The following is a 72,089-nucleotide window of genomic DNA, read 5'->3' on the forward strand; positions in this document are numbered from 1 at the left end:
CAGATTCCTAAGTCCCCACTGACTCTTAACCACGTTGGAGTTTGAGGACCACAGCTTTGGAGGTTTCCTAATCTAACTTTCTAAGACATAAGCGGCCCTGACTGGCCATTGTAACCCAGGTAACACCCCTTTTTCAATACCCCTATTAAAATTTCCTCAGGGCTCTTCTCTATAGGACACAAGTTTTCTTTTAAAACCTCGAGGGTGTCATAAGGAAATGTGTCAGCTGCTAGGGGTCAGAACGCCCAAGTTCGGAGTCCTTAAACAATTTACTAGTTGTATTACCCTGGACAAATCATTCCTCCTTTCTCATTTAGTATCTAAACTTGTTGCAGGATTGTAATGATTAAAGGAGTAAATAAAATAATTCCCTAATCTGAGTGATAATCAAAATATTCTGGAGAATGTGAAAAAAATATGTAGATTCATTGGTACAGTTCTGGAAATTTTGTTCCTCTACATCTGGAGTGTGGTTGGACATGAGTGATTTCTCTCTGAAAGATTTCCAAGTAAGTTTGATAATCGGCTAGTTGTGCAGAATTAACTGTAGAGTGAGGCTGCCGTCAGTGTCAGGGACACCAAGATTTCATTCACAGCCATGCACACGACCTCTCATGCAGCTCTCCAGCAACATCAATCACTCACATCCCAGCAAGTGCTGTTCCTAGAAGAGCAGTCCCTGGATAATTTGGTGTAGGAAGTGAGAAGATTTATAGCATAGTCACTATCTAGAACTAAGGAGTTGCCCAGGGTCTTTGTTCCTGTTTGTTGTTTGCCTTTTTCTCGCAGGTGAAAAGAAACAACATAAAGCAAAGGAAAAAGCAAAGGATTTGAAATAAGAAGGTCTCGATCTAGCAGTGGCTATGCTCTTGTTTTTACGTGACCCTGACCTCATTGCTTTAACTTCTATGGGTCTCAGTCTCCCACTCTGTCAAATGCAGATGATAATCCTTGCCTCACTGGGGCTTCGTGGGAAATAAATAATTTAACATATATTAGCATTTCTCCATATACATTTTTACATGAGATTTCCCCAATGTAGTGTGAGCTCCTAGAAATTATTTTTGACTCTTATTCATTCATTTCTTTTTCTACTGATTTTGTTCATTTAACAAATATTTACTATCTAATATATGCCAAAAATTACACTAGGAGACAAGGATGTGGAAATATGCAGCAGTAGATTAAAAAACAGATACGATTTATGTTCTTATGATGCTTAGAATCATATTAATGGCTTTAAATGAATGCTTAAAACAAATAATTATTAAATTACAGACAAAATAAGTGCTGTACAGAAGCTCAGGCTAAATGAGAATGTATAAGGATGACACCCCCCCTAAAAAGCATGTCCTCATTACCTATGAGCAGTGACATTAAAATTTACATTAAGTTGAGTCATGAGTAGGTCAGGCAGAGGGGATGAAGCCAAGGTGAAAGCATTCTTGGTACAGGAAATAGCCTGTGCAAGGGTCCTGAGGAAGGAAAGTGGTTAGTGGCCTATCAGGAACTGAATGAGTGACTACAAATTGCAAGGAGCAGGTGGTGTGGGAACAATGAAGACAAGGCTATGAGGTACCAAAGCGCCTGTGATATTCAGGTCATGTTTAGGCTCCTTATTTTGTTCATCTTTAACAGCAACGGACACCTTTGATTAAAAGGACTGAATAGGGGATGGAAAGGATCAGACCAGCTCTTTAAGTCACCACAGCTGCTGTATGAATCATACCTTGGCAGGCTGAGTGTTTGGAGACCAGTTATTAAGTGGAGAAAATCAAAGAATATTGTACTTTATGCTGAGACACAGTAGGAGTGAAGAAACAGGATGGCTTCAAGAGATGCAGTCAGGCAGGAACGGCACTCCTCTCATTTTTGTAGTCTCATGGTCCAGTAGAGTACTGGGAATGTAGTTAGGAGTAGCATGCCCCTTTCCGGTTTGTTTCTGTTTGTCTGTGAGTTGTCTTTTTTTTTTTTTTTTTTTTTTTTTTTATTAAGAACACTTAACATGAGATCTACCCTCAACAAAGTTTTAGGTGTACAACACTGAATTGTTAACTATGGGCACTGTGTTATATATACAGCAGGTCTCTAGCACTTACTCATCTTGCATAACTGATATGTTTTCAAAAGCTAGTTATAATGCCCTCATGCTTGAACCTTCTCCACAAGTACACTCTAATGTGTGACACTCTGCTGATCCTTCTTTAAGGTTTCTGGATTCCTCATGTTTCCACATACATCTCAGCCCCTTCTGGAGTCACATGGCTTTACCTCAGTACCTTGTATTTACGGACCATGAAACTGAGGATGGATCCTTACAATAGTCTTACTGGTGCAGAGCCCAGTGAGGCTAATGTGACCACATCTCTCCCTTTTGCCCACAAGGAAAGGCCCGCACCCCAGGAAACCCCTCATACCTGGGCAAGCCCAGATGACTGGACAACCTGACATGAGGCTACACTTTCAGTCTTTGGCATCCGCATCCTTTCTCTATCAGAATTCACTCTTGCATGGCCAGGAATGTAATGTGTTGCAAAGGTTAGCTTTTATTTTAATACTTTATAAAGCACTTTCAAATGGAAAATTTCATTTTCTTCTTCAAATTCCTCTGTGAGGCAAGATGTTTAACCCAAGCTTTAAAGTTGAGAAAAATGAGAATTGGACATGTCCAGGGATTTGCTTGTGTTCACTTGGTTTTAAGAATGTGAAAGCCACAGAGTTTTATCTTCCTCTATCTATTTAAACAGTCATACAGAGGCAGAAAATATATTCAGATATTAATTTGGGTCATATTTTTCCTTCCCTTCCCTCCAAAAAGGTAGTCAGGCCTTACCTTCTATGGCACTTTAGATGTTTCAATAAAGCAGAAGATGTCTGAATAAAACTCTCCTTTGTGAAAACATTAATCTATTCATTAACTTACCCTTTTCACAAACATTTTTTGAGTATCTGCCATGAACCATGGCCAGTTATGGAATGGAATGGAAGGAAATGAAAAAAAAAAAAAAAAAAAGGAGGACAAACAAACCAATACTGAGAAGAACATAAGACAATGCTGAATGTTAGGCAGAGAATAAAAATAAAGAACAGTGAGAGCTGGCAACCATGAGGCTACATTAGTTTAGGTGACTGAAGAGGGCCTTTAGGAGAAGACGACGTTCAAATTCGTATTTGAATTACAGGATGGAGGCAACTCACCCATGGCAAGAGTGAGGGAATAGCCTTCATGGAGGAGGGAATCACTTGTGCAAAGTTCCTGGGACAGGGATGAACTACTGTGTCTGAGGAACAGAAAGAAGCATGAGTCAAGAGGAGGTACACTGACTTAAGATGAAGACACAAAACAAAGCCAAGGACAAGATCACAGAAGGTCAAGTAGGCCAGGGCAATAAATTTAGGATTTTCTCCTAAGTCTGATAGGCTTGAATGATTTTAATCAAGGGAGAGTCATGTTCTGATTTTTGCCACTCTGGTTACTGTGTAGAGGACCAGTCAGCAAGGAGGTGATTCAAGTGGTCAGGAAAAGAGATGGAAGAAATGAGTAGATTAGGTTTAGATTTTAGAGGTAAAAGTGATAATACTTGCTGATATACTGGATAAAATTCAGGACTGACGAATAAGAGCAAGAAGAAACAAATGATTTCCTGGTTTTGGGCATGAGCAATTCAGGGTGCGGGGCTGGGAATGGGGTGAGGCAAATGGCCTGACCATCTGGGAAAAAGTTGGAAATGAAGAATTAATGAAGTTTCATTTTGCCCAAATTAGACTTAAGAAACCTAACAGAGATATCAAAGAAACAGTTTGCTTATAGAAGTTATTAAAAAGATTTTGCCAGATGTCCTGGATAATGAGTGCAGAGAAAAGAGGTGTATTTGAGGTTGGATTCTCTAGAAAGAGGAGTAAGCTACCCCCAGCTTAGGGAGGGAACATAGCTCTGCAAGACCTACAAACGGTGAGGACCTGAGACCCAGACCCAATTCTTTGTAGCACACTGCCCTGTGCTGGAGTGTGGTGTCAGGGACACTTTTTGTATCTAGGAAGGATGGAGAGATCTCAGTTTCGAGAGCTCTCAGCCCTAGAAAATACCCTCACAACTATTAAGCAGCAAGAAAGTAACAGAACTTTCAGATGTCAGGCTATCATGTGGACCTAGAAAAGGGGTAACTCAGAGACAATTTGTGTACATCAAAGAAAGAATCAAGGGACAGTCACAATTGTTTTGGAAAAAAACAATAAAGTCTGGACAAAAGGACATATCATCCAGTCAGAGCCAAATGGGGTCACAGAGGATCCTTAGAGAAGTCTGCAGAATCAGTGAGTACCTATGTGAAAACCAGTGAGCTTTGGTGCATCCATGACAACAGAATAAACAGGAAACAGGAAGGGCTAGGGCACAACATGCCTCAGGACCATAACCCATTCCTTCTGCCAGGAGGTCTCAGGAGCCACATGCCCATGCCCAACTCAGAAAATAAGCTGTAAAGGACGAAGAAATCCAAGAGACTGAGTAGTAATAGCTTAGAGACTTAACACATCTCTGTCACATCAAATTTCAAAACAAATGTAACTAAAATATAATTTCCCTTGAACCAGCAGATGGGCGTCTGGGGAACTACTATGTCTCTGCACATCTGAGGTGTAGCATGAGTGAATTTTTTGACCCTGTAACATGAATAAAGTATGTAGAGAGGAAAACTGTGAACCGAACCAAGAAAGGCATATATTTAAGAAGTAGATGGAGGAAAAATAAAATTACAAATACAGAGCTAACAGTGGACACACTTCTTTTATCTTCTCCAAATAAAAATTAACTTAAGAAAGAGAAAGATAACTATTATGCCCTATATAATATGAAGACTAAAACTTCACTAGAAAAATTTCTGATCAGCTCTGTAGCACAATGACCTTACTCGTCTATGCTTCCTTCCATAAAAAGTGTAAATTGGTCATTTAATGCAGAGTTTTAAATTGAGCAAAAAACAAATTAAGCATAAAGAGAAAATAAATAGCCTCAACTAAGAACTCAGTGAACAACTCCACTATCTCATTCTTGGAAAAGATGACTGATGTATCAAATTTTAACCCTCACTTTACCCTTACTCTTGCTTATTTTCATTTTTAGCATGTTGGCAAAACAAAACAAAACAACACAAAAAAATCTGTATTTGTGAGCAAACTGGAGTAATCCATCCTTGGAACTTACTTTATTCACATAGGTTTAGCACACAGAGGGCGCACATTATCACATGTGGAAACAACTGAAGTTTGATAAAACGTTAATTAGATCTAATTTTGTCTTTAAAAAATCCTTACACAATAATTTCTGAATATGAAAATATAAAGTTATTGACAATTTAAAAAATTTTTCTCACAAATCATGTACTTTATTGTCATAACTATTTATAGTCCTATGGAATATGGACATAACTACATTTTATTATAGATTCATAGGAAAATAAATTCAACCACTTTGTTATTATTCCCCCAGATCTAGACTTGTTATAGGAACATGGAAATAGTAGCACTCTTTTTAAAAAATTTCTCTTATTTTAAACTTTTTGTTTGGTTTATGCTACTATACAGTCAGGTAGAGAAAGCCTGGCTCAAAAAATAACTATGGTCTCTTAGGTACTGAGCTAAAAATTTGATTGTGTATTCTTCCTGGAGTTATTCATTCTAGAGTGGCTATTGACAAATCAACCCAAGAAAGCATTTGCTCAGTGTCCTCTCTCTATGTCACCTGTGACGCTCAAGGCTCTCAGCAGAAGAAAGCCACTTGTGATCAGATGCCTGCTAGACTTTTTCCCCTTGTATCCATCTATCTCTATTAACTTTGCAAATATCTACCCAGATTTTCCCTCACACCCCTACCCTGCACTCTTTCTGATCAAATTCATAACCTTTTCTTTTAGGATTTTAGTTATTATTTGAGGAAACTGTAAAATAAAAAAAAAAGCTCAGGGAAAATAATGGATAAATCATTCACAGACCAAGAAACACACATGGCTTTATCTCTTCAAAAAAAATCATTCTCAATTATATTGAAATAAACATGCAATGGCAAATATCAAAAAGCTGACTAACACACTATTTTTAAGATGGTATGGGGAATGGGTATTGCTGGTAGAAATGTAAACAGGCACAGCCTTTTAATGGAAGATAATTTGGCAATTCCTATCAAAACACAGAATGCCCATGTCAGGGGGATGATCTAAGATGGTGGCAAAGGAAGATCCTGAATGCCACCTCTTTCCACAAACACATTGAATCTACAGCTATGTATGGAAACTTCCCTCTGAAAAATCCAGGAAAATAAGATGAACAGCTCCTTCACAACAAACAATAAAAGGCCCAAAAAGAGATGGGTAGGAGAGCCAGACATGATCTCACCAAAAACCTTACCCTCAGTGTGGCGACCATAATCAGGAGGGATCTCACAAATCCAGAGTTTCTCCCTGAGGACTGGCAGATTTGTGCCCCATATCAGGCATCCCAAACCCTGGAACATGCACCAGAGAGATGGGCCCCCAAAATGTCTGTCTTTGAAAATTAACAGAGTTTATTTACATTCAGGAGATCCAGAGGGCCGTAGGCAAGGAAGATACTGCTCTTTAAGAGTTCTCATGCAGACTCACTCATCCTGGGGGCCCAGGGCAAAAGCAGCACTTTGAAAAACACCTGGACTATACGTGAAGGAGACTCATTTGCTAATCTGAAAATGTCTATGCAATGGGAGGGGCTTGTTGGGACTCTCTCTGGGTTCAGAGGCACTGGCAGGCACCACTTTTGCACTCTCCCTCTCCCTTACTAATTCTGACATGTGTGCTATAATCCTGCGCTCTCCCAGTGCCTTGCCAAAGCTGGCAGGCACGAAGTAGTCTGCACAGAGGATGCTCTCTGATCACCTGACTCTGGTGGTCAGGAAGGTTTGCATTCTCGGGGCCCATGGGACTGTAATAATTTGGAGCGACACTTCTTGGCAGGCTACCACCTAAGGGCACTTCCATAGACAGCAGACTAAAACACACCCCCCAGTTGTTCTGTGCAAAGGTCTATTTACTAGTCCAGGAGCTTTGGCCCGAGGGGAAGACCTCAGGTTTCAACACATCTAGGAAAATAGGGAAGTAGGCCAGGAGATGGTATCTCTGCTGTCTCCCTTGACCTCTCTGCAGCATGCCAGTTCTTCCCAGAAAGAGCTTGTACATGTATCTGGAGCCCTGATTTTTGCAACTGTTGCCCAGGGGACACCTCCAGCTTGCCTGGTCTGGAGGCCAGGATAGTTTGCAACTGCAGTCCCACAGGACTGTATATATTTACCTACCCTAAAAGTTGCTGCCTAAGGGTCTGGTTTCCAAATAGCCTGAAACTAGGTGCTGACTGACATCCCTCACTTTGGAATGTTGCTGAGGGTCTTGGAACACCCTCAACACCTGGGACCTATCAAGAATGAATCTAGTTACTTAGAAAATCACAAAGGTGAGAGACAGGCAAGAGCTAGGACAAGTTGAACACTGAGGTTAATTTCTTACACAAGTTCACTCTTTTAAGACTGAGAGAGGTGGCTGTTTCATCTAATACACAGAAAAACACAGAAAGTCAAGCAAAATTAAGAAATAGAAGAATATGTCCCAAGTTAAAAGAACAAGATAAAATTTCAGGGGAAAAAAGAACTTTAAAAAATAGAGAAATAATTTACTTCATAAAGAGTTCAAAGTAATGGTCATAAACATGCTCACCAAACTTGGAAGAAGATAAACACAGTGACAACTTCAATGGTTAGAAAATATAAGAAAGTTGCAAATAGAAATCACAGAACTGAAGATGTAATAAATTAACTGAAAGATACACTAGAGGGATTCAACAGCAGACTAGATGAAACATGAGAACCAATCAATGAATGCAAAGAGAGAGCAGAGGAACTCACCAAATCAGAAAGAACAGAGCAGCAGAAAGAAAAGAAAAAGGATTTTAAAAAGTGAAGATAGCTTAAGGGACAGATGGGAAACATCAAATGAACTATAATTCACATGACAGGGGTCCCAGAATAAGAGAAAGAAAGGAGCAGAAAACTTATTTAAAGAAACAATGGCTGAAGACTTTCCTAACCTGGGGAAGAAAACAGATATCCAAATCCAGAAAGCCTAGAGAATTCCAATTATGTGGACCTAAAGAGATTCACACCAAGATACATTATAACTACAATGTCAAAAGTTAAACAGAAAAGCTTAAAAACTGCAAGACAAAAACAACATGTTATTTATAAGGGAACTGTCATAAGACTATCAGGAGATTTTTAAGCAAAATTTTATAACCTGGAGTGGAGAAGTACAATACATTTAAGTGATAAAAGGGAAAAAATACTTCCAACCAAGAATGTTCTACCCAGCAAGGTGATCATTCACATTTGAAGGAGAGATATAGTTTTTCAGATAAGCAAGAGCTAAAGGAGTTCATCACCACTAAACCTGCCTTCCAACAAAAGTTAAAGGGACTTCTTTAAGCTGAAATGAAAGGGCACTAATTAGTAACAAGAAAACATATGAAAGTTTAAAACACAGATCAGCATTACCCTAATACCAAAACCAGACAAGGAAACCATACACAAATACACAAATTATAGGCCAATATCCCTGATGAACATAGATGTAAAAATCCTCAAAAATATTAGCAAACCAAATTCAACAATATTTTAAAAGATTCACGCACCATGATGAAGTGAAATTTATTCCAGAGGCACAAGGATGGTTCAACATCCACAAATCAGTTAATGTGATACACTGCATTAAAAAAAAGGACAAAAATTATACGATCATTTCAATAGATGCCAAAAATCATTTGACAAAATTCAACATTCATACATGATAAAAAATCTCAGTAAGTGGGTATAAAGGGAATGTACTTCAACATAACAAAGGCCATATATGACAAGCCCAAAGCTAACAGCACCCTCAATGTTGAAAAGTTCAAAGCTTTTCCTCTAAGATCAAGAACAAGACAAGGTTGTCTATACTCACCATTTTGATTTAACATAGTATTGGAAGTCCAAGCCAGAGCACTTAAGCAAGAAAAAGAAATAAAAAGCATCTGAATCAGAAAGGAAAAAGGAAAAGCATCACTATTTTCAAGTAACTTGACATTATATACAAAAACCCCTCAAGAATCTACAAAAAAACTTTTATAACTAATAGATGAATTCAGTAAAGTCTCAGGATAATCAATATACAGAAATTTGTTGTGTTTCATTAATAATGAACTATCAGAAGAACAAATGGAGAAAACAATCCCATTTGCAACATCATCAAAAAGAATAAAATACCTAGAAATAAATTCAACCAAGTAAGCAAAAGACTTGTATACTGAAAACTGTAAGACACTGATGAAATAAATTGAAAACAGAAATCAATGAAAAGTTATTCTGTGTTCATGGATTAAAATAATTAATATTGTTAAAATGTCCACACTATCCAAAGTGATCTATAGATTCAGTGTAATCTCTATTAAAATTCAATGGCATTTTTCACAGAAATGAAACAAATACTCCTAAAATTTGTATGGAACCACAAAAGACTCGAGTGACCAAAGCAACCCTTGATAAAGATGAGCATAGCTGGAGGCATCATGCTTCCTGGTATCAAACTTTATTACAAAGCTATAGTAATCAATGCAGTATGGTTTTGGCATAAAAATAGACACAAATCAATGGAACAGAACAGAGAACCCAGAAATGAATCCACACTTAAAATGGCAATTAATCTATGACAAAGAAGGCAAGAATATACAATGGGCAAAAGGGTAGTCTCTTCAATAAATAGTGTTGAGAAAACTGGACAAGTACATGCAAAAGAATGAAACTAAACTACTATCTTACACCATACACAAAAATTAACTTAAAATGGATTTAAGACTTGAATGTAAAACGTGAAACCATAAAGCTCCTAAAAGAAAACATAGGTGCTAAGTTCTTCACAGCGATCTTTTTGATGATTTTTTGGATCTCACTCCAAAAGCAAAGACACAACAGCAAAAATAAATAAGTGGGATAACATCAAACTAAAAAGGAAACCATCAACAAAATAAGAAGGTAAACTAATGAATGGGAGAAAATATTTGCAAATCATACATCCATTAAGGAGTTAACAGCCAAGATATTTAAAGAACTCATACAACTCAATAGCAAAAATAAACAAAACAAAACAAACAAAAGCCAAAGAATGTGATTTAAAAATGGGCAGAGGACCTTAGTAGACATTTTTTTTTCCAAAGGAGATACACAGATGGCCAACAGGCCCATGATAAGATGCTCAACATCACTAATCATCAGTGAACTTCAAATCAAAACCACAACGAGATATCATCTTGCACTTGTTAGAATAGCTGTTACAAAAAAGACAAGAAATATTAAGCTTTGGCGAGGATGTGGAGAAAAGGAAATCCTGTATACTGTTGGTGGGAATGTAAATTTGTGCAGTTACTATGGAAAACAGTATGGAGGATCCTCAAAAAATAAAAAATAGAACTACCATTATGATCCAGCAATTTTACTTTTGGGTATCTATCCAGAGACAATGAAAACACTAATTCAAAAAGATATATGCACTGCTACATTTGTTGCAGCATTATTTACAATAGCCAAAACATGGAAACAACCTAAGTGCCCATCAGTGAATGAATGGAAATGAGTATGTGTGTATATACAGTGCATATTTTTCACCCAGAAGAAAGAATGAAATCTTGCCATTTGCAACAAGGACAGACCTTGAGGGTATTATGCTAAGTGAAATAAGTGTTTATACAGAGAAAGAAATATACTTTAGATTTCACTTATATGTGGAATCTAAAAGAAAAAAACAAGACAAATGAACAAACAACACAAAACAAAATAGATACAGAGACTAAACCTGTAATTACCAGAGGGGAAGGGTGTTGGGGATTGGGAAAAATGGGTGAAGGAGGTTAAGAGGTACAAACTGCCAGCTATAAAATAAATAAGTCATGGACATATAATGTACAATATAGTGACTACAGTCAATTATATTGTAGTGCATATCTGAAAGCTGCCAGGAGAGGAAACCTTAGAAGTTCTCATCACATACACACAAAAATTGTAACTTTGTATGGTGATTGATGGTAACTAGACATATTGCAGTGACCATTTCACAGATACACAAATATTGAATAATTATGATGTACACCTGAATCTAACATGTTTCAATTATACCTCAATAAAAAGGAAACTAAGAAAATTTTAATACACGCATATTTTGGCACGTGCACAAAATGACACATGCAAGGCTGTTCTTTGCAACCGTCTTTGCAATAAAAAAAGACTGGAAACACTCTGAATCATGTTTTCATTAAATGAACTATTTTACATACATTTAATGGAAACACTATACCACTATCTTTCACAACATGATTCAGCTCTCTCTATATATACCGAGATAAATGTACTTCCCAGATAGATTGTTAAATAAAGGTAACATGAGTCAAAACAGTGTTATAATGTTCTATTAGTTTTGTTTAAAAAAGGAAAAGAAAATACACAAAGAATATACTGTGAAGGATACTAGGACTAATGATTCCCTGTGGAGGTGGGGTAAGAACCTGGGTGGTTAAGAAATTGGTGGAAGAGGTTTTTTCCCTAAAGTATATTCTTTTACAATTTTTGAATAATTTATTATGTATAAGTACCATCTGTTAAAATTATTACATGACTTAATGAGATATCAAGAGCACTAACTGTATGCTATGGAATTTCATTTTCACCTGAATGTAGTAAGGAGTCACTGATTGGTCTTAGGAAAGGAGACAACATTATCAGGTGTACAGAAGGAACATCCTGACCACATCGCTAGCATTTGAGTCTTAAGAGTCTGCGTGCAGGGAGCTGCTTAGAACAGTGATTCTCCACCTTTACTTCACACTAAAATGCCTGAACTCCAACCCATAGATCCTAATGGAATAGTAAGGGTGTTTTCAGGGCATCAGGGATTTTAAAAGTTCCCTGAATGATTTTAGTGTATAGCCAAGATTGAGAACCACTGACATAAAAGGCTATTTAAGTAATTAGGTAATCACTAATGAAGAAGACTCAGTTAAATAATGCCACAGGGGATGGAAAAGAAGACAAATTCTAGAGCTGTTAAGAAGATGAATCTTCAGGACTCATTGATCAATTTGATGTGGGTGTAAAAGAAAAAGTGCAGAAACAAAGATTTAGGCAAATAGGTAATGCTACTAAGGAAAGAAAAGCTTTATGGGAGGAAAAGGAATGGCTTTTATTTTGGACAAAATGCTCAGTTAAATGTTTGTGAGATACACAAGTGCAGTGTCACAGGAGAAACTGACTATGGGCTTGGGGTTTGGAGAATGAACAATGGAGAGTATTGTAATTAGTATCAAAGGCTGTTATCTAAAAGAGAGAATGTACACAAGGAAAAGTCACAAAAATAGAACTATCAATAGGGATGGATTTGGGGGGGGGGCAGAAAAAAGGCCAGAGAGGTAGGAGTGAAGAATAGAAAACAAGGGGTTTCAAGAGGTCAACAAAATAGAAGCCTCAAGAAAAGAATTGCTAACAGGGTTAATCACTATAGGGAAAGACTAGAAAGCCTTTTATGGATTTAGCAACTGGAAGCAGACCTTTTGAGGACAATGTCTATGGACTGTGTGGATAGCCTACTGTGTAGATTACAATAGAGTTTAAGGAGTAGAGTGTGCAGACAGATACCAGATTGCAGCAGGAAGTGGGCATGACAGGAGATGAGGAAGAGAGATGCAGACATTTCCAGAAGATGGCATCTCTCTAAAGGATGGCTACGAAGAATAGGGGATTGATAAGACTTGATTACTTATTAAAATTGAAGAAAAAACCTTAGTATCTTTGTCTTTACACTAAGGGAAGAGTTATTAAGTAATGATGCTGATGACTCAGGAGAACAAAGAGAAAACTGATAGAGAAATTTTCTCAAGGAGGCTGGAGAGGATGGGACCAAGATTAGGTGGCAGATTTTGTCTCAAGCAGCGGTACTGACATCCCTTCCTCTGAAGTTGAAAGATTTTAGAAGAGTGAGGATGGAGATAAGTTTGTTGGAGCTGAAAGAGGAAAGTTTTCCTCTTCTCTTCTAGCTTCTATTTCTCTATGAAGCAGGAAAAGACATTGGCTGCATAGAGGGAGGGAAATGTGTTAAGGAAAATGAAGAAAAATTTAAGTTTAAAACAGCTGGAGGAGGAGGAGGATGGGAAGGAAAGATGACCAAGATCATGCAGAGGAACTTTCAGGAAGGAGTAAAAACCCTACTGGTGTTGGAGTCCATCAGACCCACTGTTACCTCACTGAAAACTGAGTAAATGATCTAGGTGCTGATAACATGAGCAGTGGGAATTTCAGGCAGGAATCTGAGCTCCCAGAAACTTGAACTGCAGTTAACAGGGCACCCAGACTGGAGGGATCTCCAGGAACACTAACACAGCAGCAGGTGGCTGTAAATTATAGTAAACTCCCTAGAAAAATAACAGGTGGGGGAAGAGCAAGAAATATGTGATCAGGGAAAGGCAAAAACAAGGAGGAAGAGAGTTTTATGAAGAGCATGATTGACTTGGACAAAGTGGCAGCACAGAGTAAAGAAAAGGGATCCCAGAAACAAAGATATGGAAGAACGTGAGCTCCAGAAGGGGAGAATGTTCACCACTGTGGACCCCTAGGACCACAGCAGAGCCTCAGCAAAGACTTACTGAATTAAAAACAGCAATAACAAAAACTGAAAGGCATGCATAATAAACGAAGGAGGGAGCAGCTAAGAGATTAGTTTACCACCCACATTATAGTAATGATATCAGTGGGGACATGGCTCTGGAGCTTACTAAGAGAGCTAGGATTTCCTGGAGGGGTAAGTGGGGGCTGCACTACATGAGTAGGGGCTATGAGTCAATGATCAACCCGCCACTTCCCTTTTTGGCTTACAAAAGAACAGGTCAAGAGGGGCAGCTCTTCTTAAATTCTCTCCAAGGAATGAAGAAACTTCTCTTATCCCTTGACTAGGCAGCATGCTACTCTTTGCTTGCTTCCGGTACCCAATTGACCTTTCCCAAAAAGCTGTATGTGGAAATGTGTGCTACATCTTGGTCCATTAGCCCTACTGCTCAGTCTAAGAGGCAGCCTTGTTAAACCACCAGGGCCCTTCCTCTTCCCACTGCCAGCTATTCTCATAGTGGGATCTCTGTGAGATCACTGAAAAGCTGTGTTAATTCTACAGAAAAGAAGTATCTGAAGATATTTTATTTTCTCCCTCTATAATCCACCCTCTATACCCTGGCCCCTCACATGCACTTCCTCCAGCCTTTTTATTTTTTTTGGATGCTCTTATTATGTCTTTGAATAAAACTGTTACTTTAAGAAAAGTAGGGACATTTGACTTCTTGCTGGACTCTCAGTACTGAATTCTTTAGAAATGGATAAAAATAACACTGGAGGAAAAGTTTAAAACGCAAACTCTCTCACCTGCCAGAATGAGACTTCAGGTTTATTTTCTAGCTTGAAAATTCTTTTGACTGACATATAGTTTTGTATGCCTGCAATAAACAATGTTCTACTGACATAGCATGCATTGTACTCAGTATCCTGTAATTAAGCATTTCTAAAATTTCCATGAATTTTAAATACCACAAAGAGATGCTGAGTTTATTGCATAAATATAAAACAGTTCATTAACATCTGCATGAAGAACAAAATAACATCTCTACATTTTAAAAAGAAACTATTTCTTTTTTTAAAATTGTCAACTTATCTAGTGCATTTCCTTCTAAGCACTTTGATTAATATTTTCCTGGCTAAAGTGTTTGAGGAAAGGTGTTAAAATTATCTTCAAGTAATTTAGCCATGTCTAGCTGCTCTGTGTGACAGTAACAAATGGAGTCTTTCTTCCATGTTGCAAGCTGTCCTCAGAATCACACTATATGATAAATATGGATATTGATGGGAAAAGTATGTATGCAGCCATTTCAAAAGCATGTTGCAAAAACAAATTTTCTCCCATCCCCTCCCCTGCTTTCTCTAGCTCAGTTTTTTTGCCCTGAGTGTGTTTGTGAATACCTGTCAAGACCATGCTGTAATAAACCTACTTGAAAATAAATACAGGAATGGAGGAACGAAACATAGTAGTAATTAATGAAAATATTCTTGCAGTTGGGTAATTTTAATGTTTTAATTTTACTACCATAGTCATTCAATATAGGAAACTTTTGATTTTGATGATTGTTTCAGGTCTCAGCAATTTTAATTTTTAATTTCTTTCATACAATTCATTTCCTTTTGTCCTTTATTTAGATTATGTAAGTGGATGAGAGGGATTCTTTCTTTCTTAGGTAAACAGTTTGAAATCAAAATGAGAAAAAATGGCATTAGTACCAATATTTTGTTAAAAAGATTCTAGAGAGAAGTGTTTTCCTTTGCTACATTTTACACTTCTACACTGTAGCACACTGGGAGGATCTGGCTTCTGAAAGCAGTGGTTTCCAAGGGTGGAGAGAACTCAGACTGGATTGATTGCCCAATAGAAGAAAATACCAAGGGAAAAGGGAAGGTTGAGAAACAGGTATAGGATGACGATGAATATAAGATTTGCCCAAGGAGAATACATGTACACAGCAGGGGCACTGACAAATGCTGATCTGAAGAAAAGACCCCAAATTAAGGATGCAAATTATAATTTTATAATAAATCCATGTTGGTGCCAACAGGAACACCTTAGCACTACCGTACCTTTCTAATAATGAAAGCCAATCTGCTTATGGAGCTGCCCTTTCCTGGATCTTTCAAGTGAGCTTAAACACAGCATACTAATGATGTGTTTTTACTTAACAGCCATAATCACTCAGGGACTAAAAAGGTCTAGAAGCAGCAGATTGAACAGAATTAAAGGACTAAAAGGAGGCAGAACTTCTTGTTTATCTATTCTATATATGTGAACTGACAATACGGCAATAAATATATATATATATGTATTTTTTAAAAAGGCAGAGCAATGAACACTCTTCTGGATTCTATTTTGCCACCAGATAGAAAGTTTGATAATGAATACATTCTTCTGGCATTATTAATTTCCTTGTTCAGAATAGTAAAATGTATCCTAGTATTTCACATGCTGCAAAATTACCAGAGATGCAGTTACAGAATTTTTTAAAATATCCATTTTCTCCATCACTTTATACTATCTGCAAGTGTAAAGCAGAGATGATAAACTAATATCTGCAATTAATAGTGATTCCACTATAGCAGAACTTAGCCATCAATCACTGCAGTCTTCCTCTAAAACATGCTGCAGAACTAGAATCCTTTCGAGCAGCTCTCTAGGAAGCCACTACTGATTCACCTGAATTGGTCCATGAGATATAACATGGTTTAGGGTAATCCTTATGTAGGTAATCCTATATTCTTAACATCCTTCCTCTCCACCTTCACTTTAGGCCAGGTCTTCACGGTCAAAGTGAACCAGTGTAGGTATGCTAAAGCCGAGAGGCTCAGTAATTCTGAGTAATTCATCTATTCACTTACAACAATTTATTAAACTCCTTTCACATTCCTGTCACTGTATTAAGACTCTAAATGCAACAATAAACAAGACTCAATTTCTGCCAAACAAGGAATCCAAAGTTTAATGGATTTATTCCCAGATTTTCAAACTGAAGAAAAAACAAGGAGGAACAGCTAGCAATTTTCCAAATAGTAAATTTGTCCTTCCACTTCATGGTGGCTCTGAAGCTACAGAAACAAAGCATCAGGTTATTCCGCCCAAGCAATTTTCTCCATGATGCAGCATGTGTTCCCTTGTTCACTAAGCACTGGAAAGTATAAACATAATTTGGATCAATATATAAAACAAGTGTATAACACCAGTATATCGGGCGCACTGCAGGGCAATGGGAAAACCACAGGTTTGGAACCAAAAAGACCTTGTTTGACTCTCACTTCTCTACTTATTAGCAGAGCTACCTTGCCTAAGTGACTTAGCTCCCTGAGTTTCAACTATGTCGACTGAAAAATTATATATAAATTAATACCTATGGTTATGACAAAGATTAAATTAAATGAAACAAAAAAAAAATCCCTCGGAAGTCAACAATTGTTTGTAAAATTGTCATGTCCAGCATGGATCACATCCACTAAGAACACTGTCACAGAAGAAGCTAAAATGATAAAGGAGTAGCATTGACTTTCTAGATAATACTCTCTAAAAGATACCAAGACGCAGTGTAAGAGGTATTTAGAACAGACTGACTATTTATTAGCAGAAGCCACACTTGGTCACTGGAGCAGCTGTTTTGAATGGACCTGAAGCCCTAGCAAAGCGAAGGAAATGAGTGATGATTCTCCAGAAATCTTTCACTACTACAACAGAGAGGGGAAAACAAAACAACAAAAAAAAAACTAGTACCACTGCTTCTCTGGGAATCAGTTTCTCCAGCATTCCTCATGTGCTACTTGATCTTTAATTTATAGAGTCAACAGAAAGCCCTGTCTTCAGCAGCACAGATGCTGGACAAATATCCAGTGCACTGATTTTGGTATGTGGCCAAACTGGTGGCATCATTATGTTGACCGAATATCACTGTCTCTAATAAAAATGCTTTATGTATAGCCTCAGGGAAGGGAGAAGACTGGCTCGTTATAGAAAAAGAGAGAAAGAAATGTAGTTCAGTTCAGAAGTGCTATTTTCTCTTGGGCCACTTGCCCTCTTTGTTTAAACATTATGTTGTGATCTTTTATGTTTGTTTCCTGCTGTTTATTTTTCCTTTTTATTATTTTGTATGTTAACAGCACCAAACTTTAGGCAAAAGACTGTAAATATAATTTAGTTTTTCATATTAGTACTTGTTTGCAATAAAGCAGTTAAATATTTGATTAAAGCATATGTAAAATATGCAACCAAGCTTCTGATTAATTCTATTGCCAAAACTAACAGCAGTAGCCAAGAATCTATACTCGGAAAAAAAAGTTATAAAAAGTTGCTTGTCTTTAGACCTCCACTGAATCAGGGTTCCCCCCTAAGTGCTCGTCCAGGCATATAGCCACATCATGAAACAATAAATAATTTCAGATCATTAAAGGTATTAGCACAACCAAGTATAGATAAGTGATGGAAAGAAAAAAAATTAAAGATGCAGGAAACTCAAATACATTTGTAAATTACAAATAAACTTTAATTTATTAAAGACTATAGTATGTAGGAATACTTGCCTAAATACCCTTGAGAGGTAGGAATGAATGCAATAAATTTGCTTTTTGAGATTTTCCATCATTGTATGTACACATTATATGTAAATGACCTACATGCCACAATTTTACACAGAACATATTGAGCTAGATTACTCAGCACAAGGGCCACACTCTTACTGGAGAATATGTACACACAGAAGCTGTAAGTGTATCTTATTCAAGAATACAAAGTCTTTTTTGCTTTTCTTGACTGATAGATGAGCTGCAGATCAAATCAACAGTTCAATGATTTGATTTATTGCTTGGAGACTATAAGCATAATGACAAAAATACCAATTCACTAGTCTTCCTGCCAAATGTCTTCCACCTTTAATTCATCCTGCATATCCCCAGCACATTTGCCTTTTAAAAATACCAATTTTATCCTCTTAATAAACCTATAGCACAATAATTATGACCTAAGGTCTTGTTGTCAAAAAGGCATATGTTCACATTTCAACTCTGCCACTTTTTAGCTATGTGACTTCCAGGTATTTAACTTTCCTGAATCACAGCTTCAGTAGCCTCATCTATAAAATGGGACTAATAAATCATCTTATTGCCATGAGAATTAAATAAGGCAACGCATATAATACACTTCACAACCATGGCTAGAACACAGTCATTACTCTTTCACGGCATCTCCTTTGATAGCACCATGTTTATGGCGCAAAGTTAAGAATCTTCAACATGAATTTTTTTTTTCAGGTTCTAAATCCTGCCTACACATTAGAGTTACTTGGGGAGGTTTCATAAAATACTTAAACTTAGGCCCCAACTGAATAAAAGCATCATTATTCTTGTCATGGAGCACCATTGTATGTTATGACCCATTAGGAGGATCTGCCTTAACTGTTAGAGCCCACTAAGCTTTCCCTTCTTTTTATCACCTCCAGCCTTTTACATGCCTTTCCATGGCCCAATCCAGGGTCTCAGCAATCACAAAAAAACACTACATTCTAAATGCTGGGTTTCAGGGTGGGCCTCTCCAAGATGGGCCATTCTGGCTTGCAAATTATTTCAAGCTGAAAATAAATAAGGCCCAAAAGACTCAGGAAGAAACTCTGAACTTGCTAACTGCCTAAAACAATTTCACCTAGAAGGCATGTTCCAGGAAGAAGCTATCACTGTATATAACTATACAAAGTTGAACGAGGTGGAGGAGACAGAGAGGAAATTAGCAAGGTCCATGTGATCCAAATTCTGTGTCTCTAGAGAGTCCATCAAAACATTTGTTCACCAAACATCAACTCTTTTCATCTTCCTGTGAATTACCTCTCTTCCCTTTGAAATCCCAGATCCCCACTACCTTCTCCTTAGTCCAGAATGACATAAATACCTCACCTTACCTTACTGTCTTCAGAATTCTTCATGCTTATGAAAATCCTCTGTACATAGATAAATTTGACTTCCTCCTGATAATCTGCCTATGTCATTTTAATTATTTGACCAAACAGAAGAACCAAGAAGAGGAGGAGGAAAATATTCCCTGCCCCCACACAAACATACTCTGCCTTGGAAAAATTTTACAATTGGATTAGAAATTATGTTGCAGGCATAAAGATACAAGTGCTGGAAGCCTAACTCAAACTCATCTGAGGGAAAAGAGCAATGTGTTGGCTGATGCAACTGACTGGATTCAGATACACAAATAACGTTACCAAAGCTCTGTCTGTCTGTCTCTTCTTGGTCAGATTCGCATGTGGGTAGTAACACGAATGAGGTTGAATGGTGTCCTCATATAATTTATATCCACCTGGAACCTCAGAACTTATTTAGAAATGGGGTCTTTGCATATGTAATTAGATAAGATGGAGTCATACTAGATTGAGTAGGCTTAAGTATGATGCCTGGTGTCCTTATAAGAAGAAAAAAGGAAACACAGAGACATCTCAAGAAAAAGGCCTCATGGAGACTGGCATGGAGATTAAAATGATGTCCCTATAAGCCAAAGGATGCTGAGGATTTCTGGAAGGCACCAGGAGCTAGGAAGAAGGAAGGATTCTTCCCTAGAGTCTTCAGAGGGAGCCTGGCCCTGACAAGTTGACTGAACTTCTTAGCCTCCACAACTGTGAGAGAATGAATTTCTTTTAAGTCACCAAGTTTGTGGTCATTTGGAATGGTGGCCCAGTAAATGAATGCACACCCTAATGGCAAGATGTACTTTTGACAGTGGTAGGAAAATAGTTCCGGGTAGCCTCACATTGGTGCACAGCAATATGAACTCACTTTAACCAGTCACTGTGGCCAAGAGCAGGGGTCATTCTGGCCAGGACTGGTTCTCTGTCTTCCCTTTCTGCAGGTCTTTTATAGTCCCTGGCATAGTGTGTCCTGATAATAAAGTGGCCCTTTCTTCCTTAGGCCAGTCTGGACCCAGTAATGAGGATTCCCTAGAATGCAATGATCCCCTAATACTGGCCTAAACCTATCACACCATGATCAGCCTACACATGGCACAGCTAATACTAAATTTTTCTTCTCAGTTTTCACCTATATCAACTTAGTTAGCAATACCCAGAAAGATCTGTATGGTGATGGCCGGCTGACAGAAGCTATAACCTTCAGTAGAAGAAAGTTATACCCAAATCTTTGATGACAGAGAAACAGAGGTAATAAATAAACCAACTTTACTTTCCTTCCACCCTTCACTCTCATGCCAGTCCTCCCCACTGTCAAAGCCATGTAGAGGCAAGAGAGCACCCTGAGGCAGTCCAGAAAAAGTCAGACTCCTGTGGGGTATACAGCAGAGCAGAGAAAGTGGGACTGTGGATATGGAGGGGCAAATGGAAGACAGCCAGCACAGTGGCCTTTTAAGAAATAATGTAAGAATTAGATGATAGATCTGGTGTGAGATATAAGTAGAAAATGTAAATGGAATGTTTTATTCATCATTTGTGTCCATGATTTTAAATTAAGAAAATAAAATGATGAATTATAGATTCAGACCTTTTAGGCAAGTCAGCTAAAATACACTGAAACCATCATAGTATATTTTAATTGACTAGTCTAAAAAGAAGTGAGATTGTATCCCCCCTCCATCAACATCCTTCCTCTTCTGATATCCTCACAAACTTGATTTCCAAGTATTGCTTCCTCTCTCTGTCTATGGTCTTCTGACCAATCGACCTCTAAGAAGCTACTAGAGTCTGCATTGTCTGAAATTAAGTGCAAAGGATGAGTGAATGGTTTGGAAAACAAAAATGAGTAACCAGCCAGGCTGGCATGATTGATCGTGCTTATGTACACATCAGAAAGATCAATCTAGTCTCCTTGAAAAAAAAAAAGAATTTTTTAAAAGTTCAAATGACTTTGCCACGAATCCAATATACAATCATACCTCAGTGAATCCAGCTGCGATGTACCGTAGAGCCTCGTGCACCTGCTTTTGTGAGGAAACTGTCACCTTTCATATAGGTGTCATTAGCCATAAAAGAGGCATGCATCTAAAGCAGGCTGCTAACATTATGTGGCAAAAGATAAGACAAAAACAGGCATGACCTGGGCAGAGTAGGCAAGTCAGGTAATCTTCTGCCCTGGAGAACAGTGCTACCCTCTGTCCTCCTGGAGGGGTGCTCACTGCTTTTCACAGAGGAATTGGGGCAACTTTGGATGAACAGCATCATATCCATGATTTCAGCTACACCAGGATCAGAAGGAAAATTAATTAACTAAGACTTGGTTAGCCAAAAAAAAAAAAATAAAATAAAATAAAATAAAATAAACTGCTCCCTAAGACAAAGGAAGATGCCTATAAGATTGAAAGTTTCAAATCAGACTCAAATTCCTCATTTACTGAATAAACATGTATTGAGAAAATATTTTACCTGCCAGATTTGAAATTGCATTATTTTATCTGAAATTACTTGAGTAAGTACTAAACCACTTCAAATTCCGGCAAAGAGTTTTTGTTGTTGTTTTTTTTTTAACTGAAGTATTCACAGATATTGCTTAAGGTTTCCTATAGCCCTAAGTATCTGAATAATTGCCTCAATTTTTAATGTTATTTTAAATTGAGAGATATTCTCCTTGGTATTCTGGCTTCAAGATTCACTGAGTATAGTATATATTTATTAAAATGGTAACTTGAATTACACCATAAATGAATTTCATTTATATTCTAAATGGGAAAAAAAATCAAGAAATTGTAACTAAAGAGTTAACTCTAACAAATCAGGTTTAAAAAAAGGAGAGCAGGAAAACCGAGGTAAGGAAAAAGGAAAAAATAAATAGATCTTAAAGGACTGTCTCACTTCTCTCACTCAGATTTTGGTCCTTAATCTTTGAAAAGTTGTTTATTTTCCTTTTCAAAGGTGATATTCAAATGTCACACAAGTTATGAAATTACACCTGTTCTTATACACAGAAAATACTTCTTTAAAAGGTTTAACTTTACTGCATACATTTCCTTATGTAATAAAAATGTCCCCACAGCTGTATCTTAAAACTTTAAGAATCAGAAGCTAGATTTCTTGTCAGTTGTGTGTAATATAATTTGCCTAACACTACTGTAGGCCCATTTCTAAAACAAATTTGAGTGCATTTCAATTCCAGTGTAGGGGACAATAGTTCAATAGTAAGGTCATTTAAGTTTAACAAACTATTTTAATAAAATGACCTGTTTAGTAAGAGTTTATATTCTGTCATGAATTATCTGTTCTGCAAATATTTATCCAGAGATAAAGTAGGAATCAAGATAGTTATGATGCCTAATTTCAGGAAAACTCATAGTCTAGACTGATACTCAGAAAAATTAAGAGACCAGTTATGTTAAATAGTACCAGAGGAAGGAATTTAAAGTTGAGAGTGTATCGTTTATTAGTATTTTTGAAGGGCAAAATTTTCATGTCCATCTTTAACTGTAGCTAGAAATAAGAAATGTAAATGTGCATAATTTGATCAAAAAGGTCCAAAGACTTGGTATAAAAACTAGTAACACTGCAGCCCAGAGACCATGAAGAAGATGAGGCTGTCTTCCTCTGCTAGCACTGTAAAGGAAATAGGGTTTCTGCTCCTCTGCTCTCAAAGTCACAAGGTTTTGAATCCTTTCAGCACTTCAGTAGCACGTCAGAACCCATCTACTTCGCTTACAGCCTTACAAAACCACTGTGGGCGGTTCTGGGTTTAACCTCCAGAATCACCACTTTCTTTGAGCGAGTTATTTAATCTCCCTGCACCTATCTCCTCCTCAATAAAACAAGTAATTCTACCTACCTCATGGGGTTGACATGGAGGCTGAAACTAATGTAGCTAAAGCCCCTCAGAAGAATGTGTCTGGCCACAGAATAGAAACAAATGGGGGCAAGTCACGTCATTAGCAGTAATAGTTTAAGAGTAGCAGCAGGTATACAGCAGTGATAGTTCTGTAGCAACAATATGAACAGTTGTGACCATGAACTAGTAATGGGAATAGCTTTAGGAGTACAGAAACTGAGGGCCTGGCAGTTCGTGCCTTGATCAAGGTTGAATGGAGGCCAACTTAGCCTAAAACATGACCCTCTGGGGTCTGACTCTAGTCTTCTTTCTATAACTTTATGCTACCTTCCTTCTCTAAAAAGATTACATTTTTATAAGCAATTGGTTTATAAGTTTTATCATCAAAACAGAAAAGCATTCAGTGATGTTAACCCTCTTAATAAACTATTTCAATCAAGACACGCTTGAAATAGTCAAGCAGTCATTAGAGAGGAAAATAGACCTAGGAAAACATCAACTACAAACAACTGATTTATTATTTATATACAAACATACTACAGATAATTTAAAAGAAAAAAAAAAGTCTAGCAAGACAGCTTTTGAAATGTTAAATAAACAAAAAAACCTTTAGCAAGTCATTCTCAACTTTTGGGATTGTGACTCTACAGTGGCTTATTTTGTATAATGAGACTGCAGCATTATTAAAGGTAAAACAGTTTTATTTTAGCAGTGTCATTGTATTTCACTTACTAGTTTTAGCAGCACTCAGAAAGAAAATGGCTGGTAATATCTATGCTAAGTATCCCAAAATGTATTTAATTTGCATTAGGCAAAGAACACTATAGAAAATGCTTAGGAATACCCCTCTCCAACATCTTTTCCTTTCCCTTCCTACAATCACCACCCGGGTTCGAGCCCTCATTATCTTGTGTTTCACTACTGAAATAACCTGCTATCTTGTCTCCTCCCCCTCACTATTTTCCCTTTCCAATTCACTCCTACACTCTCCTTACAGGAGAATTTTCCTAAAGCCCTTCTCTGATTGTGTCTCAGTGCTATGCTCAGATCTAGAGTATCCTTCAGCTCCCCCTAAAAAATTCTGAACACCTGAATCCAGCGTTTACCTTTCACTTGGATCTGTCCCAACCCAGTTGCAATAATTCCGATAATACCTCGCATATTCTTAATTGTTACCCAAACATATCTATTAATTGTTTTTTAAACATTCCCTGAATATTCTCATTTCTCTAACGTTCTTCTTGTGGCTACCTTCCCTATTTCTACTCCCAGGCCCGTTTCTAAAATCTGAAATAATATACAACAAATTAGTATTTACATCGAGGACCTTAAATTGTTGACAGAGAGATAATTAAATAAATCATGGGACATTGATATGATAGAATGCTATTCAATTTTTTTAAATAATGTATTGTAGGAATATTTAATAATATGTGAAACAGTAATGATACAATATTTTAAAAGTGTATAAAATTATATATATAATAATCATTATACAAAATACATTCTTCAATGTATATATAAGTGAAAGAAAAGCTTATCTGAAATAAATGTTTAAATCTTGATAGTGAGCTTTCCTGGGTGTGGAATTACAGATAAGTTTTTATACTGTCTAGCAGATAGATTTTTTTCAGTATTTTTTTTTACACCAACCACATAGAATTAAGCACTTTTATAATTGAAAAATTACTATTTTTTAAATTTGGCTCACCTATTAATTTCAGTGGAAATATTTCTTCCTTTGGCTATGGCCCAACTACATTTTATGTTTCCTTTCTTTGAGGTGTCAACATATTGAGACACTCTCTCACCATATTCTCTGGCATATTTTGGCCATAGTTTGAAGGAGTAGCTCATAGAACTGTGGTTACAAGACTCTTTCTTAATTACCTGGTACTGAAGCCATCTAATCTTCACACCAATATTAGACTTAAAAGTGAAAAATTAAACAAATAGGACCTAACTAAACTTAAAAGCTTTTGTCCAGCAAAGCAAACTACTGACAAAATTAAAAGACAACCTACTAATTGGGAGAAAATATTTGGAAATGATAAGGCTGATTAACAGCTCATAGAACTCAGTATCAGAAAACCAGACAACCTGATTGAAAAATGAAAAATGGGCAGAAGACCTGAAAAGACATTTTTCCAAAGAAGATATACAAATGGTTAACAGGCACATGATCAACATAATCATCAGAGAAATGCAAGTCAAAACCACAATGAGGTATTATCTCACACTTGTCAAAATAGCTATCCTCAAGAAGACCACAAATAACAAATGTTGGCCAGGATGTGGAGAAAAGGGAACCTTTGTACACTCTTGGTGGGAATGTAAATTGGTACAGCCACTGTGGAAAACAGTATGGAGGTTCCTCAAAAAACTAAGAATAGAATTACTACAGGATCCAGCAATTCCACCCCTGGGTATACAGCTGAAGAAAATAAAAACTGTCATTTGAAAAGATACATGCAACCCAATGTTCATAGCAGCATTATCTGAATAGTCAAGATACGGAAGCAACCTCAGTGTCTGTCAACAGATGAAAGGGTAAAAGAATATGTTTTATTTATATATATACATACATATGGGTGTATTTATATATAAATACACACACACACACACACACACACACACACACACACACACACTGGAATATTACTGAGCCATAAAAAATAATGAAATTCTGCCACTTGCAACAATATGGAAGGACCTAGAGGGTATTGTGCTTAGTTAAATGAGTCAGAGAAAGACAAATACTCTACGTTATCACTTACATGTAAAATCTGAAAAAATAAAACAAATGAATATAACAAAACAGAAACAGACTCACAGATATAGAGAACAAACTAGTGATTACTAGTGGGGAGAAAAGGAGGAAGAGGGGCAAGATGGGGTAGGGGATTAAGAGATAAAAACTACTACGTATAAAATGACTAAGCAACAAGTATATATGGTATAACACATGGAAATACAGGTATTACTTTGTAATATCTTCAAATGAGTATAATCTATAAAAATATGGCTCACTATTTTGTACACCTGAAATAAAATACCGTAAAACAACCGTACTTCAATTTAAAAAGTGAAAATTTAATCCTAATCCTTTTAGAGAATGTTTTGTTTTAAATAAAAATGTCACTGCTTTTATCCCATGAAACCAAACATAACTTAGAACTATGTTTCAACCATAAAGTGTGAAAATAAACCATTAATAATGTTTAACAAGTTCATAAGATGAAATCTTAATGTATAAATACTAACTTGAGTGAAATACATAAATTAAAAATAACACTTCCTGAGTTCCTCTCATGTATTGTGCCACTCATCTCTCAGTCAGTGATCCCCACTGATATTTATTATTATCAGTAAATTGTAATCTAGTAGTAGATAATTATAATGCCTTTAGCTTATAGAATAGACCTTGAAAAAAGGACCCAGCAAAAACCCTGTTTCTGAACATAAATACTTATTTCATGACCACAAATTGGTTTATTTTAAAATTCATTATTTGTTCAGTCTAGGCAGTTCAGGAGGCTAAGATTGTTTCTTTATGGCTTAACATGTCCTAATACTTTAAGTCACTGTACTTATTCAGGAAGAAACTATAAGATTTTTTCTTAAATAATGTCTCCAATAGGTACTGCTGTACAGTGTTAATGTTTCTAAACTTGAGGATTTCAAGAAACAGTGTTTTTGTATTAGAAGTGTTGGGGCCAGGGTAGGTTGCCTCAAAATGTGCCTCAATGATGTATTATTTTGAATTAAAGTTACTTAAGAAATGGCCAATGAAAGAGGGATACTCTGACCTTCCTGTCTCCCTGAATGCAGGAAATAAATCTCTCATGTGGAAAGTGCCCTCCCTGCATCCGAAGATAAGTCTACCCTTATGACCAGGGATAGGAAATTGGGGCTGAGAAGTCTAAATAAACAAACCTTGTTATTTTTTAATTTACTACCCCAACCCCAAACTCTGTTTAGATCCTTCACTAACTGAGCACCTGAAATCTGAGTTTCTTGATCCTATCAATTCCTCACAATTTTTTGTTTCTTCATCTAAAAAGTATAAAAAGGTGCCTGTTCTGGCCACTTCTTATGCCCCATTTCTATGAGATGTCCATGCTCATGAATTAAAATTCCTTTTTCTTCTATTAATCTATCTTGTGTCAATTTTATTATTAGTCCAGCCACAAGAACTCAAAGGAAGCAGAAGAGGTAATTTCCCTCTCCCCAACAGAAGAAAATTACAGAAATTATGTCCAAATTTCATTTGTCTTTATGCAAAGTGACAAAGAAGGGGGAGGATGGTTACCAAAATGGCATTAATTTAAACTTATACCATATACCAGCTACTTTATATAATTTATTTCACCTTATTGTTATTTAATACTCATAAACAATACCCTACATAATGATTATTCCTATTTTGTTATTAAAGAAACTGAGAATGTAAGAGATTTACTGAAACATGTTAGATCACACAGCTAGAGAATAGCATATTCAGGATTTAATCTAAAAAGTCAATGCTCTTGCAAGCATATTGTGATGATGATTTGATTTGTCAAAAATTTATAAGTGACAGAGAGAGAAAAAGCAATCTGACATCATTTCTTGAATGTCTATTGGGCACCTCAAATAAGCACATCCGAAACAGAGCTCTCGATGCCATTCTTTTTCCTCAACCTAGCCTTTTCTCCCTCTTATTAATAATAGTACCCATTATCCAATTGGTTGGGCCAATAACCAAGGAACTGACATTAATTATTTCCTTTCCTCACCCACATCACATTGAATCTACCCACAAATTTTGTCAACTCTACCTCCAGATCTTCACAATGTCTTTGGACAGTTCTTAAATTTTCTTACATGTATGACTCAAAAAAAGAAAGTTAATATTTGACAAGAGAACCAAGAATACTCAATAGGGAAAGAATAGTCTCTTCAATAAATGGAGCTAAGGAACTGGATAACAATATTAAAAGGAAAAGTTAAATTGGACCTCTATCTTATGCCACTCACAAAAATTAACACAAAATGAACTTTGTCACTTAAGACATGAAACCGTAAAAGTCACAGAAGAAAACATAGGAGAAAAGTTCTTTGACATTGGTCTTGGCAATAGTTTTTTTGGATATGACTCCAAAAGTATAAGCAACAAAAGCAAAAAATCACTAAGAAGGACAACATCAAACTGAAACAGCCTAAAAGAAAGTCAAGAAAATGAAAAGGCAACCTACACAGTAGGAGAAAATAATGGCAGACTGTGTCTGACAGGGGTTAATATCCAAAATACTTAAAGAACTCATACAATTTCAATGACAAATAAACAACAAACATTTAAGAATGGGCAGAAGAGCTGAATAGACATTTTTCCAAATAAGATATACTAATGGCCAGCAGGCTTATAAAAAGTGCACATCATCATTAAATATCTTGGAAATGCCAATCAAAACCACAATGAGATACCTCAAATCTGTTAGAATGGCTAACATTAAAAAGAGATAGTTTGGGCAAGGATATGGAGAAAAGGGAACACTTGTACACTATTAGTGGGAAGACAAAATGGTACAGCCACTATGAAAAACAGTATGGAGCTTCCTTTAAAAATTTTAAATAAAACAACCATATGACCCAGCAATCCCGCTTCTGAATATATATTCAAAGGAAATAAAACCATAATATCGAAGAGATACCTGCACGCCATGTTCACGGCAGCATTATTTGCAATAGCCAACCTAAGTTTCCATATACAGATGATTGGATAAAGAAGATATGGTATATATTTAGACAATATTATTTAGCTACAGGAAAGGAAATCTTGCCATTTTCAACAACATGAATGAACTTTGAGAACATTAAGTGAGATAAGTCAGACAAAAAAAAAAAAAAGGACAAATACTGTATGATATCACTTATATGCGGAATCTAAAAAAGGTGAACTCTCAGAAAGTGAAATGGTGGTTACCAGGGGCTGGGGTGGGTGGGAGAACTGGGGAGATGCTGATCAAAGGGTATAAACTTGCAGTCAGAATATAAGTCAGTTCTGGGGATCTAATGTACTGCATAGTGATCATAGTCAACAATACAGTATTATACACTTGTAAGTTGCAAACGTCTTACATGTTCTCACCACATTTAAAAGTGCTGTGTGATAATTACCTGATGTGATGGAGAGGTTAGCTAATACTACGGAAGTAATCATATTACAATATATAAGTGTATCAAATCAACACCTTGTAGACCTTAAACTTATACAGTGTTCTATGTCAACTATAGCTCAATAAAAGAAAATGCTAATGTCATTTAAAGGCAAACTGATTTTCAATGAATAACTTAATGTGACATAAAATGAGACATCTATGTATATATGGTTGCATATTACTCCAGGATTTATGAACTAAGACTACGATGAAGACCAGAGACATCATGGGTACCAACAGAACCTAGGTAGACTGGCAAGATAAAATCCCTTTGCATCTTGTAAAAGCTGCAAAAGGAGAACCTTTGTTTCTACTTCCTGCACTGGGATGAGAGACTGCTTCATGAAAGGACATACGAAGTTGGTCCAAACAGAACAGCTGGAGGGAAGAAGAAAGGATCCTAAAAAGGCAACCAAGGGACAAAAGGCAGAGGATGAATCTTCAGGATATACCTGCTCCTATGCCAAGAAGGGATGCAACAATGAGAAAGCAGTGACTCTGCACTGTGTCTATATAAATGCAACACTGCACATACAGGATGGTGAGAGAGTCTTGTATATAAACCCTGATATGCCCAGAGAAGAAAATTCACTCAACTGCAGTGTGAGTGTGTGTGTGTATGTGTGTGTGTGTAGCTGAAATATACTGGTTTGGATATGCATTTGTGTATATCAGGAATGCTTATATATTGTAAATATGCAATATTAGTTATACGTCATTACAGAATATAAAAATAAGTATTCCTCCTCCTTTTCATCTTCTGAAGACCAGCTAAAATTTAACTCAAAGATAATCTCTGCCCTCTCTGAGTATGCATATGAATTCTTCATGCATCTCTCACCATAATTACTATGCCGTGCTATGATTATTTGTTACAGGTCTTACTTTCTCACTAAAATGTAAGTATTTAAGAGGAGGAACTTGATCTCCAGGGCCTAGCAAAGTACCTGCCTCATGATGAGCAATGAATAATGATGAATGGATGGATAAATGAAGGAGTAGATATTGTTTTCAGAAATATAAAAATTATACAGAAGTTTTATTTGGAAAGTCTGACATGCACAAAGAAAAAAAATATATCCATCAAAACAAAGTCTGATTAACTGTCAACAGCATAGCCTTAGAATTTGTGGAGAAGTGGGTTCCATGCAAACCATCCTGTGAAGCAGCAGAGGATTTAAATCCAACATTAATGAAATGTGCAGGTAATTCTAAATGAGAAAAAAATAAACAGGAGCGGTGACTGAACTGCTGAATGACAAGCTTGGGGGGATTGGCAGATACAAGGAGATGAGATTTAACATGAATACTGCAGGATAATTTACCTAGGGAAAAATCATCAGCAGTTTCGATATAAAATGGAAACTCATTTTCCCTTTGTAAATAAATAATGTTTAAAAAGATTCTGGTTATAGTGGATAATAACTTGTATATAAGCTCACTTTGTAATGCTGTTGTCAAATAGCCACTTGCCTTCCCATTATGAACATAATGCATCATTTCAACTATGTGCGTGCGCACGTGCAAGCGCGCGTGCGCGCGCGCGCGCACACACACACACACACACACACACACACACACACACGGGAGAGAAAGTGCTTTCAGAAGCTTTAGGAATCACCTTGATTCTGCTGCCTGTAATTGGAGCCCTTTCAATAAAGAAAGAGCACCTTAAAGTTTAAGGAAAAAGCAATAAACATCATGAAATGAATCAGAGCCCATTTAATTTGGAAAACCTTGAAAGAGCTGAGAATGAAGGTCATTCTGCCCAGTCCTATGCAATCAACTTCCAGCTGCCAGACAACAATACGATGAATTATTGCTAGCATATATTGAGTGCTTACTCTGGGTCAGGCCCTGCTAAGTACTTTAAAAGCATTATCATACTTAATTCCCCCAGCAAAGCCATGTCATTGCTGCTTGACATTGTATCCATTGTATAGATAAGGAAACTGAGGCTTAGAGACATCAGGGAAGTTGAATATGGTCTTACATCAATGAAGTGACAACACCATGACTGGTACCCTGGCGTCACAGAATCCAAGACTGCGCTCTTTTCTACTCTGTTCTGTTCTCGTTATGCCAATCTGCTTTTTAAAAACTGAGTCCATGCTCCTCTGCTAGATTTCCAAGGTCCTCCATTAACTGAGGAGGCTGTTTCCTTTCTCTGTATCCTCATCTCTTTCAGCTCCTCAACTATTACTCTCCCTTGAATTCAGAGCTTTCTGACAAATTATCTTAAATCCTAACTGTACCCCTTTGCTGTGATGGACCTACTCTAGACAATCTCTCTCCACCCAGCCAGATCTCCCAATCCTCTCCATCAGGACCCAACCTTCTCAGGAAACTTTAAATAGATTATATTCTGTATCAGAAGTTATCTTCAATTGTCCTGCACACATGTTCACGTTTATTTTACTACTGCCAACACTAATCCTGTCTTTATCTGACTCACAGCCATCACTCTTTTAGGCACAGAGGTAAGTTCTGTTTGGTTGTTCAAAGAAAGAGAATTAGGGAGACAGGGAAGATTTTATAAATATGTCCAAACTTTGGCATTCAAAGAGAATGGTACTATTCACAGGGAACTGTGAAGTTCCCTGTTCAAACTGAGCGGAATGAAAACCCCAAAATAAACTTTGTATGAAAAGACAAGCATTAGATCTACTAAGGCCAGCTTTAATAAAATGTATTGACATGTGATGCTCAGAAATTATCTACTTAAACTCTCAGCAGTAGCAGTGAGAGAGCGCTGTTCTGCCAGACAAGAGTCCTGGGTTTTCAAAGCTGCCCATCTGTTTCTGGTTCTGTGTGGTAAAACTCTGGCTATTTTGCTCAGAAATTTATTCTGACTTCCACATCTGAAATGTGAGCTATCAGATTGTGAAAAGGGCACGAGGATTGAATAAATTAAAATGTAATGACCCTCAGCTTTGAAAGTATATTTACCTGGAGGACAGCCTGCTCCTGGGGGTAATCCAAGAGCCTAAAATCAGCTGAGTGTTAGTGCATTTCAGCATTGTAACCATGGAAAGAAAAACGATGATGAAGCCATCAGCTACCCTGTACCACACACGTTTCACTGCCATTGAAAAATGTCCCACATCTGTGTCTTAATGCTGGCATCTGCTTCAAATTACCCTCAGATGAGCTCTACAGCTCTTGCCTAATTGGACACTATCAAAATGATATGGCTGTTACTGCTTAGCTTCTAGTTGCCCTTTATGCAACAGTCTGGGCTGCTAATGAATCTTCATCTTCATCTGCAAGAGCCTTGCCTTTCTCAGAAATTCTAAAAGCAGTATATTTCAGCAACTCGTTCAAAATATCTTATGTATCATATTATTAGTTCTTAATGACATGTCTTACTGTCTTTTAACTGAGAAATTTTAAAATCCACTGGTCAGAAGCAGCTGGAAATAAAACAAATAGGAAATAAATCCATTCAGACCCTCAAAGAATCGGTTGTACAGATAATAGAGGCTATTTTTAAAAATGAGACTGAAGATTAAGCAAGTAAAAATGGTTTTTCTCAAGGTCAAATGTTCCACTAGGAATCTGGACTAGGACACAGGTTTCCTTTCAGCAGGGGAAACATTCTACCCTCTAGCATCACCGCTGCCTCAGTTTCATTATCACCAGTTTAGATGCATCTTACAGAGTCAGCACAGCAACTCCAAAGGGAAGCTGAGTCCATGCACTACCTTTTCTTTCTTCTTGATAAAACTTGACACAGTATCAAGATGGAAGATATAAGGGAACTTTGTTACCACAAAACACAAGAGTGAAGTTGCATGGCCTTGAGAAAGTGATAGAGAATTGAAGCATGAAAGCCAAAAGCAAGGTCTGTCTTGAATTTAATATATGACACGTCCAAAGGGAGTTGATACACTGCAGTATTTTTATAACATGGGCCTCACTAATAAGATGACGGCAGAGTAGGAACCATTAGGAGAGTGTTTCAGTATTAATGATGCCTCATCTTGAAAGTAAGTCAAGAAGATATTGCCAAAGTATAATTTATTAAAACTGCTTACACTATGAAAAATATGGAAGGCTATATTATATAGCAAATCCATTTCAGCACTGTGCTTAAATTTTGTGGTACATACAATGAAATTTTACCTTTACAGATATTTCATAAATGTGTTGTGTAAGTTATAATATGAATTCATTTCATGAAATTATTTACTTCTGTGCAGTAAATGTGTGTTGGATTCATATCTTAGCAAATAACATCACCATCAACTCAAGTTCCCAAGTGAGAATCTCGAATTATCTTCACCTTCTTCCCTGCCTTCAAGCTTTCACCCAAATCTTAACTGACTCTGCCTTTGATACATGTTTGGCCCCACTTGTCCGCTCACTGCTTCTGCTTCAACTCAACCTCATTTCATCAAAAAATTGAAAAATTAACAACAACAAAAGTGACCTAATGTGTCTTGCTGCCTCGACTCTATTTATCCAACTCCCAGTTTATCCTCCTCTTGGCATCAGTAATGTATTTTTCAAATATGAAACTATCTATATTATGTCCCTGCTTCAGAAACTTCAGTAACTTCCTTCTACTCAGACTAAAACTCACAATCCTGGCCAAGTTGATGGAGTAGAGAGACTCACAGCTCACTTCCTCCCACAAATACACCAAGATTACATCTACAAACCCACTGAATCACACAGGACACCTACTGAACTCTGGCAGAGTGTCTCGTGCTTCAAAATATAGGAGGAGTCTCACAAAATCCATGCATACTGTATAGCACAGGAAACTATATTAAATATCTTGTAGTAACTTGTGGTGAAAAAGAATATGAAAACAAATATATGTGTCTTCATGTATGACTGAAGCATTATGCTGTACACCAGAAATTGACACATTGTAAGCTGACTATATTTCAATTAAAAAAATATACATATATACACACACAAGAGAAAAAAACTCACAGTCCTTTGAACGGCCTATGTGGCCATCAAATTACAGTCACAACCAAGGATGTAACCTTGTATCTAGGCACTTTTCTTCACGTGGCCTATCCTGTAAACTGCACAGAATTCTCTGCAGTACTTCAAATCACTCATATCTTTGCTAATTATTTTCCTACTAGTTGAATTTACTAGCTTTTCTTATTCACTTGATGAATGTTTACTCATCCTTACTAAATTGGCTTAAATATCAACTCTTCTGTGAAGTCCTTCTGACTTTCCACAGCATAAAAATCTTTGAATTTGCCATTATTCCATACATATACCTACTGTTATTCCTGTCACATTCAATTGTTTGATTTAGTCTATTTTTCTCATTTGTTTTTCAGACTTCCTGGCAGGCAGGGACTAGGTCTACTTGTCTTTTTATCCCCAGTGTTTAGCCCAGTATAGGTGCTTACATTGTAAAGTAATTAATACATTTTTTGCTCATTATTTTGTCATGTTCAATAGCCACAGTGATTGGTCATGGTCTTTACTCTTCAGAATGTTAGTTATCCATAATATCAATTTCATGATGAAGTTTTTCATAGCTACGTCACATATGGTAGAAATTTCCAGAGTAAGAACAAAGCAATGTCACTGGATTAGGCAATCATGGTGGTCACTGATAACATTTCAGGGTCATGATAATTCCAGTAGAACTGAAGAGAAACTTAGAGGTTTCAGTTATAACATGAATGTGGCAATAAGCAATGTCTTAAGTATTTTGTAGAACTCTTCTCTGTGCTTTACATACATTATTACATAAACCCTATGAAGAGGAGAGTCCCTGTCAGGTGGTGATGGCTCTAGGCATATACACAGATGTCAAAATTATCAAATCCTACTTTAAATAGATGCAGTTAATTATATGTCTCAATAAAGCTGCTAAAAAAAAAAAAAACCCTCTGAGGAACTTGCAAGTATAGTCTCCATTTAGCAGGTAAGAGTATTGAGCACAGAGAGATTAAGGAAGGTACCCAAGTCACAGTCAGTCAGCTACAGCTGAGCACTGAACCTAACTGCTCTGACTCTAGACCATGTGCAGGGCTGCTCTCTATTTGGCCATAACAGAAAACCCTCACTTACTCTGGAAGTCCTGCTAAGAAAAAAAGGGCTGGCTGCACAGAAAGGGAACTGGAGAAACTCAACAAGTTCAAGAAAAGATTTGTTTTTCTTTCAAATACATTTTATACCTTTTTGAGGTCAGAGATAGAGGGGGGAATCCCTATTTTAAAATTGACAGAACAAAACTTCACATTTTAGTGCTTTGTTTTAAATTATTTTGTATTTAATCACCTAATTACAACTTTAAAGCATACTATTATCAACTCTAAGCAATAAAAGCCTATTATTACTCATGCCTCTGGCAACATGTCATTTGGGTCAACAGCGCATAGAAGTAAAGAGTAGCCCCGAAGCAAGAAAGGGCAGGATGATTGAAGAGGATGTGTCCATCCCACTAGGTAAAGAAGAGCTAAAGAAGCACCTGCTGATAACAGGCTCTGCCTTCCAGGTAGAGGAACACATTTAAGAATGAACTGTGAGAAAGTCTTCTTTAAACTGACCCTACAGGGTATAGAGTGTGGGTGAAGATGGGCCATCCTCTGACCTTCACTTTCTGAGAAAAAAATGATGAAATTGTTTCTATGAAGTATAGTCGAATCCATCGTACATGGACTCTAAACTCAGCACACAACGTAAGGCCTCCCTTAAAAAAATCATTTAAATTGTGCACAGATAAAGTGATTTTAGGAATCTAATCTTATAAGTAATCACTTTATGAATAAACTTTTGAGAGCCAAATAGTGAAGGAACTAAAGGAAAGTCTAAATGCACAGTCTTGGGCATTTAAATAACTCTACCATTCAGAAAACTACCAAAGGCCAAGCAGTAAATTAGGAATAGGTAGAAAATTCAAAACATTTCTGCTTGCCCGAAGGTTCACTCCTCTCACTTTTAATTTGTTTCTATTGCCTTATCACCTACATTTTGTGAGTTAAATAAGATGGTTGAGTCATTCCAAAGTTAACTAGTAATGATAATCTACCATGTCACATGTAGCTTACAAAGTATATAAAGTATGTAGTACATAAAATAAATATATTTAGAACAATACAGACTATAGAAAGAATGAGATAATGTTTTCAATATCTAAATGGGAGACTAAAATCATATATAATAGGATATATGAAACAGTGAGTGTCCTTCTTGCTCATAAAGCCTCAGGACATCTCCTCAATATTTATGAACTCAATCTCAGGGATTATTGCAATGTGCCATTCTCTCCCATGGGGAGTATGTACTAGCATAAATCATTTTTATAAAATTGATGTAATTATATTTTCATTTTTCTACGTATCTATGTATATGTATACCTATTTAAAATATAATTACATACCATATAGTTCATTTCAACAACAGGGGAAACTTTGCTCCTTGTGAAATAATAGAAAATTAGAGTAAAATATATCCAAATTTATTAATAAAACCTCACATTCTGCTATTTGTGCATACACAAGTACTAATAAATTTCATAAGGTTGATGAATGATTTCATAAAAAAAAATTTTGATATTTTCTTTCTTCACATTTGTTACCATATCTAATTATAAACTATAGTTACTGTATTCATAAATGTGTTTAAATCAGTTTATTAAGTATTTTCAGTATGAATACTATCTAGTAAAATGATTTTCTCAGAGTATAATTCTAAGTGACCTCATATTACCGTAGTTCACACTATTTCTCAAAATGGGTAGTGGTTCAGTTCACTACAGCAATTTTCAACATTGGGGGTTTAGAGAGCATTAATGCTGAGAAACACAGTGAATGGAGTTGGTATTTCTTATAAAATACATTTCAAAGGGGATGCCTAACGTTACTTCTGAACTAGAAAAGCGGTGTGCCTTTTATATATTCCTCTACTTTCAGTATCTCTTTAAAAAAACTGCATTTTACTTAGTCCCAACCCTAATTTTCATACGATTCATACACTTACCTACTCTACTACAAATTATAAGTTCACTTCTTATTCTTATTCTTATTCTTATTCTTTTCAACAAGGAAAAAGAGCCCACAAATAGCACAGTGTATCTTTTGAGTGTATCGGCTCCTGCCTCACCAGCTCCTCCTCCTGCAGGCCCTTCAGTGTCCTGTTCATGGACCATCTCCCCGCATCAGAAATCTTCCTCACACCACCCCTCCATGAGCATTCATTGCTCACCCTCATGTGTACAATCACTAATTACTGCAAACACACACCTCAGCTACCTCCTTTTATTCCTATCACTACTTTCTGTGTCTTTGGGCTCTGCCCCCTCCTGCAGCAGTGTTCTTACAGGGTTTTCTGCTGTCTTTCTCCCATGCCAGTTTAAACCACAGCCAGATCAGTTTTTTAAAGCACAGTTTCAACCAGCTCACGAAAAATATTGGTTACTCTCTGTCTTGTTCTTCACATTTTAGGCACACAGGGTAGAAACAGACCACATCCTCTCACCAACGGTATATAGTAGAATTTAGATGAGTAACATAGAAGGCCGCTATGTATTTTTAAATAACAATCACAAGTTATAAAATATGTGTGTATGTATATGATGAAGAGGTATTTTTGAATGTTTGAAGTGTTTGTCTTTTGGCGGAAGGAATAACCCAGGACTTTCATTGTCTAGTATATATATACACACACATACATATACGTATGAAGAATGTTTGAATTCAATTATGTATTGAATTCAATTATGTATATAAACATTAATTTTGTATTTAAAATTATAAAAAAACATGATTTAGAGGCAAAAATTCCTATTAAACAATTCCTTGTTTAAACATGTAATTAAAATTGCAATAATATACTATTTAGAAAATAGCAGTGTTAGATTATTACACATAAGGAAATTTGGATATAAACGACATTTGATGCAGAACAAAATTCATAGATATGTATATATGTATGAATGTATATGTATAATGTATATGTATGTATAAATATATGTATATGTATGTATAAATATGTATAAATCTTCAGTATTAACCCCCTCAAAAAAGAGTAGAAGCTGGGGGACCAGCATGAAGACTTCCAGCAGTCCAGCAGTTCAATCCAGTAGTTCACTGGGGATTGGTTTCAAACTATGGCACTGGAGATAAGAGAAGCAAAGAGATTTGAGATCTGCATCTTAGAGGTAGAGCTGACAGGACATGGGGATGAACGGAAGTGGGATGTAGGGGAGAGAAGTGTTAAGATCTACACCTGGATTTAACACAAAAACAGGGTGGACAGAATTGCTATTTATTGAGATGAGATATAGTGGAGAAGTAAAAAAGAAGAGAGAAGGTAAGGCATTACGAGATGTCTTTGAGACCTCTAAATGAAAATGTCAAGAACACAGTTTAATCTATGCGTCTGGGGATGGGAAGAGAGATCAGAAATAGAAATAAATGTGAGAGCACTCACATCTAGATGGCATTAAAACCCTGCTAGCAAATGAGATAAACGAGAAAATGTGTCTAGACTGAAGAGTGAGGAGGCTGATATTAAGATGTGGTAGAGGAAACAGACAGTAAAGAAAACGGAAATTGAAAAGTCAGGTAAGTTGGGAGAAATTAGGATAGCATTCTGTCTCTGAAGTGAAGAGAGGACTTTTCTTTTTCTCTTCTCTTTAGAAGGAAGTCAACTGTATCCAGTGCTACTCAGTAGAGGGTAAGATAAAGATTAAAAGGTACTCATTAAGAGTTCAATTTCTAACCGCGTAGACAATCCTGAAAATCCTTACCCAAAGATCACCTAGAAACACTGCATAAAATAGAATAATCGTTGAGCTCAGAAGAAACTAAGGGAAATATTAAAGACAACAATACAAAATAAAGATGCAAATCAGAGTAGAAGATGGGTTTTAAAGGCATTATGCCAACTGATACAAGGCAGACAGAGACAGACAAATACTTGCGATATCACTTATATTTGGAATCTAACAAAGTCAAACCCATAGAAACAGAGTAGAATGGTAGTTGCCAGGATCTGGGGGTAAGGGAAATGGGAAGCCATCAGTCAAAGGGTACAAACTTCCAGTCAGATGAATCCATTCTGGGGATCTAATGTTTAGCATAGTGGCTATAGTTAACAATACCTATTACATGCTTGAAACAAAGTATGCAAAAAGAGTCGATAGAACTTAAATGTTCTCACCACAAAACAGAAATGGTAATGATGTGAGATATTGGAGGTGTTAACTAACACCCCTGTGGTAATCATTTTGCATGTATATAAGTATATAAATCATCACACTGTACACCTTAAACTCACACAACATTATATGTTAATTCTATCTCAGCTAGGAAAAAAACATAGTACTTCCCCTAAAAACAGGCAAAAAAAAAAAATTAGCTGGGCTGAATGATTAATGTGCTGGTTTTCTTCATTTCCTTCTTCCATGTCACATGTTCCAATTAAATGTTTTCTCTGTTGCTTCTCTGTTAAAAGATACTACTGGAAAAATAAATAAAAAGGGAACAGTGGATTTTATGATGTAAACCCAAACATTCAGTAAATATAGACTTCACCACTGTTCACCCAGGAGAGATGCCTTTTCCAAATTTTATGGAGTTTTTTATCTCTGCTTTGCAGTTCCTAGGCCCAAAGCTGCCTTCCATTAAAATAGACAATCTATCACATCATTTTTCTGACTTTTGAAAGTCAGCCTGGCCGTACTGTATTTATATTTAGATGAGTTTGCATATTCACAGACAACTCAGTAGTTTTCAATTTACCTATCATTTGTTTTTCAATTTCTAAAAGTAAAAGTATCTGGCTAAACATTTCAATCTGGTGGAGCTGTGGATGGCTCCACTTTTACTGATTCTTTTCCCTAACACCAACTCTTTAAAATAAATTTCATTTCTTTTTAAATGTATTAGGTCTTTTCCTTTTGTTCAGTTGTCTGAAACAATGAAGTTATAGGCAGCTGTAACATTTTAGCTAGACAGGTAATATTATATGAAAGAGTAAGGAACATTAAATCAGTTTGTTTATTTTAATGGAGGTATACCAGGGATAGAACCCAGGACCTCAAGCATGCTAAGCATGAGCTCTACCACTGAACTATACCCACCTCCCTGAAAAACACTAAATCAGTTTTAATAGTTGCTAGTATGGACTGGGGCACCTGGTGAAAACCTTGTCCCTCAAGGATCTTTCAGGACACATGAAAATACTGCATTTTGATACTTAAATACATGTCAAAGAAATATAGTTAAACACACAAGCACACATACACAAGCACCCTAAAACTCATATATGCCATGAGCCAAAATAACCAACTTCCTTTTGAATATAAACCATCAAAATTTTCAAATAATCATGTTTGGGATCACCTTTGGAGTACTGTCCATTCCTGAAGTGCTTTCTGAATCACTCATATTAAACTCTGCAGATTCTCTTTGCAAGGCCTTCACCTTACTGTGCAATTCTGAATTAAAGTGTCCTGAATCATCAGGAAAATTATCCAAGACTTGAAAGTTGGCAAAAGATGATTCAGCACTGTCTAGCAGACCCTCTGGGTCTGATCTTACAGGGCGAAGAAGTTGGAAATCTTTGACGAGACTTGTTATTGACTAGGCTCTTCACAGTTAGAAGTTAAGTGACAGAAAAGTGACAGCAATGCAGACAATTCCAGTTAATAGCAATATAGATAAATTTTGTCTAATAGAGAATATAAATCTCTTTAAGCCAAATTCTCAACAGGTTTTAATTTCATGGTTCCTTCATTAAGTGGTGGATTGATAAAACTTTGACATGTTTATTTTATTTTTGCACAAGAGTCATGTTTTTAACTTTATTGAAAAATTATTTGCTATCAGTCCAACCTCCATTTTTCGCAGGAGATATGAGACCTCACACATGGGACCCTAGTGGGAAACTATCAGCAGCTAACCTAGTTTAAGAATGTGCTAAGCCCCTCCTTGTGACTCACATCAAATAATCAGTCTTCTACCTTGCCAGTTCCCAATCTTAGGATAATCTTGGAAATTTGGTTAGCACCTCAGATATATGCACAGAATTTTCTAGGGTTCAAGTATCAAAACCAGACTGAGTTTACCTTAGTGATTGAGCTTTTTTTGTGAGGAGTTTACTGCAAGTGAAGGGAAGGAAAAAACACACAAAAAATATTTCTTCCATCATGTATCTCATGAAAACCTGATAATTATTAAGAACTAGAAGATCACTAGATGTAACACATATCTCTTCCTACTCAACTAAGATTTCACTGGAGTGGTTCAATAATCAATTATCAACAGATAACATTAATTGAGTATTTAACTACCTGGCACTTTAATAAGCACTTTCTTTACATATACAATTTCTCAACAACATTTTGAAGTAGACATTGTATCATAATCATTTTAAAGGGAGATTAAGGTTTATAATGCTTAAGTTCCTTGACCTACCATCACACAATCTTTTTAAGTAGGAGAGCTGGAAATCAAACTCCAACTGGCTAGAGCTAAAGCCTTAACCCCAGGATTTCCATTTGTATTGCTCCTGCCTCTTCACTTTTATTTTTCTATTTTACTCTTTTTTCTATTTTATAACAGTGCCAATGTTGTTAACTGGGCCCTGAGCTCCCAGAAAACAGCAACCATTTTAAAAATCCACAACTGTTTTGTGTTTTGAGAAACTGCAGCAAAGAACTACACTTCCCCATACAACTTACAGAACTCACTGTCCTCCTTCTCAGGACTGTTGTACGACTTGTGCATTGTTCACCTGTGACAAGACCAAACACAGACTTTTTTGCCGAGATGCAGACCTTCCAATTTCCCCTTCTTTGACAAATCATCTGACATTAGAACTGTTTGTCTCCCTGAAACAAGCTGTGATAGGCAAAATAATGACCCCCTAAAGATATCCACGTCTTAATCCCTAGAACCTAGGACTGTTAAGTTACATGCAGAAGGGAATTATGGTTGCAGATGCAATTTAGGTTGCTAATAAGATCACCTTAAAATGGTAAGATTGCCCTGGATTATCAGGTTGGGTGCAATATATAACCAGTAACATCCTTCAATATGGAAAAGAGGTAGAAAAGGACAACTAAAGAGATAGCCACATGAGAAAGATTTGACTGATTCTGTGTGCTCTGAAAATACAGGAACAGAGCCATGATCCAAAGAATGCAGAAGGCTACTAAAAGCGAAAAAGAAAAGTAAATGATCTCCTAGGGTTCCAAACATAATAAATTATGTTGTTTTAAGCCACTAAATTTGTGGTAATTCATTACAACAGCAATAAACTACTACACTAGCTAACCACAGACAAAAATCTTTACTGTTGATAGAACTTACTGAGATTTCCCCTACTTGAAAACAACCCAACTATATAAATCACTCCGTCTGCAACTTGTTTGTCCCTCCTTATAAAAGTCTAAGGCATAACCATCTACTGAGACACTTATTTTTGGATTTGGGGTATTCTCACTACTGCAACAACCTGAATAAAATCATCACCTTAACTGTGTAGTGCATTTTGTCTTTGATACTTTGATGCCTTGACTCAAATAAAATTGGACCTCAACTTTGGATCACTTACTCCCAGGTAGTGTGATCCAATCCTGGCTTTTGATCTAGGGATCTAATAGTGAGTCTGATTCCTGATCCTTTGTTTCAGACTCTCATCCCTCTATAGAACAATAAGGATTTTGGTCCCTTCCAAGTACTGACTTGATCTGTGGTGATGACTTCTTTTAGTTTAGGTCTGACCATTTGCTGATCTCTATAAATGGATTTACGGTACACAGAGATCTTGTCTCTGTTGGGTAGAAGATACCAGAGAGTCTGGTTTACTAACCTTTTCTCTTTGTCTTTGGATATTTTGAACTCCTACCAATTTAGAATCCATAACTGCCGGAAAGAGAATAATTCTTTGACATGAAACAGTGAATTTTGTAATTCTGTGTCTATTCTTGACCTCAGACTAAAATCAGGTAAATCTTCAGAAAATGGATTTGTTTAATACTGTTGGTTTAATAAAAACAGCTATGTCTTCAGCATTAGGGATAATACACACTTGTGTATGTAGAACTGTATACACTTGGGTCTGGTAATGAATGTGTTCAACCACCTTCCCAAAATTGAATCCTAAATTCTATCTTTTGTACCTAAAATTGCCTTTGATATTTCTGAGAGGGCCTCTGGAAAACCACAAAGGATTTGTTCTTCTACCCTCCAAAAAGAAAGACGCTCAATAATTAGGTCAACTTGATATATTACTACTGGTGAGTTGAATAGGAAGGAAGCCTTGCCAAATCAGAAAAGCTATTAAGTCTTCTCTAGGTTAAGTTTCTATGAGTAAAATGTTATACATATGTCAGAAATTAAACACTGTATGGTAAGTCCCCAGAGATTTGTTAATGTCCCAGCTGTGAGGAATATGTTTCTATTTGAGTCCTGGTGTTGCTTTGCCTGATAGTAGACAACAACAATGTAGTGTTATTGGCCATAATATCAGTTATTTTAAAATGTTAACTTTGATGCAACTTTACCTATTTAATTAGTATCTGGCATTTTTAGCCTAGAGATTTTCAAGTAAGGATTCACATCTGATCTTTCCCCTTTGAAAATTATCATTAATAAGTTAACCACAGCCATTTTAAGTCTTTTGTCATCTACAGATAGTTTTTTTTTTCTGTTTTATTCTGATGCTTTTCTCAAATCTCTTGTATTCAGCTACAGACCACAAACTGCTGACTTTAACAAAGGACAAGTGAAAGAACGATGCCAAATACTCTTATATACAGGCTTCTGATGGCATTGCTTAAACAACTTTGCAACCATAACAATGAACTGAGTTAGAATTTTCAGAACTCTAGTCCAAAAGCAGATGGTTTCATGAGACTACTAACCCATGAGCAAGTGGAACATGAATTATTTATATAAGATTGAATGAACTAATGAGAGATTATTTGGGTATTTGTTTGGAATATTGTTGATGTTTGAATATTCTATTTTCTGTATATAAGGAAATCCATTATGTTTTCTCTATATCTTCTCCATCTAGCTCTATTTGTATCTATAATTCATAACAATTTAGTAGACTGTGCTTTTATAAACAGAAATGAAACATTTATCTTCATCTCCTCACCTGATCCCTCCAGAATTAAGAAACTCTTATGTATATTATTTTTTTTCATGGCAATACCATTATGTGAATAGACTCAATAAGATCTGTATTCCTTATTAACAGCACACTGAAAACTATGGCTATGCAACCGATTCTTTGTCTGGAATGTCATATTTGAGAGTGATGCTTATTGAATCAAATATAACTAGACAATTTCAAGGACTTACGGTTGACTTTATGGAGGCAAATATTACAAAGCTCTCTTTTGAAAAGTGGTCAGATAAATGTCTTACAGACTTCTCAGCCTTAGAGACCAGTAAGGAAGGCCACTTCAGGAAGACCCAAGGACTTAATGATATTTCCAGGACATTGAGAAGAGATGAATTTATCCAAACTTATAGGTACTGCTGGTGAAATTTGATGGTGAATTTTTGGCTTGGCTTCCTAATCTAAGGAGGCTTTTAAAAGTCCTATCAGAGATTCCTCATGGAGCTTCTAGCAAAGCAAACTTAAGAATGCCCACAGTCCCCAGCACAATGCCTGGAACAATAAAAGGTTTGCCCAATAGTTATTTCTTAAATGAATGAATGAATAAATATATGAATTCATAACAATTATGTTAACAATCTTATTCTTTTGTTAATTCAATAACTATTAATGAGTTGGTACAAGCTGCTTTTCTAGGTACTAGAAATACAAGAGTAAATAAGAAAATATCACAGAAATTACAGTCTGATTCAGTCTTTAGATATTATATAGAAATCAGCCTTTTATCCCCATCTCTCAAATTTAGCTTTATATAATCATTTTTCCAGGAAAATATCTGATAGGGTCTTTCCTTAAAGAAAAACAAAACATTCTGAAATGTAAAGTTATTCCTAAATCTAGATAGACACAGGCAGAAAACATTTTTATGAGAGTGGACCAGGATGTAGAAAGAATTTCAGTCAGTGAGAATAGTCAAAGGATCAAAACTGGCAAACAAAACAAACGAACAACAAAAACACATGAAGTTTTAATTCTGTCCTTAGTCCAACTCATAAATATATATTAAATAACATTTCTGCATGAGGTCAAATTTAAACCAATGATACAATGAGTGTTTTTAAATGCCTGTTTCATTTAATAGGCCTGCCAAAATAATGTGTTCTACAATAATTCACAGTGTACTTCTTTTAGCCTAATATGAAATTCTAGAAAGCTAGTAATTATCAGACTTTCTAACAAGAAGAAAAAAAGGATTTGAGTGTCTGTTCCAAATAAATGATTTGAATTAAGATATTTGTTAATCTCCTTGTTCTTGTTTAGGTTAATATTCCCACATTTTTCTGCATCCTAGAGACTCATATGACTATCAGGAAGAATATAATTAAGTGAAAGTATCATAGTGAAATAGCCAGTTAAAATAAAACTAGAGATTGCTGTACTAATTTGGCTTTGAGCACATGTAACATTATTATCTCTATCAACTTCTAAACAACCACATTATCAACATATTAGCTTGCTCCTTGAATTTTCCAGGACATCTGACCTTTCCTTGACCACATACTAGAAATATTTTTGTTCATGGAAATTAATGGGTTTTAGACATTAGATGATTGGAACATTATGATTTAGTATCATCTCTGTTTAGGTTAATTAACATTTCCACTAACTTCTTAGCTTTCCTCTCTTTACAAAGGCATTTCTATAAATTCTCCAAAACTAGCAACTAAGAAAGAGGAAAATAATACTACAAATATATATTTATATGTATGTGTGTGTGTGTATATATATCCTTTTAAAATGTATGAAACCAAAGGAGGAACAGAAATTATCAACTTAAGAAACAGATGATTCATCTGGACACAGACTTATGAGTACATTTTATTAAAAATATTTCAAAAAAGTATAACTTATACTTTTTTGTATTTGCAAGATCACACATTGCTAAAAGATCATCTTTGAAACCTTAATTTGATATAAATTTAAAGACTTCCTTAAATGCAGTTTCCACAGTTTTCCTCAGTGATTTATTTTTCAAACATGAAGTTCTTATTTTTCAAATTAAATCTCTCTTGTTACAACTGATTATTTTGGACTATAATTTAGAAAATATGTAGTAATGGCTACTTTCAAAGATCCAAAATTTACTTCTGAACTGAACTTACAGAGGTTTTTGTTTTTTAAATTTGTGGGTCTGCATGCTTTTTGTCAAGGAGCAGAGGTTGTTAAAACTTTTATTCAATAAATGACACATGAATAAATGACAAGGATGGAAGACATTCATGCCTAACACACCATTCTGAATCCTACATTTCTTGTGATGCATCGCTGACCATAGCACCACTTTGCTGATGCTTGACCACTTGGAATTCACTATGACTTGAAAGCAAGCCTAGGATCCCAAATACTGAAAATTTCAGTCTAAGGCCTTCATTCAGAAGAACTTTGTCTCCTATTTCTGCCAGGGTAAGATAAGAAATCACCATGGGACAAAGAGATGGGAATCGCTATTTCCTAGAGGGAGAATATCAGCTGCTAGCAAGCCAGGGTTTATAATATAGGAATTCTCATCAGTCTTTCTACCTCTAGCACTGAGACCATCTCAGACCAATCTCCCCACCCCTTTTCTAATGCTAAGCACCAGCACTGTGTCCAAAAATGCCATACAGGTGAATAGATGGAGTAGAAACAAATCCAAAAGCCAACTCCAAAATGGCACACAGTCCACAACCCTCCTTCTAATAATGCATCTTGTGAAATTTGGGTTACTGTAAACCAGAGGTCATGTTTGAAAACTGTAAACACTTTCCAGGCAAAGAGGCAATTCACAGGGAAAGGTTTAATCAACCCTATCTAAATCATCATTGAATCCAACTACCTCAAATTTTAGATGTTGGCATCTTGCCAATGAAATTTCAGAGGTCTGATTTGTTCTCGTTTAATGCAAAGAGAAGAAGAAAAAAAAACTACCAAAATTAGCAACTTGTGAAAATCTGACCTGAAGTTTGTATGTTTCATGGACCTCCACCTAGAACAAGATGAATATATAACAGCAAATGATGCAAGTTTTATATATGGAACTATAAAATACATTTGTTGACCATTATTTAAACTTTATTTAAAATAGTAAAGTGCTTCAAAAGGATTCTCTTGATTATAGTATGTAATTCTATTCTTCACATTCTCTTTTCTTTTCCAACTGTGGTTCTGTCAGGGGTGCTAACCTTGGCCACTTCCTTTTACATTCATGATTTGGGCTGTTTCATGGCAGCTTTCAACACAATGGAAGCTGCCACTGTTACTGGGAGGCCTTAGCAAAACTGCTGCTGAGTTTTGAAATCCAAGGAAAACACACAGTATTCTTTAAACAATTTTACTGGGAAACTTATTCCTACAACACCTTCATGGTGAGAAACTCACAAGCTAACCTGAGATTTTATAGTTCAAAAATTCTCAGATCAAAAAGCTGCATTAAATACACTCCATGTGCAAGCTTAAGAATTGACCATCCATGTGGGAAATGTACCATATGGCTTAAGTACCAAAATGTGGTCATAAAATTGTGTGTGCGTGTGTGTGCGTGTGTGTAAACAGGCCTCAAACATCATTAGGTAACCCAATAAATGTATATCCCAAAGTTACTTATACTCTTATACCCTCTTCCTAAATCTCATCATAGGAGTAATGTTGGAAGTTAAAAATATGAGTGGCAGAGATAAGCTTCTTCAACCAATAGGAGTTAGACCTGCAGAGCTGCGCTAAAAACTAAGTATTGGCACTTGTGTCTCTTATTTACGCTCTCTGAAAACCTACAAATAAGTTTATTTTCTAATAACTAAGTTACAGTAAGTAAATGAAGTGATGGAGGTGTTAACTTGATTGTGGTAATAATTTCACATTGAAAAAAATATATATATATAATGATCATCTTCTATGCCTTAAAAAAAGAATTAAACCATAAAATAATTATACATTGAATGAATGAATTTGAGTCAGGCTACCAAAGCTTAGACAAAACAACTTCCTCCCTCTAAAGACTTGACTATAACTTTTGAATGAATATATTAAGGCATCTAAAAAAGACCGTATCAGAAGGGTGTTGAATGTCTTTCATAAAAATATAGGGAAGGGACAGAAGCAAATATGGTTCCTATACTAGCCACACACATGCAAGAAAGTATTTAGGCAAGCTGATTAGATTCTGATGATAATGGCGATAATACAGCATGAGAGACTACAAAGAGGTGACCCAAAGGTGAGATATGTTTCCTCTTTTTTTCTGAATTCACTGTGCTGGTTCTCAATGTTGGCAAATCAAAGCAAAACAAAAAACAATCAAACAGAAATATTTTAAGTGTATTTTTCTAAGGTATAAAAAGAAGTTTTATAAAATTTCATATTTACAGTTTCTCTTATAAAATTAGATTATCTTATAAAATTAGATTATTATATTATTTGCATCTATATCCTTTCTTAGCAAGTACTGACTGGAAATGAGTATTGATTACTCTCTATAGATAGAACATATCATCCTTGGTTCATGAAGTCTCCACCACTAATTTTACTCCTCACACTAAAGCCATTTGACAGCAGTGACTATCACTGCTCTTCCACTATTTTCATATTAAATTAAAAAATATGTCTTTTGCCCATATTTCTGTCAAAAGTGGGAAAATGAAAGTAGTTACAAGAATGGGAAGCACTGGTCATGCCTTGTTTTAACCTCTACTCCAAGTAACAGTTATTTTTTTAAATAGTCAACTAATAAATTAGCATAGTCTTGGCAATGTTTTAAGTGTTAGTTGGACTCTGAGTACAACCAATTTTGAGCCACTCACTAGAAGGAATGACCAAACCTACATATTTGTAGAGTGATGAATTCAGCCAGTTAACATCACCTTGTGGAGACCGTCCTGGGAATGTTCTTAATGCAAAATTTAATAAGTTCTTTCCCATTTGTGTGTTGTCTTGCAAAACTCTAAAGACACATGTAGCTCATAACTATTGTTAACTATACAGAAAAGCCAATTATTCTACCCAGAATCTGAGTCTCAAATTGGATATATGTTTGAAGGGAGAACTGTAAAAGTCATTGAGTTCAAGAGGTTTAGAAAATTTGTTATTGATGCATTACAGTGAATATTTGGTGTAACACATCAGCTAATGAGTCTGCTTCCTCACAATAATATTTTAAAGGCCAATTTGTAAATAATTTGAAGTTTGTAAGAGATAATGTATTAGCTCTTACAAATGCTGGGACCATCTAAAATAGCTAACCTACAGTAGCTAAGAAATTTGCTAAAGCAAGTATGCTATTTTCTGTCTGTCCTATTATATCTCTATTCTGCTAGTCTTAAGTGTATTTAAAATTACATTCCATGTGGACAAGGTATCCCTTTCTCTAGTGCTCTCTCTGCCCCAATTAGAGAAAAAAAGTCATACGACTTATAAATCATGTAAGGAAATGTAATGAATTGTGTTTTTATGGCAAGCAGACCTCCAGGTTTTTTTTTTTTAATTAACTTATTGTTACACAAAGGACACATGTCCAGTGTAGGAATATAAGACAATATACATAAAATAAGAGAAAATGAAAGCTACCAATATTTTCATCACCTAGATAGATGTAATACTATTGATATTTTGGTATAGATTCTTTCAGATACCTTGTAGGTAAGATAATCTTTGAATTGCCAGTTTTTTCTAAATTTCAAACAGATAAGTAATGTCCACGCCTATCAGTTAAGTGGATTGCTTATGACAAAGATACTTCATGACTCTTAGAATCTACTCTGTGACACTAGGATATAAAGAACAAAACCAGGGGCTTTTCTCAATATCAACCAGATATTGATAGAATACCAAGGAATGAAACCAGGAAAGAATTAGACAAGGTATTTGGAAAAAAGAAGGAATGTCTTATCTTCTGGCTTTCTAGAACCACTTTCTTTAAGTAAAATCTTGGATTGCTGGACTAAACACATCTAAATCACATACTCCTTGATAAATTCCCCTCAAATTAAGTCATATTGGGTTGGCAAATCTACTGGAAACCCAACCAAATAGTATTATCAACATACAGATATTTTGTCTAATTGTATTGTTTGAGAAGTTACGAAGTAAATGTGTTTCTAAGCTTAACTACCTCATCTTAATAAATATGCTAATGCTGCTTCTTTAATTTGAAAATTCTAAACTCGACATCAGAATTTTATGGTGCCACGGTTGTTAAACTGTAATCATTTCTTCCTAAACAACATGCAAATATTTAATGGCTCTTTGACACTCACAAATACATTTGAAAACTATGCTTTACAAGTCACACAGTTTTGAAAATAAATAATAAAATTAACCCATGTTTTAAAATTTACATAACCCATATTCAGTAATATTTGACAAAACACTATAACTAGAATAGATGAGTACTCTTTGTTACATAAAAATGATATTTTTACTGAAGCTGCCAGAATTTTGGAAAACGCTTCTTTCATTCTGCCAAACTCACCTGGAAGAAAATCAACACACAATTGTAGAACTCATGGAAGTCTAAATAAATGTGAGTTCAAAACAGTTTCTCTTTGTTCTTTAGGATTTGTTTTGAGAACAATTTATCCCACCCTTGTGCCTCTCTGTGTCTACCTTCTCTCTTTCATTTACCTCCTGCCATGGGAAAAGAAAGCAGCCAATAAAGGGCTCTGTCTGAAGCCAAATCTCATTTCTTTGGCAAAATGTGAAGTTCACCCTTCAAATATTTAATTACTTATGATACTGTACAAGAGGTATTTAATATAGCAAGGTTTATATCAGAAGAAAAAACTTTGATTTTCAAATGAAACAATTTTTTAATCTAGTTAAAATCAGCAAAAATGTGCTAAAACAAACAAACAAAAACTTCTGTGTGTTTTTTTCTCACCTCTTAGAAAACTAGAACACAAATTTGTCTCTTACTAATGAGACTACAAGGTCTATTTAAGCTTCATAGTACAGAATACTAATCACCTCCCCCAAATCCATTTTTCCTTTCCAATCAACTCCTACTGTTGGATTCATGGAATTTCTGAAATAAGTCTAGTGTCTGACTGGAGAGGTGCACAAATGACCCTATGCAAGCTATCAGCACATGCCATCACAGAGCCTGGGTGGTCAAGTCAAAGTTAGGCATTTAAGCTAGGTCAGTATATTGAGAACAAATCTCAGGAAATTGGCTCAGAATTCTGAAAGAAGGTCCTCTTTCAGATGAAGTGATCTGATAGACACTCAGTATTGTAACAAAAATGGTTGAGATAGAATATTAAAGGGATGGGATCCATTTTTGGTTGACTGGCACGTTTTTATGGTAGAACTCTAGAAGAGCCAGGTTAACCTCAAAGTAAGATGGGCCCTATAGTACTTAATCACCCATTAGCTCAGTCCCCTTGAAGTCTCAGTGCCCTGTGAGCTGGCCTAATTGTTACTGGTCCAATTGCTTAATGTCTTAGAAAGACTGCTTCAGTCATACTAGAATTTGAAACGTTTTTCAGCCTGTGTTGTACTAATACCAATATAACTCTCATCTATCATGCACACAAAATATACTTAGGAGCTGAGCCTCAAATGAGTTAGAATGACTGGCTTCTCTTTTTTACAGGGAAAAGATGACAATAGACTATGTAAGGAAAGTCTCATGCAAGGTATCACATGATTTTCATCTAACACTGAAAGTAAGTTCAGGACAAACAGAACTTCAACTATATTGTGCTTTTGTAGTGCTCTCCAGTGAAGGCCACACATTGACCCAAGCTTCAGCACTTTAAAACTTTAAAAGAGAAGACATACTCAAGCTATCATTCTGAGATAGTTTTTCAATGTCCATGAAGACTGGAAACACTGCACACAAGTTCTGTATTGTAATCATGTGCTTACCTCTTTAAGCTTACTAGACCTTAAATTCACGGAAAACAGGGGCTGCATCTTTTTCTTTTTTCAATCTTCCACCCAAAGTTTCTGGAAGACAATAGGTATTAAATCAGTGACTGTTAAATGAAAGAACACTTTGGATGTTTACCTGTCTTCAACCTTCTTGCCAATTTCCAGTCTACATGAATCACATTCTTCTCCATTCCCTCTTCATAGCTCTTGAGTAAGAAAATCACTTTATTTCACCAACTTGCTCCATGATCGGTGTTATTCAACTATCAGTATAAACTCAATGACACTCACAAGTCCATATATTAATTATGACTTACTCCATGCTCCGTAAGAAAATGTTCTCATTATTTTCAAAACTTTGATCCCATCTTACTTTCTTTTTATTCAATTATCATACTTCCTACTTCAGGGAAATCTGACACAGTCCAGTTTGAGCACTAGTTGTCTTCTCCTTAATCTCAAGAAGTAGATACACAGAGAAAACAAACTTATGGTTACCAAAGGAAAAGAAGGGTAGGGATAAATTAGGAGTTTGGGATTAGCAGATACAAACTACTATATATTAAACACATAAATAACAAGGTCCTACTGTACAGCTCAGGGAACTATATTCAATTATCTTATAATAACCTAGAATGAAAAAGAATATATATAACTGAATTACTATGCTATACACCAGAAACTAACACAACATTGTAAATCAACTACACTTCAAATAAAAAGAGTAGCTAAATTTTTGTTATTCTAATTATGTTTTCTTCTTTATCGAGGTAACTTCTATTCTGTTGTGAGCTTTTCAGCCCCAAAACCTTTCCTCATTTAAGTTCCCTTCTTTACTTATCTTTATCACTTCCAATTTCTGCTCCTAGATTATAAGTTCCTTGAACCCTAGATCTATTTTGATCATCTTTGTATTTCTTCCTTCCTCCTCTACATAAACTATGGTCTTGGAAAGAGTAATTACACAATAAATATTTGTTGAAATAATTGCAAAGTATATGATACTCTCTTAAATTACTGAGGAATATTTTATATGTCACACAAAAATAGTCCAATCCTATTGTATAGATTTGTTTGGTAGGGGGGCATTGCCAAACAGGCAGCTAATTATGTAGACATAAAGCTACTTCTAATAAGAATTTTAATTCATAAGTGAGGAAAAACACTGAACTTTCCAACTTCTTTGTGCACATATATACATCTTCTGTTTGAAGACTGATTAAGAAAAAGAGAATAATCTCTAATAAACAATTTAAACCACCAGCTGAATGAATTAGAAAAAGAAGAACAAAAAGCCCCAAAAGGCAGCAGAAGGAAGGAAATTATAAAGATCAGAGAGGAAATAAATACAATAGAGATTAACAAGACCATAGAAAAAATCAACCAAACCAAAAGCTGGTTTTCCGAAAGTAAATAAAATCGACAAACCTCTGGCAAAACTCACAAAGAAAAAAGAGAGAGCACAAATTAGCAAAAGAAAGGAAAATGGAGAAATTACAACAAATAAAATAGAAATACAGAATATCATACAAGAATATTATGAAAAACTATACGGAACCAAACTGGATAACCTAGAGGAGATGGACAAGTTTCTGGAAACATACTATCCACCGAAACTGAATCAAGAAGAAGCTGACCACTTGAACAATCCGATCACTAGAAAGGAAATAGAAATAGCAATTAAAAACCTTCCCACAAATAAAAGTCCAGGACCGGACGGCTTCACTGGGGAATTCTACCAAACATACAAAGAAGAACTCATACCAGTCCTTCTCAAACTCTTCCAGATGATTGAAAAGGAGAGAATACTCCCAAACTCATTCTATGAAGCCACCATCACCCTGATACCAAACCAGGCAGACACTACCAAAAAAAGAGAATTATAGGCCAATATCACTGATGAACATAGACGCCAAAATCCTCACCAAAATATTAGCAAATAGAATCCAACAACACATAAAAAAGATTATACATTATGACCAAGTGGGGTTCATCCCAGGGACACAAGGCTGGTTCAACATACGCAAATCAATCAGTGTAATACATCACATCAACAAGAGAAAGGACAAAAACCACATGATCATCTCAATCGATGCAGAAAAAGCATTTGATAAAATTCAACACCCATTTATGATAAAAACTCTCATCAAAGTGGGTATAGAGGGAACATATCTCAACATCATAATAGTTATATATGACAAACCTACAGCCAGCATAGTACTCAACGGTGAAAAACTCAAAAGCTTCCCACTAAAATCTGGGACAAGACAAGGATGCCCACTATCACCACTCCTATTCAACATAGTCCTGGAAGTCCTAGCCACAGCAATCAGGCAAGAGAGAGAAATAAAAGGGATCCAAATTGGAAAACAAGAGGTAAAAGTGTTACTATATGCCAACGACATGTTACTATATATAGAAAACCCTAAAAGGTCCACACAAAAACTACTAGAGCTGACTGAAGAATTCAGCAAGGTAGGAGGTTACAAAATTAACGTTCAAAAATCAGTGGCATTTCTTTACACTAATGATGAATCAACAGAAAAAGAAAGCAAAGAAACAATCCCCTTTAAAATAGCACCCAAAGTAATAAAATATCTGGGAATAAATCTAACCAAAGAGGTGAAAGAATAATATACAGAAAACTATAAACCATTGATGAAGGAAATTAAAGAAGACTTTAAAAAATGGAAAGATATCCCATGCTCTTGGATTGAAAGAATCAATATTGTTAAAATGGTCACACTGCCCAAAGCAATCTACAGATTTAATGCAATCCCTATCAAATTACCCAGGACATATTTCACAGAACTAGAACAAATCATAATAAAATTCATATGGAACCATCAAAGACCTAGAATTGCCAAAGCATTAATGAAGAGAAAGAAAGAGGCTGGAGCAATAACTCTCTCAGTCTTCAGACAATACTATAGAGCTACAGTCATCAAGACAGCATGATATTGGTACAAAAACAGACATTTAGACCAATGGAACAGAATAAGAGAGCCCAGAAATGAACCCACAAACTTTTGGTCAACTAATCTTCAACAAAGGAGGCAAAAATATACAATGGAATAAAGATAGTCTCTTCAGCAAATGGTGTTGGGAAAACTGGACAGCAGCATGTAAAACAATGAAGCTAGAACACTCCCTTACACCATACACAAAAATCAACTCAAAATGGATCAAAGACTTAAACATAAGACAAGATACAATAAACCTCCTAGAGGAAAACATAGGCAAAACATTATCTGACATACATCTCAAAAATTTTCTCCTAGAAGAAATAAAAGCAAGAATAAACAAATGGGACCTAATGAAACTTACAAGCTTCTGCACAGCAAAGGAAACCGTAAGTAAAACAAAAAGACAACCTACAGAACAGGAGAAAATTTTTGCAAATGAAACTGACAAAGGCTTGATCTCCAGAATATATAAGCAGCTCATATGACTCAATAAGAAAAAACTAAACAACCCAATTCAAAAATGGGCAGAAGACCTAAACAAGCAATTCTCCAAGGAAGACATACAAATGATCAAAAGGCACATGAAAGAATGCTCAATATCACTAATTATCAGAGAAATCCAAGTCAAAACTACAATGAGGTATCACCTCACACCAGTCAGAATGGCCGTCATGCAAAAATCTACAAATGACAAATGCTGGAGAGGCTGTGGAGAAAGAGGAACCCTCCTACACTGCTGGTGGGAATGCAGTTTGGTGCAGCCACTATGGAAAACAGTGTGGAGATTCCTCAAAAGACTAGGAATAGACTTACTGTATGACCCAGGAATCCCACTCCTGGGCTTATATCCAGAAGGAACCCTACTTCAGGGTTCATAGCAGCACTATTTACAATAGCCAAGACATGGAAACTGCCTAAATGTCCATCAATAGGTGACTGGATAAAGAAGGTGTGGTATATTTATACAATGGAATACTACTCAGCCATAAAAACCGACAACATAACGCCATTTGCAGCAACATGGATGCTCCTGGAGAATGTCATTCTAAGTGAAGTAAGCCAGAAAGAGAAAGAAAAATACCATATGAGATCGCTCATATGTGGAATCTAAAAAACAAAAACAAAAACAAACAAAAAAACAAAGCGTAAATACACAACAGAAATAGATTCATAGACATAGAATACAAACTTGCGGTTGCCAAGGGGGCAGAGGGTGGGAAGGGATAGACTGGATTTCAAAATTGTAGAATAAATAAACACGATTATACTGTATAGCACAGGGAAATATACACAAAACCTTATGGTAGAGAAAAAGTGTGAATGGATATATATATGTTCATGTATAACTGAAAAATTGTGCTGAACACTGGAATTTGACACAACATTGTAAAATGATTATAAATCAATAAAAAATGTTTAAAAAAAAGAAAAAGAGATCATTGGCATTATACTCGATTTCTTATCTAATTTTTGTGATACTTCTTTATTTTGCTGCTTTATGCCATCCTAATTAATGGTGTCACTAAAATTTGTATGTCACTAAAATTTTCCACTTCAGTCAACTGGCTTTCCTTCTTACATTATTATTAAGAAATTAATACAAATACTTTCTTGTACATTAGAAACATTTCAAACTTAAAGCTAAAACTTGGACAAATAGAATCAAAAGAAATTTTCTAAGTTATCTGCAAACAGTATACCTAAGACCTTGTATTATTATATGAAATCATGGTAATAAATAGCTTGCAAAATTTTAATAATCTATTCTGTCTGCAATGCAGGATTTTCAGACTAATGTCTTTTTATTCAATAAAATTAAAGTTGTTTAAAGATGTATTTTCTAGGCATATTTTGTATTTCAGAAAAATTTAGTTCAAGAAACCTGGTGACAGGTTGTCTACATGAAAAGAACTGTCCCTGGTTGGGAGTCCCTTACTTACTATGTTGCCATAGCAATGTGGCTGTCCATCATTTGCAGGGATCTAGTCACACACTGAGAAAAAAGACTTTCTGCCAAATAAAAGCAATTAATGAATCTTAGCATATTCTATCTGAAAAGAATAATCTGATGCAGAATTTGCTAATGTGTGTTCTCTGAAACACTATTTCACAGTAATTTCACTGAAAAAGGATTCTCCTTTTCAGAGACTCAAAGTGTACATATGTTTAGTGAGGCTCGAAGTTCTGTGGTAAACAAGCCTGTATAAATAGATTAAGTGTTTTTCAAATATGTTTTTCTATAAAATCTAGTTTTGACAAACACCATCCAACATTTTACTGACCTAGTATTCTTTGGAGCACATCCTTTCTTTTCTCTGTGGTTATATATGGGCTTTTGGTCACAACAGAATTTTTACATATATAAGACTTATTCATCAGAACAACATTCTCAGAACATGCCAAATGCTACAGTGAAGTCAGAATTTTTAAACGTCATAACCTTTAATGTACTCATAATCAAAATTAGGAAAGTGTGACCAACATATTGAATTACTGTTAAACATATAAAATTCCACATACTTAAATTTTAGATGTATTTCTAAAGGTAAAGGAGCCTAATATGCAAAACTGATTTCTGAAATTACCCACTTATATTGTTTGAGAAACACACAGTAATATTACGGCCTATGGTTATGGAAAGAGCTTACTTAACACATCACTATTGGTTTTAACTGCAAATCTAAATCCAGAGGTAGGACAGTATGCTTAGAAACACAACAACAGTACACAGCCCTCCCTCCAGCAAATTTATACTCACTTATAATAATAATTACAAATCATCACAATTAAAAGTCAATGAAATCGAGAGGAATGACAGTTCAGGCTTCTAGGACAAGGACTTCTTCCAAATAAGAAGCCAAGGAGCAGACATCTGGTTTCAGCTCCAACACTGTGAAGAGTTGAGAAGTCATCACTCTTACCCTCACAGCAAAGAAAAAGTTGAAAAAACTGGAGATCAATGACTTTTCTTCAATCTATCAGATAATTGAGGTAAAAGAAGAAATAGTCACATGAGATCTGGAGAGACAGGAGAATACAGAGAATCAGTTTAACTAAAGCAGAAGCTGATGAAGCAAGTAACTGGCAGGAACACTTAAACAGTAATATTGATGAACTGTTAGATGCTGTAGGTGAATGAGCTTGAGAGTTAAAAATTCTTGAAGGCTCAGTCACAGGAGGAAGCTCCACTTTTGACAATTTTTTTTTCCAAGAGCTCCACCAAATCCTCACAGGGAATATTAGAGAAAAAAAAAAATCCCTCCAGGTTTAGGTAGAGAGAGGGAAAATGTAACAATTTTGAAATAGAACCAGACCTTTCTCCATAACAATGGCCTGACTTCTAAGGAAAAAAAATTACCAAAGGCTTATCTGACTTGGGGAAAGGGTAATTTTAAAACTCCAAGCTCATTTCTGTCTCATGTAAAGAGAGGGGAAAAAGGCTAATGGACATTTATGACATCACAGCGTAGGGACTCAAGCCAACTGAAAAGGCTGAGATTTAATTATAAGATTATACAACACTTCTCCTACCCAATACCTCACCAGCCATCAACAGGGCTCCAGGTTAATAACAGTGGATTACACCTGAAAGAGCTGTAAGACGTGGGCTCTACTTAAGAAGAGGTTCACAGGGAAACACAGAGACAATAGGGGAATTAAAAAAAAAAAGAAAGAAAGAAAATTTTAGGAAACTAAAGCCTCTGGGAACTGCAATTAAACATTAAATCAAGCACAACCCTCAGCCAGATGTCTTAAGTCAGTGTGGGATACTATAATAAAATAGCACAGATGGAGCACCTTTAACAACAGACATTTCTTTCTCATGGCTGTAAGAGGCTGTGAAGTCTATCAAGGTTTTGGTAGATTCAGAGTTTGGAGATGGACTTCTTCCTTGTTTGTAGATGGCCATCTTCTTGTTCTGTCCTCACATGGCCTTTCTTTGGTGCATGCACATGGAGAGAGTAAGGTATCTCATGTCTCTTTCTCTTTATATAAGGTCACTGAATCATGAGGGCCTCGCCCTCAGGACCTAATCTAACTTTAAACCCTAATATTCTCCTCAAGGCCCCACTGCCAAATATTATGACATTGGGGATTAGGACTTTAAATGATTTAGTCCATAACACGAGATTAACAGAAAACTTCACATTAAAGGTTAACTACCTCAGTGTCTATTAACCAATACATAATGCTTGCCTTTGAACAGAAACATTACAAGGCATTCTAAAAATAATTTTAAAAAGAAGTCTGAAAGAACAAAGCAAGCATCAGAACCAGAGTTAGATATGACACAGAATTGGAATTATCATATAGAGAATTTAAAATAATTATAATTCATATATTTAAGGCTTTAATTGAAAAATTAGATAATATGCAGCAAAAGATAAATGATGTCAGCAGAGAGATAAAAATTCTAAAAAGAGATCAAAAGGACATGCTAAATATCAAAAACCCTAAGAGAAATGAAGACTGTCTTAAACGGAATAATCAATACACTGCACACAAGCCTAGGAAATGATCAATGACTTTTAAGATAAGTCAACAGAAACTCTGTAAACCAAAGTGAAAGTACAAAAAATGATTTTTATAAATGGAACACAAATCCCAGAACTATGGGTCAATTACAAAAGGTATAATATTCACATAATTGCAATATCAGAAGAAAAAAAATAGAAAAAAGACCAGAGAAGTATTTCAAGGGATATAGCTGAGCAATGTCCAAAATTAATGACAGATACAAACCACAGATCCAGAAAGCTTAGAGAATATGAAATAGGATACAAACACCTAGGCACATAGTATTAAACTATAGAAAACCAAAGTTAAACAGGAACTCTTAAAGGAAGCCAGGGAAGAAGACACCTTACCTACAGAAAAATAAGGATAATAATTACATTGGACTCCTCATCACAAGTGTGCAAGAAGGCAGTGAAGTGAAATACATAAGATACTGAAAGAAAAAAATACCAACCTAGAATTCTGCATCCAGCAAAATTATCCATCAAAAGTGAATGAGGAATAAAGACTTTCTCAAAAAAAAAAAAAAAACCAAAAAAAAAAAAAAAACAGTAAATTTATAACCAGTGGACATACCTTGCAAGAAATGTTAAGGGAAGTTCTTCAACAAGAAGGAAAATAATGTAGATCAGAAACTTAGACATATGTAAGAAAGAGCATCAGAGAAGGAATAAGTGAAGGTAAAATAAAATCTTTTATTTTTCATATCCTTAATAGAATTAATAGTAATAATACCAACGCAAGATATTAGTTGATTATAGCACACTGATAAGTAAAATAAATGACACCAGTGTTATAACGGACAAGACACAGGAACTGAGAACATTCTGTTAGAAAGTCTCTCTTTATTAACTATGAAACATTGTAGTGTCATTTCAAAGTGGAATTAAATTAGATGTAAAGGTATAGTAGAAACTCCAGGCAAATATTTAAAAATTAAGAAGCGTCACTGACATGCTAGAGAGGAAAGAAAACTGATACAAAATGTTTGATTAAAACCAGAGAAGGAAGGAAAAAAAAGTGAAACAAATAGAAGTTTTAAGCATGGTAGGTATTAATCCAACTATACCAATAAGCACTTTAATATGAATAGGCTAATACATCAACCAAAAGCCATAGACTATCAGAGTAGACAGAAAACAAGACCCACTGTGTGCTGTCTATAAGAAACACACTTTAAATATAAAGATTCTGATAGATTAAAAGTAAAAGTATAAGGATACACTATGCTAAACTAATCAAAATAAATAGCTGAAATAGCTATATTAATTTCATACAAAGCAGATTTTAGAATAAGGAAAATTATCATAGATGAACAGAAATACTACACATTGATAATGGAGTCAATTCTATAAGACATAAAATTCACATGATACACCAAACAATAGAGCATTAAAATATGAGGCAAAAGCTGAAAGACCTGCAAGAACCAGACATATCCACTATTACAGTTGAAGACTTCAATACAACTTTTTCAGTAATTGATAGATCAAGCAGGGAAAAAATTCAACCCAGATATAGTTGACCTAAACAACACTACCAGTCACCTTGATTGAATTGACATTTATAAAATACCCCAGTCCAACAAAAGTGCAATATGCTGTAATCTTTTTTCTTGTAGTGTCCTTCTGTGGTTTCGGTAATGCTCATCTCAAAAATTGAGTTTGGACATGTTCTCTCCTTGGAAGAGTTTGAGAAGTACATATCTTAAGAAATTCAAAAGTGCAGAAACTATACAAAGTATGATCTTAGACTACAATGGAATTAATCAGAAATCAATAAATAAAAATATCTAAAAAAATGCCAGATGTAAATTAAACAGCACACTACTAAGTAACACATAAATTAAGAGTTCCAAAAGAAATTTTTTTGAAATGAATTAAAATGAAAATATAATTTATCAAAATCTGTGGGATGCTGTTAAATAAGGCTTAGAGGGAAACATAGCATTGAATGCATGTATTAGGAAAAAGATCTCAAAATAATAATCTGAGTTTCCATATTAACAAAATATGGAAAGAATAGCAATTTAAGTAATTTAGAGCAAGCTAGAAAATAGTAAAAACTACAGCAGAAATCAATGAAATTGAAAACAGGAAAATAGAGAAAATCAACTAATTAGAAGTTTTTTTTTTTTGGAAAGGTCAATAAAATTGATAAATGTATAGAAAGACTATCCATAAAAGAGAGGGAAAACATAGTTACTAATACCAGAAATAAAATAGGGACCATCATTATCAATCCTATAGACATTAACAAGATAATAAGGAATATAATGAATAAATATATGCCCACAATTCTGATCCCGTCAATGAAACGGATCTATTACTTGAAAGACACAAACTGACAATACTCATATTAGGAGAAATAGATAATCTTAACAGACCTGTATTTTAAAAATTGATTCAATAATTAAAAATCCTAATAAAAAAGGATTCATAAGGGCCAGATGCTTCCATGGATGAATTCTATCAAATATTTAAGGAAGAAATTATGCCATTCCTTACAACCTTTTCCAGAAATAGCAGAGAACACTACCTAAATCATCCTATGAAGCCAGCACTACTTTAATACTAAAACCAGACAAAGACAGTATAGGAAAGGAAAACTGCATTCCAGTATCTCTCATGAACCTAGATGCAAAAATTCTCACCAAAATACTAGCAATGCAAATCTAATAAAGTATAAAAGGAATTCTATACTAGGACTATACAGGATTTATTCCAGGTAGGCAAGGCTGATTTAAGATTCAAAATTTTAATTAATGTAATCCATCACATACAGAGAGTAAAGAAAACTCATACAATCCTATCAATACATGCAGAAAAAGCATTTGAATAAATTGAACAACCATCCATGATTAAAAGAAAATGAAAAACTGGAAAACATCTCAGCAAACAAAGAAAAGAGAAGAATTTCTTCAACTCAATAAAGAACACCTACAAAAGATATACAGCTACTATCATACTTAGTGTGAGAAGGTGGACACATTCCCCCTATGACTGGGAACAAGGGAAAGATGCTCTCTTGATATCAAACTGAAAGACCTCACAGTGGATAAGACATGAAAAGAATAAAAGTTGCACATATTGTGAAAAAAGAAATAAACACTTACCATCTGTGTTTTGTTCACAGATATTACTGTCTAGGTAGAAAATCCAAAATAATTTTTAAAATAACAATAAAAACAAAAAAGCAATTAGTTTCTCCTGCAACTAATAAGCAATCACAGCAAGGCTGTTACAGGACACAAAATTAATATACAATACTAAATCATTTTTATATACCAGCAATTTACAAGTAAAACCTGAAGTTAAAAGCATAGTACCATTTACCAAACAAATTTAAATAGTGAGGTAAAAATCTAACAAATATGTAAAGGATCTTTTGTGGAAAACTGTAAAACTCTGATAAATAATCAAAGAAGATATAAATAAATGGAGATATTTTGCATTTTTATGAAAAGGAAATTCAATATTGTTAAAATATCAATTCTTTCCAACTTGTTCTATAAATTCAATGCAATCCAAAAAAAAAAAAAACACCAAGTTATTTTGTGTATATCAACAAACTGATCATAAAGTTTATATGGTAAGTCAAAAAATCCACAATAGACAATACAACATAGAAGAAGAAAGAGGAGAAAGAGAAGAAACAAAAGAAAGAAGAGGAGGAGGAGAACACCACTACAGTAAAGTTGGAGGACTGATAATATCCAAATTCAAGTGTCACTATAAAGCTACAGTAATCAAGACAGTGTGGTATTGATGCAAGAAGAGGCAAGGAGATCAACAAAACAGACTGCAATACCCAGAAATAAACCCTCTCAAATAATATCAACTGCTTTCTGACAAAAGGAACAGATGTAGTGAAATTGAGAATGGATAGTCTATTCAACAAATAGTACTGTAACAACTGGATATCAAAAAAAAAAATTTAACCTAGACACAGACCTTACACCTTTTACAAAACTTAACCACAATGAATCACAGACAAGTATAAAATTCAAAACTAAAATTTCTAGAAGATAACATATGAAAAATTCTAAAGAACCTCTGGTTTGATAATGAGACTTCAGTTACAGCAATAAAAATGTGATCCTTAAAAGAAAATATTATGCTCTGTGAAAGATACTGTTGAGACAATGGAAAGACAGGCACAGACTGAGAGGAGGTATTTACTAAGCACATACCTGATAAAGAACATATCTAAAATATACAAATAAGTCTTAAAACTCAACAGCAAGAAAGTAAACAAGCCAATTAAAAAGTGGACAAAAGATCTTTCACAAAAGACTATATACAAATAACAAACACATATATGAAAAAATGCTCATCATATGTCACTAGAGAACTGCAAACTAAAACAACGAAATAAACTATACAACCTATCAAAGTAGCTTAAATTAGAAAAAAAAAAACCTGACAGTATGTACTGGTGAGGATATGGACCAACAGGAACTCTCGTTCATCATTGGTGAGAATAAAAAAATGATACAACTTTGGAAGACAGTTTGGCATTTTCTTACAAAGGTAAGCATAGTCTTAGACCATGTAGCAATCACCCTTTTAGGTATGTTCCTAACTGAGTTGAAAACAAGTCCACACAAAAACCTGCAAATAGATATTTTAGCACTTTTATTCATAATAGCCAAAAACTGGAAGCAACCAAATGTCCTTCAGTAAGTAAATGGATAAACAACCAGGGTGCATCCATACAATAGAATATTATTCAGCAATAAAAAGAAATAAGCATTGAACCACAAAAATAAAGGAAGGGCCTTAAATGAGTACCGCTAAGTAAAAGAAGCTGGTCTTGAAAAGCTACATACTGTTTGACTGTAACTATATGACATTCTAGAAAAGAACAAAACTATGGCAACATTAAAAACACCAGTGACTGCCAGCAGTTAGAAGGATGGGAGGAGAGGAGGCAGGTAGAGGAGCGAGAGATAAGTAAGTGAAAGACAGTGAAATTTTCAGTGAAATGGTTAAACTATCCTGTATGATACTGTAATGGCCGTACAGTTGACCATTCTTGGTAGTCTTTTCATATTTTGAGTTATGGGTAGAGTTTAGAAGAGTTGGGAGGCAGAATGGTGTTCTTTCTGCTTCTTTCCCAGCACAGTGCTTGCAATTAACCCCTCACTGCCTTTCTTCCCTGGAATCTTCTTTTCAGTTGTGGAAAAGCAGTACATTTATCATGAGTGAAGTGACCTATTTAAAATGCATCAAACTATAAAATCTTTAAATCCTGTCAAGACCAGGCTTTCCTCAAGAAAGGTACTTCATGATCCAGTGGTTTCACTGCAGAAGCATTTTTTTCCCCTGAATTTTAACAGAATGAATTACATGCCATTTGACCTGTCTACTCCATTTTTACTCAACCACTGATTCATATCCTTGGTTAGTTCTTTTCTATGTGGATACAGTCACTTTGCTCTTAACTGAGTACATATTAGCATATATTTACAATAAAAATATATTAGTTTCTTCTCCTCTCTGACACTTTTTTCTTCATGATTTCCAATCTTCTCCTTCTTTCTCTTAAGTTATACAAAATAGTCTGCCAAATCTCTCATTAAAAAAAAGCTAAATCTTTCTCCTTGAAATGTTAGATGGCTCTGAATGTGACAAACTATGACACTGGAAGTACATTGCTATAGCGTACACTTATTTGCTAATCTGATTGGCTTTATTAGAGCCAGGCTCAGTCTGACTAAGTAAACCAGATAATCTCTCAGCTAAGTGGAACTGAGAACCACCACCATTCAGAAAATACAAAGATGATACACATTTATGTCCACAGGTGCTAAAAAGTGTACAGCCCCAGTTAGGTCTAGTTGCTGCCACATTTCTCCCATAAATCACTTACCAAATTATATTCTAACTGTCTGTTTATTTCTGCCTCACCCATCTTTGAACCTCAGGAGAACAGAAATCTTATCTATCATTTTTTACTATTTTATTTCTAGCACCTAGCAATGTACCTGGTTATATGAGATCCTTATTAAATAATTGTGAAATAAAGCAAGTAGGTGTGCAGACAAGATTAAGCAAATGGCCAAGATTCTAGTAGTGTGCCAGGAAACCATACTCTATTGAAGGATCTCTCTATCCATTCACTTCCAAGCAACCCCCAAGCAAGCCTAATTAAATATTTCATGTTGTTTAAAAAGGCATCTAAAAGTTTATTGATTAAAATATTCTGAAGCACAAAAAAATGTTTCATTTACCTTTCTGGTTTTCTCCACCTTTACTTCATGTGCCCATTTGTCAATAGACTCACAGTTCTCTCCTAACTCCCTCTATACTTGCTTGCAATTATTTACACTAAGGAATTATTTATAAAAGCCTAACTATCTTGAGCATATCTGTAATTTAATAGAACTCAGAGCACAATCTGGTAGTGAAATGCCCATAGAAGTCTTTTACTCATTTAAAAAGCAGAGTTGTCTTTCTCTTATTGGTTTGTAGGAGTTCTTTATATATTCTGGTTATGGGTACCTTGTAAAATGTATAGATTACAAATATCTTCTCCTACCTCTTAGTTGTTTTTGGATAAGCCGAAGTATTAAATGCAAATCAAGTCTCAAGAATAATATTTATCTTTATGGTTAGTGCTGTTTGTGTTTTTAAAAAGAATTACCTTTCCAAAGTTCTTAAAGATGTTATTTTCTAAAATAGTTACTGTTTTACCACTCTTATTTAGGAATACAATCCATGTGAAATTGGTTTTATGTGTGAAGTCAGTTTTTTTTTTAGTATACATATTTAATTGACCAGCTGTTGGGTCACAAACTGGGCCCCATACAGAGGGCAAGGAAAGAACAAAGAAAGAGGCAGACCACTCCAGATTAGCAGATGGCGAATTTAACAAGCAAAGGAACTTAAATATGAGGCTTGTCTTGGGCGGGTGCAGGAGGAGTAGACCTCTGCATCTGCCTGCCAGAATCTCAAAAAGTTTATACAGAGGCCTTACGTGGGTTCAGTCATGCATACTGTCCAGATGGTCCCTACAACCCACTGCTCTCTCAAGGTTAAGTCCTTGAAAACCACTCTCACTGTAGGAATGGTGGGCAGAAAGTACATTCCAAAGACAGAGGATAGAGTGGGGAGACTCCAACTGCCCAGGTCCAGCTGAAGAGTCAATGGTGGTCATGGCCTCTTGATGACCTCCACCAGCCCTGCCTCATTTATTTCCTGCTGTATTGCTCTTGCACATTAATCATACATCAAATGAATCTTTATCTTACCTTAGGGTACCCCATAAAGCTGAGTCTAAACTGAGGGTTTATATGCAGATAGTTTATTTTCGAAAGTTATTCTAGGAAAATAAAAAGGTAAGGAAGGAAAGCTGTTAGTGAACTGTATTGATGGTTGTCCAGAGGGCATTGAATTCCTTTTAGTTTCAGAGGTGCATGTGTTACAATGCTGCTGAGTGGGCTAATGTTAGCAGACAAGCTACACATGTAGCAGAAGACATGTCTTGGGGCAGAAAACAATAGATCCATGCAGATGAGGTAAGGCGTTAATGGCTACATCTTCATGCAGCTGGTCACTGCAATGCTTAGAATAAAAAGGTGGACTGAGAGGATATGGATCAGGACATACAAAATGCCTGAAACGGTTTATCCCTTAAAGCAATCAGATCTGCCCAAGTCCAGGATATCATAGAGATACCAGGTGGCCTTCTGTAATCCATTAAAGAAGTCTGAATACAAAAGTTACAATTAACAACTGTTTTGAAGCTGAACTTGATGTTTATCATCTCTCCCCTTCATTGATTCTTCTAAATTTAACTTATCCACAGACATCCCTTCAGTAGTCTCAGGTGGCATGTACCAAAAGTGATACTGATTTTCATTATTGAATCAATACATCTATATGATTAACACTTTTTGGGTATGGTTGCCACGACATCTCAGACATGGTTAAAAATGGTCATGGAAATATCAGGAGGCACCTAGTGAATTCTCCCAGCTTCAGGTTTATTCTTCTCACTTCCATTTTTCAAGCAAAAACTACAGCATCAGTCTATTAACTACTTCCTGCACATGAAATGTGTCAAATTAGTATGGAGTTGTCAATAAAATGCCCAAAAAGACATTCTGTCCATGTCAAAATGATCAAGCTCTCTTTGATCCAGAGTAGAGAGTTGGAATGCTAGAACAAGGCTGAATGTGTACTTCTCTCCTTTACACATAAATATGAACTCTTTTTGATTACCTTTACAGTTTGACACTAGGGAAAATATATTTACTGTATCAATAGCTACTGTGTTGATCCATTCAGAGAAGATGAGTTTAGTTAAACAGTAGTTCAATATTCCAATGACCGTGTCTGTAGCATGAAACTCTGTCTTCCACTAGAACTAGTTGATCAATCCAAAAGAAGAGTTCTGACCTACACAGCCCAATCACATTCTTTTCAAGTGGATATTATAGTTAGACCAGGGAGCAACAGAAACTGGAAGTTAGGGGATTAGTGCTGTTAATGGCAACTACCTAGAGAGTGTATCAGGAAACTCTTAATACTAAGATCAAAGGAAGACTACCTTTGCAGCTTTCCTGAGTCCTTGGTTGTTCAATTTTCCTTCAATTTTGTGTTTTGGTTCAATTTTCCTTCAGTTTTGTGTTTTGGTTCAATATCCTTCTAATAAATTAGCCATTTTCTTTAAGGTAGAGATATTTCCTTATTTATAACCAGGAAATCTAATAAATAATAAGCATCATTTGAAAGAGTCAGCAGAGTGTATTGCTCCAATGTCATGAAAGACACTCCAGTAGGGTCCTTATTTTGCCCACTATTTTCTCTTTCCTCATACTCTACTCGTGGATACAGTAATATCACTTATCTACTTAAAATACATATACAGGTTTATGGATGTGTTTTGGGACCAAGGCGCTAACTGTTTTGCCAATAGTCATAAGTAGTTTGATTTCTGCTTAGTTAATAATATATCTGCCTAAATTATACCAGAAGAACAAGGTGGTGATTTTGTTCTCCCCAATAACAGAAAAAGAAATCATTCAAGAGCCCAAGGAAGGAACATGAACATATAAAAAAGAGTACTTGGAACCAAGTTTACAGTACTAATTCCATGGGATATTATTTGGTATATCAGGAAAAAGAAAGTATCCATCAATAATTAAGCTGGAGAAATGTCGGATTAAACTAAGTTCACAGATTCCTCTAATGCCAGTATTCTTGGAGTCTTTAATATTCAGTGCATGCTATGAATCTCCAATAAGCAGATACACTACAGAAACACTGTATGAAACACTTCCTTTGGGGAATGTTGGGAAGGATTAGGGTTCTGAAGTATGTATTTTGTGGAATTCTCTACTTGGAACATAAGTAAAATACAGAATGTGAAATTCAGTAATTCCTTATCTCTGAAGAACTAAGTCCTAGAACATAATAACCTACAATAATTGTTGAAAAAATGAGTATTTGAGTGAATACAGTTAAACTGATGTCATCATAATGATGAGAAGACGTGACTATTTGGTTGTTTTTAGTTTTCACATCTTTTTAATGAAAGTTGTCAAATGATTAAAATGCATGGGTATTACACAAAGTATTTATAAGCTTTATCAGTATTAACTCACTTCAACTTCAATCAGAATCCTATGATGTAGGTATTATGATTTCCCATTTTACTGATGAACAAATGGAGGCTTAGAAAGTTTAAGTAACTGCCCAAGGATACAAAACCAATAGGTGGAAACAAGGCTGAGAGCCCAAGTTCTCCTGCCTCTGGATCCTGTATTCACAACCAGCATGATAGTACCCCTGTGTTTGTCTCATATGCTCTGGCATTTGAGAAAAACTCTAATATGTATAAGAAATGAGTAAGTGAATTTTTCTTTGCTTCTGGAATTGAGGTAGAAAAAAAAAAAGCCAGGAAAAGAAATTAAGTGGTATCTCTCCCTTACCTCCTGCTGAGTGAGGCTGAAAGGTATAGTAGAACACCTCCAGACAGGAGTCAATGAAAACTGGACTCTATCTCAGCTCTGAGAGATACTGGACTTTATTTCATCATCTGTAAAATCGAAACAAGACTTAGTTTATAGAGTTGTCCAGGGGATTAAAAAATATATCCATATAAAAGAACTCGAGAGCTAGACTACCAGGATTTGAATTCCAGCCACAACATTTGCTAGCTGAGTAATCTTATGCAAGTTATTTAACCTACCTCTGCTAACTTTCCTCATCTGTAAACTTGATTATTAATAGTCTCTACCACAAAGGATTGTTGAGACAGTCAAATAAGGTAATACACATAATGCACTTAAATCAGTGTCTCACTCATGGAAAGCACTAACTCAGGTTAGTCATAGTAGGTAACCTGCAAATGGTACCTTTTATATGTTTGTCCCACAGCATGTACAAAAAAAGCAAGAGGCTTTGATAAACTTCATTTGATTACAGTCATTGCCATTACTAATTATAAGACCCCATCAACTTATTTAATTTTTCTGAGCATTAGTTTTCTCTTTTCTAAAATGCAAACAAAAAAGGCTGTGTCACAGAGTCTTCAGGAGGATTAAATTACTCATTATATGCAAAGCCTAGTACATACAAGTTTTCATTAAAAATTAGTACCGTCCTTCTTTTATTCCTTCCTCTCTCTCTTCCTTTCACAGTAGGCTAGCTCTCTGAGTCTTCAATAACACATAAAGATATTTCTTCAAAAATTTGTGATAAGTCGTTCAAAGGTAAAATCATCAAATACAATAATGCTTTCAGGAGGGCTTTGGATATTAATTAATTTAACTCACATACTGTGACAGAAAATATATGAAAATCTTTCTTTCTTGGAGGCATATTTTTTTCAACTGGTATATTATACTAATAAAGTTTGCTCCTTGCCTTACCAGGATGCTTACAAGTGGTGAATAAACACCTGCAAGAACTAGGTAAATAATACCCAAATCTTGGCAATGTAGTAGACGTGGCAAGAATCTAGTTTTCATGATCAAAGAGTAGATTTTCTTCCAATCCTCTGATTTAATAAAAGTCAAGTGAGGCGGAGAAGTCTTGAGTCAAATGATCTCTTACTAATGCTAAACCTCTGGGGCCCTGTGAACTTACTTAGAGCTTCATATACAATCCTCAACACAAGCATTATGGAAAAATTGTCACTATGAATTGTATTGATGCTGCGATTAAAAGCAATCCTGCTTTATGTCCTTTGAGACACTTAAAATATTACAACCTAAAGACATAAAGATGTTCTAACCAGTCAGCACTAATAACACCTTATATGTATATTAAATTTTATAGCTCACAAAGGAATTTTACGTGTATTATCATACATCATCGTTGTGAAGTAAGCAGCCCAAGTATTATAATCGCGATTTTATTAATTAAGAAGAGAAGACACAGACAGGTAAAATGGTATGAAATTTCACAGCTTGTAAACAGAGACACAACTAGAACACAGGTTTTAGCTTAGTCTAAAAAAAATGTTATTTCTTCCATACATGCTACTTCCTAACAATGTAGGGGAAAAGTATAAAAGAATTGAGTGGTGATATATTAAACATAGTCATTTGTCCTTACTCATGATGAATCCTGGATTTAGCTTATTAGTCAAATTAATTCCCTTTGGCCAAGGGAGTATCTCCTGCTCTAGCCTCACTGTCAAGTTCTCCCTGATACTCAGCCACACTGAAACGCTGAATATGGCAGAAGGCCTTTGAACCTAACTTTCCCCTTGGAACCAACTCTGTGGGTCATGATAACACCAAATCTGCCCAATCCCTTTTCCTTTTCTCTCTGAAATACTTGTGTGGAAGAAACAGAGCCAACCCAAATCAATCTTTCAATAGTTCCCCTTCTCATTATTTTAAAAGTATACTACAAAATACCTTTGAAATCTACCATCTTTATCAAGGGATATAAAAACCGACCAATAATCTTTACCCTGTAAGGACAGTTGAAGACTGCTGCATATACCCTA

The sequence above is a fragment of the Camelus bactrianus genome, chromosome 11, assembly GCF_048773025.1.
Source record: "Camelus bactrianus isolate YW-2024 breed Bactrian camel chromosome 11, ASM4877302v1, whole genome shotgun sequence".
In the NCBI taxonomy this organism is placed as follows: domain Eukaryota; kingdom Metazoa; phylum Chordata; class Mammalia; order Artiodactyla; family Camelidae; genus Camelus; species Camelus bactrianus.